General features: G+C 37.9%; 3 protein-coding genes across 3 annotated transcripts; 1 reads left to right on the top strand and 2 right to left on the bottom strand.

Annotated features, from left to right (window-relative positions):
• The first annotated feature begins 13,588 nt into the window (after nt 1-13,588).
• On the top strand, nt 13,589-15,383 carry LOC113274023 (transcription initiation factor TFIID subunit 13-like). The gene is made up of 4 exons (XM_026523570.1): nt 13,589-13,783; nt 13,887-13,924; nt 14,759-14,893; nt 15,021-15,383. Exons 1-4 carry the CDS (start codon nt 13,675-13,677, stop codon nt 15,129-15,131), a joined length of 393 nt encoding a protein of 130 aa, XP_026379355.1. The 5' UTR covers nt 13,589-13,674; the 3' UTR covers nt 15,132-15,383.
• Nucleotides 15,384-42,931: 27,548 nt separating this feature from the next.
• Nucleotides 42,932-45,793, bottom strand: LOC113275995 (vacuolar protein sorting-associated protein 29). Its single transcript, XM_026525588.1, has 4 exons — nt 45,704-45,793; nt 45,322-45,525; nt 44,129-44,266; nt 42,932-43,417 (listed from the first exon to the last, which is right to left on the bottom strand). The coding sequence occupies exons 2-4, from the start codon at nt 45,451-45,453 to the stop codon at nt 43,115-43,117; spliced, it is 573 nt and encodes a 190-aa protein (XP_026381373.1). The 5' UTR covers nt 45,454-45,525; nt 45,704-45,793; the 3' UTR covers nt 42,932-43,114.
• Nucleotides 45,794-46,027: 234 nt separating this feature from the next.
• On the bottom strand, nt 46,028-49,089 carry LOC113275994 (probable serine/threonine-protein kinase PBL3). Its single transcript, XM_026525587.1, has 6 exons — nt 48,766-49,089; nt 48,114-48,442; nt 47,901-48,036; nt 47,515-47,651; nt 47,309-47,432; nt 46,028-46,692 (listed from the first exon to the last, which is right to left on the bottom strand). The coding sequence occupies exons 1-6, from the start codon at nt 48,833-48,835 to the stop codon at nt 46,226-46,228; spliced, it is 1,263 nt and encodes a 420-aa protein (XP_026381372.1). The 5' UTR covers nt 48,836-49,089; the 3' UTR covers nt 46,028-46,225.
• Nucleotides 49,090-72,089: the final 23,000 nt, after the last annotated feature.

Below are 72,089 nucleotides of genomic sequence, written 5' to 3'. Positions count from 1 at the left end.
TCCCTACCGGGAAGAGGCCCAAAGATTGATGAACCAAATAGGGTAGACCCTGGATCACACCGGAATGGGTGGAAACAAGCACGCAGACGCTCTGGCGACCCTGGAAAGCAAAGTGCAATTGAACTGTGAGGAAGGGGTACCATCACAATAAAGAGAAAGGAGTTACCCAACACTTGGAAGAAGACTTGTCCTTTAAAGAAGCAGATGACTGGAGACGAGTGTATATCGACGATATGACCTATATGGACGATGGACAAGTGATACCCACCCAAGCCTTGAAACAATTCGTCGTGATCCAGGGAGCCTTGTATTACAAGGTAGCCAGAGGATCTCTCGCGAGGTGTGTGAATAAAAGGGAAGATGAGAAGTTGCTCCAGGAACTACATGTGAAAACTTGTGGAAAAACTGGCGGTGTTCACCTCAACAGAAAACTTCATAGGAAGGCGTGTACTGTCCGAGCATGTTGACTCAAGCATCAACGCTCCAAGACAGCTGCGTCGATTGCAAAGCACCACCACAACCGGCGGAAGTCTGCACCATCGAAGAAATAGATTGGAGGAAACCCTACTTCGATTTCATCCAGCACGGGAGATTACCGAGCGACAGACAGACGACCCTTAAAATCCAAAGGAAAGCGGCGTGTTTCTTCATACACGAGGGTGTCCTTTATCGCGGTAGCTATGGTAATGCCGCACTACGATGTATGTCAAATCAGGAAGCGGTAGAAGTCATGACCCGGTCCCACGATTCGGAACATCAAGGAATTCGGAAACTGTTCCTACAGCTATACGAAGGAGGCTTCTACTGGCCAACTATGGAGATTGATACCGCGGAACACGTCCGAAAATGCTTACACTTCCAGACACATGGAAATCTGATCCAAGCACCTCATACCCTGCTACGTAGCATAGTAACACCCTGGCCGTTCCATAGTTGGGGACTTGATCTCATAGGACCTATAAACCTAACGTCCTCAAAGCGCCACAAATACATAATAACAGCCACGGAGTACGCGTCCAAGTGGGTTGAAGCAATACCCCTTAAAGATTACGCAGGAGCTACAATAGCCGCGTTTATCAAGGAATACATCATATGCAGGTTCGACGCGCCCATGATAATTAGAGCTGATAACGCAAAGTCGTTTGTAAACAATGACGTGATCGACTTGCTCCGTCAATAAAACACAAGGCTGCACACGTCAACTCCTTACTATCCCAAAGGGAATGGGTAGGCGGAAGCAACAAATAAAACGCTCATCCGCATCTTTAGCAGAACAGTGCATGATCATCATAGAGAATGGCACGAGCAGCTGCCATTGGCACTCTGGGCATATATGATCTCACAGCGCAACTCCACAGGAGCATCACCTTATTCACTAGTCTATGGAGAAGATGCAATACTACCTGCAGAAATAGCGATCCTGTCTGCAAGAATAGCAATGGCTAGCCACACTACACCCGATGAAATAAGCCGCTTCGCTCATTTAGACACATTAGAGGAGAGGAGAACACGAGCAGAGAGATTCGCAAAAGCTTATAGAAAGCGCACAGCTAATTACTACAACCAGAGCGTAAAGGAAAAGACATTCAAGGTGGATGAGTTGGTCTTAAGAATCTCCCCTCACGTCCAAAGAAACGCCAGCGCTGGGAAGTTCGCTGCAAATTGGGAAGGCCCCTTCATGATAAGGAAAGCGACAGAAAGCGGATACTACAAACTCAGACGTATGAACGGAACCAAAGTCAAAACGCCTATCAATGTCAAGTGGCTGAAATTTTTTTACGCATAAGTCACACCATGTAAACATCCGTCCAGAGCAATAAAAGTAAGTTTGTGAAAATGGTGCATCTACAAAAGGCCTAAAGGAAGCCAAAGACGCCTGATTGACTGACAATTCACAAAAGGTCTCAGGCAGCCAAGGGCGCCGATTGACTGACAACCTTTCAATAAAAAAAAATGTGTGTGTGGGTGGGGGGTGGGTAGGCGCGTTTTACTAACATCTACCTCACCAACATCTTTTCAACAAAAAAGAGGGGGAGTAGGCGCGTTTTGCTAACGCCCACTCCACCCAAGACCCACTCACTAAAGAGGGGGTAGTAGGCGCGTTTTACTAACGCCCACCCCACCCAAGATCCATTCACTAAATAGGGGGGCGTATGCGCCTTTTACTAACGTCCACCCCACCAACATCCTTTCAAAATAAAATAAAATAATAGGGGAGCGTAGGCGCATTTTACTAACGCCAACATCCTTACAAAAAGAGGGGGGAAGCAGGCACGCTTCACTAAAGCTCGCCTCAACCAACACCCTCTCAATAAAGAGATGGGGGAGAAAGCGCGTTTTATTATGGCGTCAACCCTCTTTTATCAGTGGTAACCCCCTCACAAAAGAGGGAGGGAGTATGCATACTCTCCTCACACAAAAAAAAGAGAGAAGAAAAAGGGAAGAAAACAACACTTCAACTCAAAAAGAAAAAACTATTCATACTGATTCAAAACTATTCATACTGATTCAGAACAAACATAAAAGGATAACCAAGCGTCAATAAAAATACAACCCTACAGAAGGACACATAACCTAATCGTCCATTAATGCCCGACAACGAGCAATGTCCGCATATAAAGCTTCCACCATCAAACGCCCGTCATCACACTGAGCAGTAGCCAAGCGAAGATCCTGATCAGCTTCATGCACTAAATAATGGATGTCCTAAATAACTTTACCCTCATCCTTGGCTTCACGAGCAAGCGAAAGAGTGTCCTCATGATCATCGTACTCTTTACGAGCTTTATCCTGATGAATTAACTGAAGCGTCCACAACAAACCTGCTTCTCCTTTTAAGACTAATAGACGCCGCCAATTCATCCTTGAGATAGGGGTGAGGTACGAGCGTAGATGCAGCCGTCAAGGTCAGTGTGTGCCCAAGAAGCGGTAAGGCTATCTGATCGGAAACCCAGAGATGGCAATCGGAAATGGCGCGATCTATGGTAGCCATCAGCATCACGGAGTCCGCGAATAATTGATTAGCCGCGTCACGAGCGGTAGCAGCTTCGTCCAGCGCTTGCTGGATCTCTAATGGCGCGCGGCCCGATGGTTCAGCTTGCCGAGCAATCTGGTACGCCTCATGCTGAATCCTGAAGTTCTCACGCTTGGCATCTCTATTTATATCCCTTTGCTTTCCAAGCTCCTCGATTTCAGACTTCACAAGCAGAATTCGCTTCAATTCACAGCATTTGTGTCTCGCCGAAACCAACATAGAAACAGGCGCCAAAGATAGCACATATCCATGAAGGGATTTGGCCATGCAGGAAATACGATCGACCAAGAGAAGAAATTTAAAAAGAAACTAGTAAGCATACGAAAAAGAAGGAACTGTATATAAAGGTAAAGGGCGTGACTCACGATGCAATTACTATCCATACCTCCATTTTTCTTTACACGTGAAGATACGTGTCGATTCACATTGAAAGTGAAGTACAAGAGATGATGCCTCCTAAAGAAAAGGAAAACTTGAAATAAGTCCTGGGGACTCAGAGATTAAAGACCAGCAGGGCAATACCCACAACACAAGAAAGACATGAAAAGCAGCATAGAGACGAGCAATAAATAATACTAATATCAAAAAAAAAAAAAAAGTTCTCTAAAGACGGAATCCCAAAACAAGTGTACAAAAGAAAAAGCTAGCAAAGTAAGTCGCCTCAAAACGACACGCAGCATTAACCGACTATCAGACCTCGACAACGGACAATGTCCATATCCACTGCTTCCGCCATTAAAAGCCCCTCGTCACACTGAATGGCGGCCTGAGATAGTTCACATTTAGCCTTGCTTATCAACCTGCGGATGCCCCGCATAATGTTGCCCTTGCCTCTCGCCTTGCGAGCGAGCACAAGAGTACCTTCATGTTCATCACACTCCCTACGTGCTTTGTCTAAGCGAGTTTTCCTGAGAACCCATAGTACCTCCACCTCTACTCTTAAAACTAGTAGATGTGCGAGTTCGTCTTTGGGATAGAGCAAGTTTACGAGCGCCGAGACAGCTGCTAAAGACAGAGTGTACCCCGGGAGCTTCGGAGTCGCTTGATCAGAGGTGCACGAACAACAATCAGCAATGGCATGATCTACAGTTGCCGCCATTAGCGAGGACTCCATGAGAAGTGAATCGGCCGCGTACCGAGGTGTGACAGTGTCATCTAGAGCATGCTGAATGGTAGATGTCATGCGCCCAGCCCTCTGAGCCGCTTGATGCACTTCATGACGCTCCGCAAACTGGACACGCATGGAGTCCCTCTTCGCTAACCTGTGCTCACGAAGCGCCTCAATATCAGCCTTCACTAACGATAAACGCGACAATTATTGCCCCTTGAACATCGAAACCAGCGCGGGGACTGATGCCAAAGTTAACACGTATTCGTGGAGGGAATGAGCCATCTAGGTTAGATTCTTAATGGAGGAGAGTAAAATTTGGAACGAAACGTTCAGAACCCGTAGCCGAATTAGAAATGCAAAACTACTTATATAGGGAGAGCGTCGTTATGAATGACGCCGTAACTACCCTGTTTCCAACACATGCCAAGATACGTGGTGATTGAGAGTATAAAGTGATTTGACTACTGAGTCATTTGACAATTGACCGAATAGTCAGGGGACTAATGTTGATACATGAAAAATAATACCCCTTAACGGGTCGGTGGTGCCCCCTTCAAAGGGGAGGTAATCCAATGTAATAAAGGGGGACTTGGGAATTAGGCCCAAGTCCAATAGAAAACACCCATGGAGCAAAAGGGATAAGGGAGGAATTAACACAAAAGGAGAGATCATATTAGGGAAGGGATGTCATTGGTAGTAATTAAAGGAGTTTAGGACACATGGCATGATGTCATAAAAGGAAGGGGCTTTTGGAAAGTCTACATAAGGAAGGCTAAGGTATAATGGAAATTCAACTCTCTCTCTTTCTATTCTTAGCAAAGATAAGGTCATCTGGTTAGCTAGGATGGGTAGAACCTAACGAGAATTTGGGTTACCAATTATGAACACGAAAGTGGATTTACAATGGGTTACATTATGCATGGAAATGAGTTTACATGAGTTTGATTATGAAAGAGTTTTTGGTTCCGTTTTCATGTGTGTCGTATGTTGATTGGAAAAATGATGGAACTGATTTTTAAATTTGTTTTGTTATTTGGAGTGATGTTTCGTGTGTTTTGGGTGTTCATTGTATTAATCTAAAAGAAATGGGTTTTAAGATGAATCTTTTTTGTTATCCGTTGAGTTTCTGAATCAGTTTTAGTTCGTGTTCGAGGAGTATTCAAGAAATTTTTTGAACTTGGTGGTTCGCATTGGATGTAAACTTCAAGTGATTTGTTAAGGGGTTTTAGTCAATTGTTATGAGTATTGATTTTGAATTAATTCGTATTTGAATTTTCTTTGATCTTGACTTCTTTCTGTTGTTTTGATGTTTGTTTTTTTTAATTCCGTTCATAAACTATTTTTTTTCTAATGGAGTTTATGGAGGATTTTATTGACTTTTAGTGTAAAGGACTAAGAAGTTGGTTTTTTATTTGTATTTATGTTTTCTTTTTTGTTGTATTTTGGGTATGAATATTTTGGTTTTTTATACGAGCTGTAGATGTATATGTTTCTATCCAACTTAGATCTTGATCTCAGGTTACGTAGCCACTACACCAGGGTCTTCTAATGGCATTCTCTTTAGCTGGTAAACCAATTAAGAACGGATCTAGCTTGAAGAGGACCTCCTCCCAACTACACATGAATGCCAAACCTTGGGATGTTAATTATCCACAACTGGTGCACTGACTTCATTGGAGGCGGTCGAGAAGGAAGGAAACCTAGTACACGGCGGTGGAAATGTCGTTATTAACGGTGTATAATGGAGCGCGATGATGAGACAGATTGTCACCCAAGTTCTCGAGGGTATAGTTTAACTAAGAGCAATACAATGACTGTTGGATAACTTGGACCTCCCCTACCATTATTATTTTGCGATAATGCTGAGTACAACAAGTGTGTTGAGATGTCACAGGACGATAATTGGATCGTTTTGAAGAAGCTTTGGAGTTAATGGGACATTAACTTCTTTTGATATTTTGAAAATCAGAGAGTCATATTGTGATGAGACGTTGGCGCCTTTTGATATATTGAAGATCACTCCTCTTCAATTGTTTTCTTATAATTGAAAGACCACTTTCTTAATGTTACATAAACAAATTTTTGGTATGTAGAGATAAATTTACTCTACTTTAATATTTTGGTATTCGAAGATCATTTTACTTCCGGGATTTCAAGTCTTTTGGTATTTAGAGGTCATTTTACTTTGATATTTGAAGATCATCTTTTTGTTGAAATTTCTTTGGTATTTGGATATAATTTTTTGAAGTTAAAAACAATCGATGGTATGACGCGATTTTTGGAGATTTGTTCATAAATGTTCTTTTTTTAGAGAATGAATCCTAATTGTTGAAGGAATAAGTGGAATTTAAGGGATTCTTGAAGCAATGGTGAACCTTAGTTTATATATTTTAGAGCGTCGCATGGTCGAACTCACAAATTTTTCTATCTCAAGCTTGTTGTCAATGTTAGATGTACAAAACTGTATCTTGATTTCTATTCTACTAAAGTAACATCTAGGATTAGGATTAGAGCGTGGTAGTTGAGTACCAGATATCACTGAATGCCCTAGAAGATTAAAAACTGATGAACAAATAGAGAATTTACGGAAACTTCATCAACAAGAGATATATGAAGACTGTCTTATCGTTCGTTAAAAAAAATCCCGAGATCAAAGATGATATGGAAAAAATTCAAGCCGCATGGATTGATTCAAAAGGTGAAGAGGATGCTTAGCTCCTTTACTTATTTATTCCTTTCGTTTTGTTAGTTAACTCCTTGTAGGAATGTATTCTTACTGTTTAAAAGAGAAACACTAGATTTTGGAGTAGTCTATTTATGTTTTTTACATTATCTATTTCAAATACTATAATCTTGCAATGATTAAAGTTTATTTATTTAAATGCGATACCTTATCTTTGTCTATTATTATCTGTATTGCTTATTTTTTGATACTTGTTCTTCTGGTGATTAGAACGAATATCTCATATGTTCTCATAGGTTAATCTATTAAATTTTTGTGTTCGTTACTGGATAAAATAGGAGTAAACTATTTTGAGAATTGCAATATTGATCTTCCTACAATTACACTTTGAATATATATTGCAGGGACTCCATGAGATGGTCTTAGTTGTCATCTTTCTTACCCGAAACCGTAAATGGAAGGGAATAAGATCGAGAACTTTAATCTCTACGTCCTTACGTACAATTATTATGTGGAGTCATATTTCTCGAATTATGCTTCTTGTTCGTAATTGGACTAGAGAACAATTTTTTTCGATGTTATTTTTCTCAAGAAAGTAATGTTTAGTGCCTCTAACATCAAGATAACCATCTTTAAGTTCTTTGTTCGTAACTGGCGAGAAGAGAGAAAAATACTTAGGATACAAAATCACTTGTAAATCTGTTAATAACCAAGAAAATCCTTCTCTTATAGTTAGAGAAAGGTCGCTTATGTTGTTCTCTTGTGGATGACATCAAATGGGGGAGAGTACAATTTGAACTTGTGCTTAATTGATATATCTTTATGGAGAGTGCGGCTGTGGAGTTGTAGGAAATGCATGTACCTTTATCTCACCTTGATGAAGATGTTAAGTTTACTTAGTGGAATCATCTAAATAAAAAATTGGTATGTTATTTTTAGTCTCGGTATCTCTTTTATGTAGTTCATTACGATCCCTTGATTTTCTCTTTTGCCAATTTTGTTGACAAAAAGGTGGAAAATTATTTAATAGTATTCTACTATAACGTATGGCTTTTTAGAGCATTATGTAAGTGGGAGTAGATTACAAGCTGTAGGTTTCATCTATTATGCAAAAGAGGTGAGTAAAGTCCAAGGGTGAGAATAATCACCGTAGTATTGCAAAGTTTTGGTAAAATCAGACTATGACGTAGGTAGAAATACTACGTATCGATGTAACTACCATTGAGTAGATTGATTTCGTCATTCTATAAAAGCTCTAAACGAGTATTCATAAGTTTTTATCGCGACAGATCTTCAACAACAAAGGTGCTGAAACGACCATATGGAGAACCATATAAGAACTTAAAGAACTAAGAATTCATGACGATGTTGAAGATTCAAGGAAATCAAGCATGATGGATTTTGAGCGGAAAGGTTTATTTTATTGAATCCATATGTATTGATATTTTTGTCACTAAAACTGACAAAGGGGGAGATTGTTAGAGCACTGCTCGGTTGAACTCACAATTTTTTATTTTATCTCAAGCTTGTTGTCAATGTTAGATGCACAAAAATATATCTAGATTTATGTCTATTAAAGTCAAGTCTTGGACTAATTAGAGTATGGTGGTTGGATATCACGTCACTAAATAACTCTCGAAGATTGAAGACTGGAAAAAAAACGAAGATATTTGGAGTACGCCATCGACAAAGAGGTATGTGAAGATTGGACCATCCTTTTACTCAAGTAATTTACCATTCTATCTTATGAGACTATGTCGTATGGTTTTATTAGATTTAATTTTACAAACAAGAAATTTTAAGTCAATCTTTTTTTGATAAATCTCTCGAAATATGATTCAAGCAATAAATGTTCATAGATCCTTAACAATCTTGGTTAAGAACAATTTATTGTTCATGGAATAATTTTGTTTCAAGTTGATCAATTGGAAATTTCCCAAGCAATAATATTTATTATCTATGGCGATTGGGTATGTTTCGGATTGCTTAAAGAGAGTTTTCACAACATACCGAATTCTGGACACAGGGTAGGTACACATATCCAGTACGTGTACCCTAGTGATCTGAATTCTGAAAGTGGGATAGGTATGCATACCCAGTATGCGTACCCGATGATTAATATGATTTCGTGAATGAGAGGGAGGTACGCACACCCATTACGCATACCCCTGGGATCTGAATTCGTGAATGGATAAGGGTACATATACCCCAGCTCGCTAAATCACCTCGTGTTTGTGAATCACGGTTTAAGGCTTGAGTGTTAATGAACAGGACTTATTGTTGAATGTTCAAAAGGCATATTTACCAATATGAATTATCATTGTACACTGTTCCAGAACCCTGGACATAGTGTATATTGTTCTGTGTAATTTTACAGCGGACTTTTCACATGCTTACATGAATTCCTAATAACAATTTCATCTAAGCTGAGAAAGTGTTTGCTTGGATCCCAAGTTATCTTAGCTTAAATTGAAATCTACCTAGAGCCTTGAAAATCTATAAATGCAACATGATTTCTTAATCCCTGGTATTTCTCTGTCCTATTTGCTTGTTAGAGTCGTCCACTAAAGCCTAGGTTTCCTCTGAGAAACATAATTAAATACTTTACTTAGGGATTCATGAATCGCGGTATGAATATCTTTTTACCTGATAATTCGTGTATCTGGATGTTGTTCTTATTGATCTTCGAGATCCTTGTTATCTTAGACCAGGAATGAGATAGACAGAAATCACAAATTTCTCTTTGTCTCAGACTTTGCGATTTCTCAAGATAGATATATAAATTATTGTTCGATTTGTTTGGGTTGTTCTTGAGAGGTGGTTACTAGTCCAGGCTTATCAACTAAATGAGTGTAAGTTTTTCGGATTCATGAGGTTTGCTGGAATTTGTCTATTGCAAACATATTTCCTAACCTAGATCGAAAGATCAAAAGAGAAATCAAATAGTCTTATCTGTTATAGGTAGATTGGTATCAAAATTATTTACTTAGGTTAAATGAACTCTTAGGATGTAAAAGACGTAAGCTAAAATAATCAATTCTGTAGAGCCTTACGAGGTTCAAGAGACTTAAGAAGCACGACTGGAGCTGAATTTCCTATAAGGCTAATTCGGTCTCAACTAGATTCCAGTCTGAGGTCTGGTAGTAGACTAGTATCTGTAGCGTCTTCATATAATTTGGTATTCAAAGATGGACGAGGTCCCGTTATTTTTTTGTTTTTTTTTCCTGCAGGTGCAATTTTCCTCGTTAACAAAACTTCTGGTTTCTTGTGTTTTTCTTTTTCCGCATTATATTGTTTTATCTTTATATTAAGAATATAACAGGTAGTACGTAATCAATCCAGATAGTTTAAATCATTTTAAATTGAGATCAAAAACAAGATTCGCTTTTGTTGAATTAGTATCTTTAAAGATGGGTCACAAGTTTCATACTTGTTATAATTCTGATTCTCTAGATTTGGGTACGACTAGATTGATCTTGGGTATTGATTTATGAGATCGTCCAAGAACTCTTCGACACAATCAGGTTCACGGACTCTGTATGTAGACATATTGATTATGGAAGAGAAAGAGAAAAACATTGTATACATATTGTTCAAGGATCTTTAATTTAGATCTACTTACAATTGTATTAGGTTTTTTCCATATAGGTTGCCCAAAAAAAAGTTGGTGGTGTACTTGGTACCTTCTCCTTTTCAGAAGGGAAAACATTTGACCAAATCTGGGAGGTCTGTTTTGCTTAATAATGATTTGCATTCCTCTCCCTTTACCATATGAATTCTTTCGTATTGTCGTACAATCTTATCCATAAAATGGAACAATCCCAAAGGGATTTCTGGTGGATAAAAGTTCTAGATGTGGTTTTTATTCTAAAAGATGGGATAAAGTTTGCACTCGTAAAATGCGAAAGGGATTAGGTTTTAGAAGTCTTAAGTTTATTAATGAAGCTTTACTTTCCAAAGATGTCTGGTTACTTATTCATTCATCTGATGAGCTTTGGATTAAAATTTTGAAATGCAAATATTTCAAAAAATTGTCATCCATTGCATTACAAGGAAAATAAGGAATCTTCTTAGGTGGTCTTAAAATTATTAGGCAATAGGCAGTATTCTATTTGGGAAGTCAAAAATGAAGTGAATATTCATGCTTTTCTTGATATTTGGGTTGCAGTAAAGTACATGCAAGAAAGGACGACACTATACAAGTACATGTCCTTTAAAATTATGTACATAAGGACGGCATTATAAGGAGATAATATCAATGTAGCTTGGAGAAGCAGTGATTTTGTCGAGCATTGTCGGAATTTAATTTCTAGTTCTTTGTCCTTTAAAATTATGTACATAAAACGTGTGAAAAATCAACTAGCAGATCGACTTGCACGTCGGGCTAGGAGACTTAGTCTTAAGAGTTGTTGGGTCTCCATTCCTTCTTTTTTGAACTCTCTTATTAGGAAGGAGAACCTAAATGAAATCTATAACTCTCTACTTGTTTCATATAATGGTGTGTTTCTCAGCAAAAATAAAAAAAAAATACAAGTACACGTCCAAAGGTAAAGTTCTGAGCATGTACTTGGTCTGTCAATACTTAAATTTATGCATCAGAACCCACTCCTCTGTCTTAGTTTTTTTTTCTTTTTTCTTTGATCAAATCCGTGGTTAATCCGCAACCGGTCCGTATCATCCGTTGATCGCGGATGTCAAATCCGCGGGTGATTGGTCCGGACACGGTTGGTTTTTCCAAATCCGCAACTTTGACGGTTTGGACGCGGGTGACTCCTAATCTGCATCCGTCCGTCCGTTACATATCCCTATTAGGCAGTATTCTATCCGGGAAGTCAAAAATGAAGTGAATATTCAAGCTTTTCTTGATATTTGGGTTGCAATCATGTCTTTTCCTTTATGCATTTCTTACTTGAATCCCAATATGTGTGTGGATGAATTTATTGATGTAGACTCCATAATTTGGATTCCTAGCCTAGTGCAAGCATACTTCACACAAGACAATATCCAAAAGATAATGAATATTAGGATTCCCATGATATGTCATGATAGGTTGAATTGTCCATTTAATAAAAATGGAAACTTTTCGGTTAAGTTTGTATGTAAGCTTTTGCATGGTGATTTACATTCTGCTAGTACTAATCATCTGGTTAATCCAATTTAAAAGAGTCTTTGGAAGGCTGAGCTTTTTCCTAAAATCCAACTTTTCCCGTGGAAATATATTGAAGGCATTATAGCCACTAGGTTTTGATTGTCGGCTTTTAAACCTAACCAAGATAATACTTATAGCATGTGCAATTCTAATTCTCCAGAAAATACCGAGCATTTATTGCTTCGTTGTATGTTTGCTAAATCTGGTTGGGCTTCAGTGCATCTTTGTAATTCCGTTCGTCAAGATTTAATATCTGATATGACTGGATTAACAAATATCTTTCTTCCAACAATAACTTTTGTCGTTTAATATTAACTACTGTATGGTGTCTGTGGAGGGATAAAAGTTTTCATATCTTTCAACAAAAGCCTATTAATGCATTGAGTAAGGCTAGACTCGTTGTTAGACTAATTAATGATATTAACTACTTTATGGTGTCTGATATGAGCAAGTTCCTCATTCCAATGAAAATTTTCCACAATATTGTTATATTATTAATTGTGACTGCCGCAGGTCGTGCCATGAATCCAAAAGAAGCGTTACTTGAAGCTGCGAAGTGGATTAAAGCAAGAAATTTAAGCGAAGTCTGTCTTAGAAGTGATGCCAAAAATGTTATTTTCTTTCTTAATAAAGTATTGACCTGATTAGCTGGTTCAATCATTCTATTTTAGAGGATTGCCTTTATTTCTTCAAGGATTTTAGTTATTTGAAACCTGAGTATGTTAGTGAAGACATTAATGACCGGGATGAAAAAGCGACCAAATATACTAGAAGGTTTAATGCCTCAAGAGAATGGTTGGACAATAGTACTCCATTCGGCCTAAATCTCATGTAGTCTTTTACTTTATCAATGAATCTCTCTTTTGCTAGCAAAAAAAGAAGAAAAAAATTTGGCTTGAAGTCACATTAGAAAGCAAACAACCGGTTGTAGAAACGAAAGATCCAGAGAGTGGATTTACAGTGAAAATCTCGAAATTAACTGGATTGGAGTGGGAAAGCGAAATTTTCTCTCGAAAAAAATTCAATATTGCACTGTATACTATACAATCAAAATTATTCTTTAGAAAGAAAAATCCTTAAAGTTGATCACTAAAAAACAATAATAATGGACATGAAAACAGTTTTAAAAAATGGTCGTTATCTACTATTTGACGCTGCTATTTAGAAGAGGAGAACAACGAATCCGAAGCGGCTACAGTGTGGTCGGGCCACATCATTTGAATACGTGGTCCATCTTATTTGTTTGACACATCTTGAAAAATGTTGGTATTCTTTTTATTTTGAGGAATTAAGAGGGAGCTATCTTGTAGGAAACTAACTTTTTATGTTTTTTTTAGTGGAAAAGTAGGAATCTTTTTTTTTAAAACTAATTTAACATACTATAAATAGATAAAGAGGACCACATAATCAAACGATGTGGGCCCGAGTCCCGACGGGTGACCGTTTTTTTATCAGAAGAAATGGTGATCGTTTAAATCCGTGTTTCACTAAGCCCACTACGTGGGCCGGGCTAATCTGAATGGATCGGTTGGATTTGTACACCCTCGGAGAATTCCACTATAAAAACTTCCTCTCGGACCGGTTACCGCTTCTTCTCAAAATTTTAGTGTCTGGTTTAAAGTTTAAACCCTAAATTTAATTACTCAAGAACAAATTAAAACCTTTCTGATTCCCGAATCAAATTATTATTAAGAAAAATGAGTAATTCATCAATTGTTCCTTCTGCTTCCTCGAAAGTGAAAGTTGGAACAGCAACTCCTTCTGATACTTCTTTCAAGCGGAAAAGAGGAATGTTCCAGAAAGATTGTAATAACCCCTAAATTCAAATCTTTAGCACTTTCTTAATTCCGAGTCTTTCTTTGTATGTTTGTTCGGAATTTGATTTATTCGGTTGATTTGAATTTTGCAGTGCAACATATGATGTATGGATTTGGTGATGACCCAAATGTAAGTAAACCTAATTCTTTGTCTGCAACTATTTAATTTCTAAGTTCTGGATTTCGATATACGTTTGAGAATTAGATTCAGATCTATGGAACCAAAACAAAAATCGCAGCCCCAATCCCTGGATTTGATGATGATGATAATGCCATGTTATTGATGAAAAAGCAGTCGGGCAAATGAGAGTCTCATAATAGGAAACCCCCTTAGCATCTTGCAAATTTATTAAGCAAAAATGCTAGCCAACCAAGTCAAATCAGTTATAACTGATGTTGGATGCTTAGCTTCAGGTTACAGAACTATATGCAAGTTAACCTTGTTTTGGAAACAACTCAAACAAACTTTAGAAGAAGTATTTGATACCAGTTGTTTGCCAAAATGCAGCTATAGCTTGTTTGTTTTTTAATAAACAAGAATTTCATTAAGAACTATATACGTTATACAGCAGAATGTTTTGACCCTCTACATTTCCTTCTAAAACTTTACATTTGAAAACAGCAATTTGGGAATCATCAGAAGCAAAAAACTTTTTCTTCACACGACTCCCCTAAGCTAGCTTGTCGGCTTCCCCATTTAAGTCCCTATGTACATAATGGATATCTACGTTACTGCTACTAGCAATAGCTTTTTATGCTTTGTAACTTTTAGTATCAAAAAAGAAAATAAATAAATTGGCCAAAGTGCAGTGGACGTCAAAAAAAAAGTCATTTGTACTGCAAGCCGATCAAAAAGCTTGGATAAAGATCTGTATGTTGACTTGCATACAGAAACAAGCACATAGAATGGGTTCGTGTGGAAAATCCTGTGTTTTTGTACTTGATTTGTTGGTATTTCTAACAGCCGCTTCCAGAAACGGTCGCTCTTTTGGAGGACATTGCTGTTGAATACGTCACGGATTTGGTTCATAAAGCCCAAGATGTTGCAACAAAAAGAGGCAAGCTCTTGACTGACGACTTTCTACATCTGATTCGCAAGGTACCTTTATCCTTACCAAATATCCTCGGTTTTCAGTCTCACACTTCTGAATCTACTGCTGATTTTTGTTGTTGATGGACTCAGTCTCTTCAAGTTTGTAAACTAACAAGTAAAAGTAATCCAACAGGATATACCAAAGCGCCACAGATGTCAAGAATTGTTGTCTATGAACGAGGAGCTAAAGCAAGCCAGGAAAGCTTTCGAGGTTGACGAAGAGAAGCTTGCATCAACAGATTAATAGGTTGTTAATTTTCCTGGAACAGCTTGACCGGTTGTCAGCCGTGCAAATATAATTCACTTTCTCGCTCAACTAGATATAAATATAGTATGTGATAAGAAAGAGTTCGTTCCCACAGAGAGGACCAGGTTGTCAATATGTTTTGGTTGTTAAATAAACAAGAAGGGATTTTTCTGATTTTTATATACTAAAATAAATAAAAGCAAACAATAAAGGTAGACGAATCAAATCAAGGATGAGAAAATATTGGTTACGAATTTCATCTTCATTCACAAACATGTTTTCTACACAATAACTAGAATTGATATTTTAATCTCAACTTTTATCAAAGGCCCTAGGATAACTTGATCTCAAGAGTATCCCGCTAATTTCCTCTTATCACCAACAAACACATTAAAAGATGCGAATATGAATTCTACCTAAGAGAACAACCTAACGTGTAAAAGCACTAATCAAGTTTAATTCCCTAGATGCATTAAGTTTTATGAAATCAGGCCAATCAAAGCACTCGAATGTGTAAAAGCACTAATCCGATTTAACAAAGGTTATGACTCACATGTGACTACTAGGATGTATCACTACAAGCAATAATCACAATTATGCTACTTGTATTCAAGGTGTATCACATTTACGTATAATAAACCCTAAACTAGCAATAGATATGATTACGAGTTCTACCAATTTGCAACTTGACGAAACTAACAATCAATCATACATGCGATATTTCTAGTGAATCATAATCGATAATTGTGAGACAAAACTAATTTATTGAACAAAAACCCATGTTTGGAAATCCAACTTATTCCTTAATCAATAATAAGATTAACTACTCATGGGATAAGAGTTCATAACAAGGAGAAAAAGAAAGGGTTTCATCTTTCAAAACCCTAGAACCAAAGTAGAAGTAGAAGATCCTCCCCAAAATTTCTAGGCTTCCCTCTATATAGAGTTTTGTAACCTCTTCTTTAAAAAACTAGAAAACCTAGCAAAAATAGGAAAGTGCACCTCCTAAAAATTGTGTCCCGTGCATCAAACCCCGTGCAAAGTAGATCGCCAAACTCTGGCCAAAATCACACGTCCAAGGCTGTTCGTGTAAAGAAGTAGCCTAACTGCCAATTGAGCTCATGCAGCAACTGTAGAAGCCCAGCCCACGTCTTCATTGGCCTGTCCATTCAACTGTCAGTTCCATGGAACTGACAGCAGTTTCTTCTTTTCTTGCACACTCTCGACTCGGCTAAACCCATCTCCGGCTTCACCGACAACAACAATCAAGTTCCGGCAGTCTTCATCATCAACATCACCCACAGCTCGACTCCACCATTCACTGTTTCTCTTACTCTCAGCTGCAGACTCCAAACTCGAGCTTCTTCGTCGGTCTTCTCAGCATAACTCCATCTCGTCAGCCAACCATCACTGCCATGCAGTCCCGTAAACTCAATTTGAACTCATTATACTCTCAACCGTTTGACTTATCTTGAGATCCATATGGCTGCAGTCAACCTCCAACCATCGTCGATGACAGAAACACCAACGTAATACCCTGTTCAGCTCAATTCTATCTCAGCAACAAATAACTCGAGTTTCTTCATTGTCTCTACCAGCATGCATTACAGTGGCATCAATTCATGAACAACATCCTGTTTTCCTAGCTCATTCATCGACTGCCAATAATGACAGCAACTCTGTCGTTGATATTCCACATTCCACCAAACTTCCCAAACTTGAGCAATATCATCATCATTGTCTACATCTGATTTCCGAGAGCTGCTACCATCGTTGTTGCTGTAACGAACTCAACAGAATGAACTCGAGCCAACCAACAAACTAGCCATTGCCACCACCGGTTGTTCAACCATCGAGACAACCACCACTGTGTACGGCTTCCATAAACATCTCCTTGATTTTCTGTCCCGCTAAGTTCACTTATTTCCTTCTACAGCCAGCTCCACCAACGGAACTTAGCTTTGCTGCCAATCAATCACTGCCATCGAACCTTCTCAATTGAACAGCAGCAACCAGTTCGACTGCAGCTTCATTTTTTTTCACAACAACAGCACCACGACTGCAACCATCTCTGCCTGTGCTCCATTTTACGTCCAACCAAAGCACCTTTCTTTCCTCAACTGTCTCAACTTGCTTCCTTGTTAACTGGTCCGTCTTCATCATCACAACAAATTCTGACAAGCCAAAACACATAACTTGACCAACCAATCCGTTCTTAGTCGAGTACTGTGGTCGAAAGCACCACAGATCGTACCCCCAGCAAACAGCTGCTAATGGAGCTCTCAACCCTTCATAATTCTCGATTATATCCAGTCTCAAATAGTTTGTAACTCTCAATCTCGATGTACCACACTCCATAGATCACCACAGCCTCCAGCTTCTAACAAACGCAAGCAGCAACACAGCCTTCTTCATCTGAGTTTATCTCCATCAACTGGCAGCTAACACCCACTCCTTCCTTGCCATTAACCGATTGCAGCAAAACATTTATCGATCATCACCACCCACTTTCACTGGCAGAACTTCCTTCATGCCTTGTCTCAAATACAGCCACCACGACTATCATTTCCCATCGAGAAAACTCGAGCCACCATCACCCAGCCTTCTGCATCACTAACACTCGACAGCGAATCACAACAGCAACTCAGCTCCATTTCAGTCCGTATCACCATCATTACTTCCCACTCTTGCCATTCATTACTGCCAAAGACTATCGAGCTTCAATCATTTCCTATCAGCAGCAGCAACACTGCCTTCGTGCCATCGTTCAGGCGTTTAGCCTAGCACTTTGTGTGCAGTTTTTTTGGTGGTGAAGAAGATGACTTCTCTGCTGACTCGAACCCTTTTATCCATCTCCTTCCCTGCAATTGGGACGAACCCATAGTTCTAAACCTCATTGCACTTCTGAAATCCCACTCCTTTATCTCCGAATTCAAATGGCAACAATCACCATCAGAACCTGTTTTCTCATAAAACAAGAGAACTACAACCTCTTGTTGTTCTGTGCTTGTCTTACCTGGCCTGAAGTCTCCTGCGGGTATTATACCACATCGATGGACCCATGAGATTCATGGCAGTTGACTTGGTTCGGCTGCCAAGGCAAAGAACTTGCCTGAAACTGGTCGCAGCAACATAGATTTGGAATTCTAGATCGCAGAAATATGGACTACTTCATCCGTTAAGACCTATAAAGAGGGAGGTGCCCTGAGTAAACTGAGCGGGTGCCTATAATAGTTCTGTAGGTTCTCAAGTTTTCGACAACTTCGGCTTGCTTCATATGCTTCCAGATTCTTCATACGACGTCGGATTGACTCCATTCTTTCGCCATTGGCTTCGTATTTTCGTGCTCTTCGAGATGATATCAGGAAATCCTGGATTTGAGCTAGTTCCACTTATTTTTTCTCTAATGACTCCATTGCACCTGATAAACTCAAAAGCAATCATAGGATACATAATTTACAAGAAAACTCGCAAAGAAAGTATAAACAATAGATAAATTTCAAGGCGTTTACCACACCTATCAAATTCCCCCACACTTAGACTTTGCTAGTCCTCGAGCAAATCAAACAAAACAATTCTAAAACATACATACAACTCCGTCTCGCCGAGGATACAATTGCTCTTAGCATGAATAATATGCCTTTAAACCCCAGGTGTCACTAGTGGACGAGTTATAGTCTCGTGAAGGTTTACAAGAGGTCTACCTACAAAACCTTTTCTTCCAAAATCCAGCTACTTGTGACAATTTAATGACACTAAACAAATTTTTTATTCGATGACATACAATCAATGATTACAGGAGGAAGTACCCACTTTCAAATCCAATTCATAAATTATTAATATAGCTTTATTCGGAAAGTTAAATACAACCACAATACTCGGAATCTAATCAACCACAATGACATGAAAAGATTAAGAAAATGGATATAGAAAGTAGATGGTGGCGAACTGTTGACTAAGGTGAACGATGTTTCCCATATCTGTCTGAAGGTCACTGCCAAAACAAACCTAAAAACCCTATTGGATTGAGCTACTGATATGATTCTAATATCAACACGACTGGCATATACAAGGTAACCAGCAATCGACAAACTTAATTCTAGATCAATTCACTAGCATATACAAGGGAACCAACAATCGATTTTATTCAACACAATAATAATATATCTTTTTTTTTCTTTTCATTTCGTTTCTTTTTTTTTCTTTTCATTGACATCATGATTAGATCTTGTGGATCCAAGCGCATGTTTCTTGTCAGCAGATTACATGATAGTTCCCTTGGATCCTGCACTCCACGCTTGCTTAGGCGACGGAGACAGGGAGAACACACACATATTGCTTTATCCAAGTGTCATTTTTGTTCAATTGGTCGTTTTTTTTTTTTTTTGTGTAACTCAATCACTCTATTTCATCCTAGCAACGATAACAATTCGATGCTGGTGCCCCACCAATTCACTTAGAGAAACAATAGATAATTATGGAAAAATAAAAATAGAACATGATATGGTGACGACTCCGAGATATGGTGACAACTAACATATTATTTATTCTTATATTTTGTTCATTTTCACATGAATAGACTCTACTAATGGGTTCCTCAACTCCTACAACCACGATGTTTCCATTAGTGTAAGGCACAAGTTGCTAGACTTTCTCTTCTTCTTTTCTCTTTTTTGGTTTTTCTTAACAAGGCTAAAAACTCTATATGCAAAAGACTCCCCCACACTTAAACTTCACATTGTCCTCAATGTGAAACACTGAAAATTCTGAATTCTGACGTACCAGCAGAAAAAACACGAAAACTGTACAAATTGGTAAGGAATTTGACAAAACACTATTTCACAAAAGTTGTTCGCCTACGTCTTTTCTTCACAGTGTCTAAAGGGCACAGTGTTTCGATAAACGGTGTAACAGTTATGGTCTCTGTACTGAACTACGCGCAGGCTGAAATTTTCTGACGAAAAGGTATTCGTCATCATTTTCTTCTAAAATAGATTATGGACTCAAAGAAGTTAAACATGGGGATGCAAATATGATATGAAAAATAAAAGATAGAAATACAAACTCAGTGGGTTGCCTCCCATTTAGCGCTTAGTTTAACATCTTTAACCCGACTTGCAAGACGAATTCTCCATACACCAATAATCTGAAAAGTTGGGGATCCACCCATAACACCTGTTTTGAAAACACTAGCTCCACACACATATTAGCACAAAAAAATAGAAACGAAGTTATTAACCGATAAAATTTTCCCCCACACTTATTCTTGTCCACACTTGGAAGTGTATAAAGAATATAGAAGTTAGGGACTACCATGGTTTCTTGTTCCAAAACCTGCATAGTATGAGAATCAAGTATCTTTAATGGCGGAAATCGAGAAACAAAGTCATTCAACAATATTCTCGAAGCACATACATTCAAACCAATAAGAGGTAAAGAAGAATAAACAATATGCAAAGGGTTAGACAAACCTTGCACAATCTCTTGTGTCACATAATCCTCGTCATCCTTGAAAAATTCAAGTGAATTACTCACCTCTTTTATATCATGGTCCTCTATCAAACCTTGCAACCATTCTTCATCCGTTTCTACCTTAACTAAAGTCTCGGCATTAACATCATCATTATAATCCTTTGCAAGATCAATTGGGTCTTCCACAATATTGGTCATAACGGTCACATTCTCAACATACTCGTCATCATTAGGCTCAAACTCTTTTGCGGCTGCAAATTTCGCTAAAAGGAACTTTTTTAGAAGACTAAAAAATGCATCATCCTCAAGCTCCACCCTTTGAATAGGCTCTTGATCATTATTAAGATCAATGCTTGAGTAATCTACACAAGTGTCAACATATTCCTCCTCGTCTTCATTTTGATCCCAAAAAGATTCCGTTGTACACCTTTGGGAAATGTCACCATGGGTTGGTTCAAGCGACGTATCTTCATAATCATCATCACTTTCATAGTTAACATAAGATTGGTTGTCGCTGAATTTAGTGTTGCTAACCTCAAACTCATCCTTTTGAATAGGCGAATGATCATTATTAAGATCAAGAGTTGAGTTAGCTACAGAATTATCAACGAAAGTCCCCAAAGGTTGGCCTTTTTCAACATTAGCATCAATCAAATATTCATCACACACCACAGGCACATTAGAATAATTATTGCTTTGAAAAAAAAATTCTTCTTCATGCCTTTCTTCCTTGTATTCATCAATGCTTCTTCGTAAGATAGCCATATCTTCACGAAGTTCTTGGAGTTGCTCGTTTGTAGCCTCTTTATCTTTTTGAAACTCTTGTCGTAAAAAGTTGGAAAAGTTGTCTAACAAGTTAGAGACTTGTTGTTCACGAGCATAAGAATCCTCAAATCCTTGTGGTTGTTCACACACATACCCGCTATAAGGTTGTCGAGGAAAACCATAAGGATCCATGGAATATTGGTCATAGCCAATGAATTGGTTTTGATTATACCCTTGGAATTGTTGGAAGTTGTCATGTTGTTGAGATTGTTGGAAACCGTATCCATTGTTCCAATATGCTCCATCCATGAGAAATAAGTACCTGAAACACGATTCTCAAAACAAGGTTAAAAACCAGAAAATAAAAACAAAAACAAAACTAAAAACAAAAATAAGAAACCAAAAACAAGTGACAACCGTTACCTCCCCGGCTGCGGCGCCAAAATTTGGCCGGTTGTCAGCCTTGCAAATATAATTCACTTTCTCGATCAACTAGATATAAATATAGTATGTGATAAGAAAGAGTTCGTTCCCACAGAGAGGACCAGGTTGTCAATATGTTTTGGTTTCTTAAATAAACAAGAAGGGATTTTTCTGATTTTTATATACTAAAATAAATAAAAGCAAACAATAAAGGTAGACGAATCAAATCAAGGATGAGAAAATATTGGTTACGAATTTCATCTTCATTCACAAACATGTTTTCTACACAATAACTAGAATTGATATTTTAATCTCAACTTTTATCAAAGGCCCTAGGATAACTTGATCTCAAGAGTATCCCGCTAATTTCCTCTTATCACCAACAAACACATTAAAAGATGCGAATATGAATTCTACCTAAGAGAACAACCTAACGTGTAAAAGCACTAATCAAGTTTAATTCCCTAGATGCATTAAGTTTTATGAAATCAGGCCAATCAAAGCACTCGAATGTGTAAAAGCACTAATCCGATTTAACAAAGGTTATGACTCACATGTGACTACTAGGATGTATCACTACAAGCAATAATCACAATTATGCTACTTGTATTCAAGGTGTATCACATTTACGTATAATAAACCCTAAACTAGCAATAGATATGATTACGAGTTCTACCAATTTGCAACTTGACGAAACTAACAATCAATCATACATGCGATATTTCTAGTGAATCATAATCGATAATTGTGAGACAAAACTAATTTATTGAACAAAAACCCATGTTTGGAAATCCAACTTATTCCTTAATCAATAATAAGATTAACTACTCATGGGATAAGAGTTCATAACAAGGAGAAAAAGAAAGGGTTTCATCTTTCAAAACCCTAGAACCAAAGTAGAAGTAGAAGATCCTCCCCAAAATTTCTAGGCTTCCCCTATATAGAGTTTTGTAACCTCTTCTTTAAAAACTAGAAAACCTAGCAAAAATAGGAAAGTGCACCTCCTAAAAATTGTGTCCCGTGCATCAAACCCCGTGCAAAGTAGATCGCCAAACTCTGGCCAAAATCACACGTCCAAGGCTGTTCGTGTAAAGAAGTAGCCTAACTGCCAATTGAGCTCATGCAGCAACTGTAGAAGCCCAGCCCACGTCTTCATTGGCCTGTCCATTCAACTGTCAGTTCCATGGAACTGACAGCAGTTTCTTCTTTTCTTGCACACTCTCGACTCGGCTAAACCCATCTCCGGCTTCACCGACAACAACAATCAAGTTCCGGCAGTCTTCATCATCAACATCACCCACAGCTCGACTCCACCATTCACTGTTTCTCTTACTCTCAGCTGCAGACTCCAAACTCGAGCTTCTTCGTCGGTCTTCTCAGCATAACTCCATCTCGTCAGCCAACCATCACTGCCATGCAGTCCCGTAAACTCAATTTGAACTCATTATACTCTCAACCGGTTGACTTATCTTGAGATCCATATGGCTGCAGTCAACCTCCAACCATCGTCGATGACAGAAACACCAACGTAATACCCTGTTCAGCTCAATTCTATCTCAGCAACAAATAACTCGAGTTTCTTCATTGTCTCTACCAGCATGCATTACAGTGGCATCAATTCATGAACAACATCCTGTTTTCCTAGCTCATTCATCGACTGCCAATAATGACAGCAACTCTGTCGTTGATATTCCACATTCCACCAAACTTCCCAAACTTGAGCAATATCATCATCATTGTCTACATCTGATTTCCGAGAGCTGCTACCATCGTTGTTGCTGTAACGAACTCAACAGAATGAACTCGAGCCAACCAACAAACTAGCCATTGCCACCACCGGTTGTTCAACCATCGAGACAACCACCACTGTGTACGGCTTCCATAAACATCTCCTTGATTTTCTGTCCCGCTAAGTTCACTTATTTCCTTCTACAGCCAGCTCCACCAACGGAACTTAGCTTTGCTGCCAATCAATCACTGCCATCGAACCTTCTCAATTGAACAGCAGCAACCAGTTCGACTGCAGCTTCATTTTTTTTCACAACAACAGCACCACGACTGCAACCATCTCTGCCTGTGCTCCATTTTACGTCCAACCAAAGCACCTTTCTTTCCTCAACTGTCTCAACTTGCTTCCTTGTTAACTGGTCCGTCTTCATCATCACAACAAATTCTGACAAGCCAAAACACATAACTTGACCAACCAATCCGTTCTTAGTCGAGTACTGTGGTCGAAAGCACCACAGATCGTACCCCCAGCAAACAGCTGCTAATGGAGCTCTCAACCCTTCATAATTCTCGATTATATCCAGTCTCAAATAGTTTGTAACTCTCAATCTCGATGTACCACACTCCATAGATCACCACAGCCTCCAGCTTCTAACAAACGCAAGCAGCAACACAGCCTTCTTCATCTGAGTTTATCTCCATCAACTGGCAGCTAACACTCACTCCTTCCTTGCCATTAACCGATTGCAGCAAAACATTTATCGATCATCACCACCCACTTTCACTGGCAGAACTTCCTTCATGCCTTGTCTCAAATACAGCCACCACGACTATCATTTCCCATCGAGAAAACTCGAGCCACCATCACCCAGCCTTCTGCATCACTAACAGTCGACAGCGAATCACAACAGCAACTCAGCTCCATTTCAGTCCGTATCACCATCATTACTTCCCACTCTTGCCATTCATTACTGCCAAAGACTATCGAGCTTCAATCATTTCCTATCGGCAGCAGCAACACTGCCTTCGTGCCATCGTTCAGGCGTTTAGCCTAGCACTTTGTGTGCAGTTTTTTTGGTGGTGAAGAAGATGACTTCTCTGCTGACTCGAACCCTTTTATCCATCTCCTTCCCTGCAATTGGGACGAACCCATAGTTCTAAACCTCATTGCACTTCTGAAATCCCACTCCTTTATCTCCGAATTCAAATGGCAACAATCACCATCAGAACCTGTTTTCTCATAAAACAAGAGAACTACAACCTCTTGTTGTTCTGTGCTTGTCTTACCTGGCCTGAAGTCTCCTGCGGGTATTATACCACATCGATGGACCCATGAGATTCATGGCAGTTGACTTGGTTCGGCTGCCAAGGCAAAGAACTTGCCTGAAACTGGTCGCAGCAACATAGATTTGGAATTCTAGATCGCAGAAATATGGACTACTTCATCCGTTAAGACCTATAAAGAGGGAGGTGCCCTGAGTAAACTGAGCGGGTGCCTATAATAGTTCTGTAGGTTCTCAAGTTTTCGACAACTTCGGCTTGCTTCATATGCTTCCAGATTCTTCATACGACGTCGGATTGACTCCATTCTTTCGCCATTGGCTTCGTATTTTCGTGCTCTTCGAGATGATATTAGGAAATCCTGGATTTGAGCTAGTTCCACATATTTTTTCTCTAATGACTCCATTGCACCTGATAAACTCAAAAGCAATCATAGGATACATAATTTACAAGAAAACTCGCAAAGAAAGTATAAACAATAGATAAATTTCAAGGCGTTTACCACACCTATCAAATTCCCCCACACTTAGACTTTGCTAGTCCTCGAGCAAATCAAACAAAACAATTCTAAAACATACATACAACTCCGTCTCGCCGAGGATACAGTTACTCTTAGCATGAATAACAGGCCTTTAAACCCCTAGGTGTCCCTAGTGGACGAGTTATAGTCTTGTGAAGGTTTACAAGAGGTCTACCTATAAAACGTTTTCTTCCAAAATCCAGCTACTTGTGACAATTTAATGACACTAAACAAATTTTTTATTCGATGACATACAATCAATGATTACAGGAGGAAGTACCCACTTTCAAATCCAATTCATAAATTATTAATATAGCTTTATTCGGAAAGTTAAACACAACCACAATACTCGGAATCTAATCAACCACAATCACATGAAAAGATTAAGAAGATGGATATAGAAAGTAGATGGTGGCGAACTGTTGACTAAGGTGAACGATGTTTCCCATATCTGTCTGAAGGTCACTGCCAAAACAAACCTAAAAACCCTATTGGATTGAGCTACTGATCTGATTCTAATATCAACACGACTGGCATATACAAGGTAACCAGCAGTCGACAAACTTAATTCTAGATCAATTCACTGGCATATACAAGGGAACTGATAGACACATTTTTGTGTTTAATTTGATCTCAATACTATATATTGTTGGCACTCGAGTTTGTACTAATTTTGGTGTTTTATGTGTTTGTAGGCACTTTTGGAAAATAAACATTTTTTGGAAAATTCGGCTCGAAAAGTTGGTAAAAGCCCCGGAGGACACGTGTTATTCGAACTCTCATCGTTGGATAAGGGGCACCTCAATTACTAAGGGGCACCCCGGGTCACCCCAAAGGCAGCTGCTATTCGCACCCCAGTTCTGGTTAGGGGGGAGGACATCTTCTTCCCAAATTCAAAAACCAAAAATTGGCGGGAAAAAAATACTATCAACTGGCAGATGTTTTGTTGGAATTTTTGAACGTGTTCTAGGGCGATTCAATGGCTGATTTTTGGTAGGAAGTTGTGATATGTCCTACCAAACACGTTTTGGGCTTTTGGTTCGATCAAATTTGGCCAGAATTAGCTGGATAATTCACGGAATGCAAAACAGGGAAACACGGGTTGAACACGGGATTGGAGAAGATTTGAGCGTGTTCTGCTCATGCATGAGGGCTCTAGCAACATTGTGGGTCGTGTGTAAACATTTCTAGAGTGACCAGGATGGAAATCTACGCGTGAGAAGCTAAATCAGGGAAGAAAATATTCCCAGAATATTTTTTCATCAAACCGAGTTAAGAGAGAATTATCTCGAGTTATAGCGAGACTTCTTGATCCTGTGGAGTATATATAGAGTGCTGGGGACTCATAGAAGAGGTGTCGAGAGTCTGGGGGGCTGAGGAGAGCCAGAGAAGAAGAAATTCGAGTTTTCCCAAACTCGGTTTCTGCTGCTGCTGATGATGATGAACATGAAGAACACGAAGAACAGACCTGCACCAGCAGTCGTTTTTCTACAGTAATAACGACTCACACCTGTGAGTCGTACATCAGGCAGTCTTATTTGCCACAGCGTTTGCGACACAGCTGCAGCAGTCTTATTTTGTCACTGAGGGTCGTAGTTCTCTGGTTTTATTATATTTCTCATATTCTCATCATTTGTAAACCATTTTTGAGCATCAATGAAATTCTTTGAGAGGTTTTCCAACATGATGAGCGGATAATTCTCTCGTAACCAAAGCAATGGATGAAGCTATTCACACATGAACAATGGGTAACTATTTCATTTTCTCTAATATTTAATTATAATTCACTCAATCACTGCTTTGGCAGAGTTCTTAAAAGTTTACATAATTTTCTTCATTAGTTGTGATTCAATTAGATAAGTTATGCTTTGGTTAGATAATCTATGCTTAAGGGATACAATTAATTTTTGAGAATATGTTTGATTATTTGTGGATTAAGAAATAAAGGATTAAAAGGATAATTAGAGTTATGAAATATTTAACATCATTCATGTGTAATAGTGGATCCTAGTGTCTTGGTTACCTCTCGCCCACTTTGTTAATATTTTTGTATATAATTTTATTAAATCTTTAAATTTAATCTTCACAAGTCCGAGAGTTTGAACCTCATTACTACAACAACAATAAAAAACTTAATCATTTTGGCGCCGCCGACGCGGATTTGTGCTTAGGTAGAATTTTTAGGTTTTTTTTTTTATTTCAGTTGTTCTTTTTACGTTTCTTTGGGTGTGTCTTTGTATTACAGGTTTGAAGTTGGATACTAAAGACTTGGAATCAAAGCTTAAAGCCAAAAGAGAAGGAAAAAGACAAAGCAAAAAAAAAAAAAACGAAAGAAAAATTAAAAAAAAAAGAGAGATTTATTTTATTTTATTTTTTTAGAGACCTTCCATTTTTTGTAATTATTTTTTTTTATTTTTATTTTCTTTTCTTTTGCACTTTACTTGGACTTGGACAATTATTTTTTTAAACCCTAAGGAAGGGTACATTAAATATAAAACTGTTTGCAGGGAAGGACGACGATTACAATATCGTCTCGGCCCCTCGGGTTCGCACATGACATAGGAGTCGTGGCCCGAGTCGACTTCAGCGGTTCTTCGCCCGTCTGGTACGGGAGGTAAGCTTTCGAAACACCCGTGAATCCCCTGTCAGCGGGTTTATTGTATGCCTTAAGGTGAATATATGCTGAGGATTTGAATACGGTTGTTTTAATTTCCTAGTAAAGGGCAAGGCCTGGCCAAATTAAGATAAGGACTCGGATTTCATCATCACCGTTTCCTTCTTGCCCCTTAGGAAAACGAAACCAAACGCGAACCTAAGCTTAAAATTTTGACTAGAACGAGACCTATAGGGTAACGAGCTTAATAGGAAAGTCGTTCGAAAAATATTGGTTACTCTTTTAGCATACTTCGAAGTTCATGATGGTTTCTGTGAGTTGAATGCGTGACTGCGCCGCCTTGTGATAGCGGTGAGGCCTTGGGTATCAAAGCTCCACTGAGCTTCCCTCGCCTCAATTCAACTTACTTTGACTCGGATTGATTCCAGAGGGGTTTGCTTAAATTGTAACGAATTCCCTTTCGAAGGATTAGAAGCTGGTCTAGAAACAATCTAAGTGGAGCCATCATGCTTGTTGTTTGCTAGATTTTATAGGTTTGATTTGGTCGAGTCAGCCTTGTTTGTGATTGTGTAGAATTCCCTTGCAATTAAGAATGTCGAACTGGTATGATAGAAGCCAATACAATGATTATCGACCTGAATTTGAATATGGACATCATCCTTTCTATGACCATGTTGGGAATAGTGGTTGGGAACGCCATCATTTGGAAGGATATGGGTCATACCCTGGTGAGCCCAATTACTATCCACACATGCATCAGTCTTACGAGCAAGAAGATTATAGTACTAGTTCTTCGTCTCTAGAGGATACAATCAAACTATTGAAAAGTAGTCCTTTTTATGATCCCTTGTTCCTATTCCTCCTTTAGAAGAGTCCCTCAGGGAGTTAGCTGAGTCGACGCGTAAGTTAGCTGAGATGAATAGTGTAATTCTAGACGAAAGAACTACAATAATGAGTGAACTTTCTATAGAGGAATCCCTCTGATGGCTGAGACGAACGAAAGACTTGCTCGAAATAATCTTACTTTCCAATATAGTGTTTCCAATAATACCCTTAAAAATGAGGATAGTTATTTTCATAATCAAGATGACAAGGTTAGAATTGGTAGCACTACTTGTTTTGATGAGGTTCGATCTTTTTCATGTTATTATGATGAGGATAGTGTTGATGGAGAATCATACTTATGTAGGAATAGTGATCAGGAAATGGTTACTCCAATTGAGCTTTACAATGATAATATTATTTCTAGTTCAAATCCAAATAATTTTAATAATTATTCACCTATTCAAAAGGACGAGGATTTGACTAGAGATACCCTCGTTTTAGACGATGTAGTATTTCCTGTTTACAAAGCCGATAATGATTTAGAGGAACGAGTTTATTCTGAGAATAATGTTTTAGAGTCTAGCGATTTAGAAACAATAGTCTTAGACGAAGAAGATGAACTCGTAGATGAGGATGATGAGTGGATGAGAACCTGACTTAGAAGAATCAATTGACCATTTCCAGGAATCTGATGACCTAGAAATTAGGGAAGTTGTGACTAGTCTTTCTAGAGACACAAAAACTCTAAGTTTGGGGGTGATTATCATTCTCCATGTGCTTTAACTCTTAGAAAGTTCCCTCGTGTAGGACTTGACATTTATGCCTCAACCATATTACAAGATTATCTTCATACATGTTTTCCCGAACCTAATGATGTCCATAGAGAAGCTCAGTTGTTAGAAACCCATCCTCTGGTTGATATGGTTAACCCAGGCTATGATACCAAGATTGACTTTGTTTTCCCACCAAAAACTTTTCTTCCAATTGTGGGAACATATGATTTTCAGATGTGTCGGATATTAAGTTTTGAGACTAAACCTAATTACTTTAGGATATTAGGGTCGACACATTTTCTTAAGAATGACCATTATTATGGTCAACTTTGTGAGTCTAATCTAATTGACTCAGAGGATCCCCAATTATTCAGGTTGTTGTTATGTGCTTCTAAGTTCTCAGTTGAGTTTTTCCAGACTCTAATACCTGAACCGGATCTTAGATTTGAGGAAATCCAACCGATGAAAACCTTTTATTTAGACCCTTTTATAGAGCCTGAACCTGAACCACAACTAGATGTAGTTGTCTTAAGCAAGGGTATGTTCGGTATCTTCTTGGTTTGTTGCAGTTTCCTCTTCTTGTGGGTAACACTTTTTGATCCAGATGACCCACAGTTATTCCGGCTACTACTATATGATTCTACGTGGTGACTAATCCTTGCTTAGTTTGGCTGAAGACTTTAAACTTAGCACTTCTTGGGAGGTAACCCAATATTCATGCGACATGGTAATATCTTTCCTTATCTCTTTTGCTTCATTGGTAACAGTTTCTCCTTGTTCATGCTTTTAATTTTATCTTTGGAACATCGAGGAAAATGTTAGATTTAAGTTTGGGGGTATGGGAGAAACTTTTTAGTTGCACTTTTGAAACTTCTAGCGTCACATGGTATCCGGTTAGCTAAGTTTACATACTGTTTCTCACCGAAAAGATAGAAATTGGAATGCTAGAGATAACAACTTATTGAGACATTAGAGAAAAAGACATTGAGATCCTTGAAATTCAGGAGAGAACTTGTTCCTTTTAGAGGGTAACCGTGATGGACCTAACCATACATGATGGAAAGGCAAGTAGGTCAGGGAAATGCCAGAAAGACAAAGCAACCTCACAATGTAGTCTTAGTTACTGGATTGCGACTCTCTCTCAGTAGAAACTTATCATCATCAACAAGCGGAGCGACATCAAAATCTATGAAGAAAGTTGAAGACGTTCTAGGTTTAGAAGCAACAATAGAAGAGAATAATTCAAAAATCAAAGTTGAAGTTATAAGAGCAAATTATATAAGTTGTTAGAATCCATGATACCAAGACATCACAAGTTGCAAAGATCCAAGTTTTGAAAGTCCTTCGCTCATGGCCATGTAAAATTTTGTCTTGTAATTTTTTGTTTTCAAAAAAAAAATGTGAAAAATGAAAAAAAAAAATGAAAAAAAAATGTGAAAAAAATGAAACATCGTTACGTTCTTTTTGTTCAATAAGGCCACGGGGAAGAAGAAATTTATAAGTCAAGCAAGAAATCGAAGAGAAGAGTTAATTGTCAAGGTTCTATGAGGTTCGAGAGTTTATCATCAACAGTTGAAGACCGAAGAAGGCGTTGTTTCTACTGAGCACTGTGAGAGAGTCGAAGAAAGATGCATTTTGGTTGCTTTGTTAGTCTGCTTTCAATCTGGCACAAAATCTTTCTAGCACTGGTTTAACTCATCACATGTAATTAGTCCAGCTGTGTAGCAGATGTCCCTCTCATTTTTATCTCTCTCCTAATCTTATCCAGCTGTAAAGCAGCGGACGCATCTTACAATGTTTATCTAATTGTGTAGCGGATATCTCTTTATCTAGCAGTCGTCTGGATGTGTCTCCCCTTTTCTTCAGCCAGCTTTAGAGCTGACACCTTTAATTTCTCTGGCATTCTATTTACTTGGAGATAGGTTGAGAATATGTATGTCCTCATAGCTCTTTGGATACTTGTGACCAATTAGGAGAAAAGGTTTTGTGGGTACACCTCTAGTAAACCCTCCGGAGACAACACTCCGCCGCTAGGGCCACCTAGCGGTTTAACGGCCTGCTGCACGTGCTCGAGGACTAGCAAATAATAAGTTTGGGGGTATTTGATAGACACATTTTTGTGTTTAATTTGATCTCAATACTACTATATATTGTTGGCACTCGAGTTTGTACTAATTTTGGTGGTTTATGTGTTTGTAGGCACCTTTGGAAAATAAACATTTTTTTGGAAAATTCAGCTCGAAAAGTTGGTAAAAGCCCCGGAGGACACGTGTTATTCGGACTCTCATCGTTGGATAAGGGGCACCTCAATTACTAAGGGGCACCCCAGGTCACCCCAAAGGCAGCTGCTATTCGCACCCCAGTTCTGGTTAGGGGGGAGGACATCTTCTTCCCAAATTCAAAAACCAAAAATTGGCGGGAAAAAAAAACTATCAACTGACAGATGTTTTGTTGGAATTTTTGAACGTGTTCTAGGGCGATTCAATGGCTGATTTTTGGTAGGAAGTTGTGATATGTCCTAGCAAACACGTTTTGGGCTTTTGGTTCGATCAAATTTGGCCAGAATTAGCTGGATAAATCACGGAATGCAAAACATGGAAACACGGGTTGAACACGGGATTGGAGAAGATTTGAGCGTGTTCTGCTCATGCATGAGGGCTCTAGCAACATTGTGGGTCGTTTGTAAACATTTCTAGAGTGACCAGGATGGAAATCTACGCGTGAGAAGCTAAATCAGGGAAGAAAATATTCCCAGAATATTTTTTCATCAAACCGAGTTATGAGAGAATTATCCCGAGTTATAGCGAGACTTCTTGATCCTGTGGAGTATATATAGAGTGTTGGGGACTCATAGAAGAGGTGTCGAGAGTCTGGGGGGCTGAGGAGATCCAGAGAAGAAGAAATTCGAGTTTTTCCAAACTCGGTTTTTGCTGCTGATGAACATGAAGAACACGAAGAACGGACCTGCACCAGCAGTCGTTTTTCTACAGTAATAACGACTCACACCTGTGAGTCGTACATCAGGCAGTCTTATTTGCCACAGCGTTTGTGACACAGCTGCAACAGTCTTATTTTGTCACTGAGGGTCGTAGTTCTCTGGTTTTATTGTATTTCTCATATTCTCATCATTTGTAAACCATTTTTGAGCATCAATGAAATTCTTTGAGAGGTTTTCCAACATGATGAGCGGCTAATTCTCTCGTAACCAAAGCAATGGATGAAGCTATTCACACATGAACAATGGGTAATTAATTCACTCAATCACTGCTTTGGCAGAGTTCCTAAAAGTTTACATAATTTTCTTCATTAGTTGTGATTCAATTAGACAGGTTATGCTTTGGTAAGATAATATATGCTTAAGGGATACAATTAATTTTTGAGAATATGTTTGATTATTTGTGGATTAAGAAATAAAGGATTAAAAAGATAATTAGAGTTATGAAATATTTGACATCATTCATGTGTAATAGTGGATTCTAGTGTCTTGGTTACCTCTCGCCCACTTTGTTAATATTTTTGTATATAATTTTATTAAATCTTTAAATTTAATCTTCACAAGTCCGAGAGTTTGAACCTCATTACTACAACATCAAAAAAAAATCTAAATCAGGAACCAGCGATCGATTTTATTCAACACAATAATAATATATCTTTTCTTTTCTTTTCTTTTCATTTCATTTCTTTTTTTTTCTTTTCATTGACATCATGATTGGATCTTGTGGATCAAAGCGCATGTTTCTTGTCAGCAGATTACATGATAGTTCCCTTGGATCCTGCACTCCACGCTTGCTTAGGCGACGGAGACAGGGAGAATACACACATATTGCTTTATCCAAGTGTCATTTTTATTCCTTTTGTTCAATTGGTCGTTTTTTTTTGTTTTTTTGTTTTTTTTGTGTAACTCAATCACTCTATTTCATCCTAGCAATGATAACAATTCGATGCTGGTGCCCCACCAATTCACTTAGAGAAACAATAGATAATTATGGAAAAATAAAAATAGAACATGATATGGTGACGACTCCGAGATATGGTGACAACTAACATATTATTTATTCTTATATTTTGTTCATTTTCACATGAATAGACTCTACTAATGGGTTCCTCAACTCCTACAACCACGATGTTTCCATTAGTGTAAGGCACAAGTTGCTAGACTTTCTCTTCTTCTTTTCTCTTTTTAGTTTTTCTTAACAAGGCTAAAAACTCTATATGCAAAAGACTTCCCCACACTTAAACATCACATTGTCCTCAATGTGAAACACTAAAAATTCTGAATTCTGACGTACCAGCAGAAAAAACACGAAAACTGTACAAATTGGTAAGGAATTTGCAAAACACTATTTCACGAAAGTTGTTCGCCTACGTCTTTTCTACACAGTGTTTCGATAAACGGTCTAACAGTTATGGTCTCTGGACTGAACTACGCGCAGGCTGAAATTTTCTGACGAAAAGGTACTCGTCATCATTTTCTTCTAAAATAGATTATGGACTCAAAGAAGTTAAACATGGGGATGCAAATATGATATGAAAAAATAGAAATACAAACTCAGTGGGTTGCCTCCCATTTAGCGCTTAGTTTAACATCTTTAGCCCGACTTGCAAGACGAATTCCCCATACACCAATAATCTGAAAAGTTGGGGATCCACCCATAACACCTGTTTTGAAAACACTAGCTCCACACACATATTAGCACAAAAGAATTGAAACGAAGCTATTAACCGATAAAAGTTTCCCCCACACTTATTCTTTTCCACACTTGGAAGTGTATAAAGAATATAGAAGTTAGGGACTACCACGGTTTCTTGTTCCAAAACCTGCATAGTATGAGAATCAAGTATCTTTAATGGCGGAAATCGAGAAACAAAGTCATTCAACAATATTCTCGAAGCACATACATTCAAACCAATAAGAGGTAAAGAAGAATAAACAATATGCAAAGGGTTAGACAAACCTTGCACAATCTCTTGTGTCACATAATCCTCGTCATCCTTGAAAAATTCAAGTGAATTACTCACCTCTTTTATATCATGGTCCTCTATCAAACCTTGCAACCATTCTTCATCCGTTTCTACCTTAACTAAAGTCTCGGCATTAACATCATCATTATAATCCTTTGCAAGATCAATTGGGTCTTCCACAATATTGGTCATAACGGTCACATTCTCAACATACTCGTCATCATTAGGCTCAAACTCTTTTGCGGCTGCAAATTTCGCTATAAGGAACTTTTTTAGAAGACTAAAAAATGCATCATACTCAAGCTCCACCCTTTGAATAGGCTCTTGATCATCATTAAGATCAATGCTTGAGTAATCTATACAAGTGTGAACATATTCCTCTTCGTCTTCATTTTGATCCCAAAAACATTCCGTTGTACACCTTTGGGAAATGTCACCATGGGTTGGTTCAAGCGACGTATCTTCATAATCATCATTACTTTCATAGTTAACATAAGATTGGTTGTCGCTGAATTTAGTGTTGCTAACCTCAAACTCATCCTTTTGAATAGGCGAATGATCATTATTAAGATCAAGAGTTGAGTTAGCTACACAATTATCAACGAAAGTCCCCAAAGGTTGGCCTTTTTCAACATTAGCATCAATCAAATATTCATCACACACCACAGGCACATTAGAATAATTATTGCTTTGAAAACAAAATTCTTCTTCATACCTTTCTTCCTTGTATTCATCAATGCTTCTTCGTAAGATAGCCATATCTTCACGAAGTTCTTGGAGTTGCTCGTTTGTAGCCTCTTTATCTTTTTGAAACTCTTGTCGTAAAAAGTTGGAAAAGTTGTCTAACAAGTTAGAGACTTGTTGTTCACGAGCATAAGAATCCTCAAATCCTTGTGGTTGTTCACACACATACCCGCTATAAGGTTGTTGAGGAAAACCATAAGGATCCATGGAATATTGGTCATAGCCAATGAATTGGTTTTGATTATACCCTTGGAATTGTTGGAAGTTGTCATGTTGTTGAGATTGTTGGAAACCGTATCCATTGTTCCAATATGCTCCATCCATGAGAAATAAGTACCTGAAACACGATTCTCAAAACAAGGTTAAAAACCAGAAAATAAAAACAAAAACAAAAACAAAAACAAAACTAAAAACAAAAATAAGAAACCAAAAACAAGTGACAACCGTTGCCTCCCCGGCAGCGGCGCCAAAATTTGACCGGTTGTCAGCCTTGCAAATATAATTCACTTTCTCGATCAACTAGATATAAATATAGTATGTGATAAGAAAGAGTTCGTTCCCACAGAGAGGACCAGGTTGTCAATATGTTTTGGTTTCTTAAATAAACAAGAAGGGATTTTTCTGATTTTTATATACTAAAATAAATAAAAGCAAACAATAAAGGTAGACGAATCAAATCAAGGATGAGAAAATATTGGTTACGAATTTCATCTTCATTCACAAACATGTTTTCTACACAATAACTAAAATTGATATTTTAATCTCAACTTTTATCAAAGGCCCTAGGATAACTTGATCTCAAGAGTATCCCGCTAATTTCCTCTTATCATCAACAAACACATTAAAAGATGCGAATATGAATTCTACCTAAGAGAACAACCTAATGTGTAAAAGCACTAATCAAGTTTAATTCCCTAGATGCATTAAGTTTTATGAAACCAGGCCAATCAAAGCACTCGAATGTGTAAAAGCACTAATCCGATTTAACAAAGGTTATGACTCACATGTGACTACTAGGATGTATCACTACAAGCAATAATCACAATTATGCTACTTGTATTCAAGGTGTATCACATTTACGTATAATAAACCCTAAACTAGCAATAGATATGATTACGAGTTCTACCAATTTGCAACTTGACGAAACTAACAATCAATCATACATGCGATATTTCTAGTGAATCATAATCGATAATTGTGAGACAAAACTAATTTATTGAACAAAAACCCATGTTTGGAAATCCAACTTATTCCTTAATCAATAATAAGATTAACTACTCATGGCATAAGAGTTCATAACAAGGAGAAAAAGAAAGGGTTTCATCTTTCAAAACCCTAGAACCAAAGTAGAAGTAGAAGATCCTCCCCAAAATTTCTAGGCTTCCCTCTATATAGAGTTTTGTAACCTCTTCTTTAAAAAACTAGAAAACCTAGCAAAAATAGGAAAGTGCACCTCCTAAAAATTGTGTCCCGTGCATCAAACCCCGTGCAAAGTAGATCGCCAAACTCTGGCCAAAATCACACGTCCAAGGCTGTTCGTGTAAAGAAGTAGCCTAACTGCCAATTGAGCTCATGCAGCAACTGTAGAAGCCCAGCCCACGTCTTCATTGGCCTGTCCATTCAACTGTCAGTTCCATGGAACTGACAACAGTTTCTTCTTTTCTTGCACACTCTCGACTCGGCTAAACCCATCTCCGGCTTCACCAACAACAACAATCAAGTTCCGGCAGTCTTCATCATCAACATCACCCACAGCTCGACTCCACCATTCACTGTTTCTCTTACTCTCAGCTGCAGACTCCAAACTCGAGCTTCTTCGTCGGTCTTCTCAGCATAACTCCATCTCGTCAGCCAACCATCACTGCCATGCAGTCCCGTAAACTCAATTTGAACTCATTATACTCTCAACCGTTTGACTTATCTTGAGATCCATATGGCTGCAGTCAACCTCCAACCATCGTCGATGACAGAAACACCAACGTAATACCCTGTTCAGCTCAATTCTATCTCAGCAACAAATAACTCGAGTTTCTTCATTGTCTCTACCAGCATGCATTACAGTGGCATCAATTCATGAACAACATCCTGTTTTCCTAGCTCATTCATCGACTGCCAATAATGACAGCAACTCTGTCGTTGATATTCCACATTCCACCAAACTTCCCAAACTTGAGCAATATCATCATCATTGTCTACATCTGATTTCCGAGAGCTGCTACCATCGTTGTTGCTGTAACGAACTCAACAGAATGAACTCGAGCCAACCAACAAACTAGCCATTGCCACCACCGGTTGTTCAACCATCGAGACAACCACCACTGTGTACGGCTTCCATAAACATCTCCTTGATTTTCTGTCCCGCTAAGTTCACTTATTTCCTTCTACAGCCAGCTCCACCAACGGAACTTAGCTTTGCTGCCAATCAATCACTGCCATCGAACCTTCTCAATTGAACAGCAGCAACCAGTTCGACTGCAGCTTCATTTTTTTTCACAACAACAGCACCACGACTGCAACCATCTCTGCCTGTGCTCCATTTTACGTCCAACCAAAGCACCTTTCTTTCCTCAACTGTCTCAACTTGCTTCCTTGTTAACTGGTCCGTCTTCATCATCACAACAAATTCTGACAAGCCAAAACACATAACTTGACCAACCAATCCGTTCTTAGTCGAGTACTGTGGTCGAAAGCACCACAGATCGTACCCCCAGCAAACAGCTGCTAATGGAGCTCTCAACCCTTCGTAATTCTCGATTATATCCAGTCTCAAATAGTTTGTAACTCTCAATCTCGATGTACCACACTCCATAGATCACCACAGCCTCCAGCTTCTAACAAACGCAAGCAGCAACACAGCCTTCTTCATCTGAGTTTATCTCCATCAACTGGCAGCTAACACTCACTCCTTCCTTGCCATTAACCGATTGCAGCAAAACATTTATCGATCACCACCACCCACTTTCACTGGCAGAACTTCCTTCATGCCTTGTCTCAAATACAGCCACCACGACTATCATTTCCCATCGAGAAAACTCGAGCCACCATCACCCAGCCTTCTGCATCACTAACAGTCGACAGCGAATCACAACAGCAACTCAGCTCCATTTCAGTCCGTATCACCATCATTACTTCCCACTCTTGCCATTCATTACTGCCAAAGACTATCGAGCTTCCATCATTTCCTATCGGCAGCAGCAACACTGCCTTCGTGCCATCGTTCAGGCGTTTAGCCTAGCACTTTGTGTGCAGTTTTTTTGGTGGTGAAGAAGATGACTTCTCTGCTGACTCGAACCCTTTTATCCATCTCCTTCCCTGCAATTGGGACGAACCCATAGTTCTAAACCTCATTGCACTTCTGAAATCCCACTCCTTCTTTATCTCCGAATTCAAATGGCAACAATCACCATCAGAACCTGTTTTCTCATAAAACAAGAGAACTACAACCTCTTGTTGTTCTGTGCTTGTCTTACCTGGCCTGAAGTCTCCTGCGGGTATTATACCACATCGATGGACCCATGAGATTCATGGCAGTTGACTTGGTTCGGCTGCCAAGGCAAAGAACTTGCCTGAAACTGGTCGCAGCAACATAGATTTGGAATTCTAGATCGCAGAAATATGGACTACTTCATCCGTTAAGACCTATAAAGAGGGAGGTGCCCTGAGTAAACTGAGAGGGTGCCTATAATAGTTCTGTAGGTTCTCAAGTTTTCGACAACTTCGGCTTGCTTCATATGTTTCCAGATTCTTCATACGACGTCGGATTGACTCCATTCTTTCGCCATTGGCTTCGTATTTTCGTGCTCTTCGAGATGATATCTAGAAATCCTGGATTTGAGCTAGTTCCACTTCTTTTTGCTCTAATGACTCCATTGCACCTGATAAACTCAAAAGCAATCATAAGATATATAATTTACAAGAGAACTCGCAAAGAAAGTATAAACAATAGATAAATTTCAAGGCGTTTACCACACCTATCACAACTCATATTTCTTGGACTTTGTCAGGATCCATAGTTTCGCAGACCCTAGTTCCATTTTGACTAAGTAAATTCTTTGTTGTTCCTTTGTTACACTAGCAGACAAAAACTAATATTAACATGAAATAATGCTTCCAGTTCTGAAATTGTGTTGTACTATTTACACTAAGAAAAAACAATTTAATCTTAACAGCCATAATCATATTTACACAACTTGGAGCCGTGTTAGTGTTTTGATCCAGACGAGCTCGCCAATTTGGCATGACCCAATTGCCGGAACAGAGTTGTATCGTGTGAGTTGCTGATTTTTGAAGGTTCTAACAGCACTAAATGCCTCCCAAAGCGGATTTTCCTCCAAACCGGGTAACTTGTTGACCCTTCAAAAAGAAATTTTGATGCTTCTTCCATAAAGAAGGTGTAATTGTCTCACCCTACAGAGTGAGGAAACTTACACTTGAGTTCTGGAAAACTAACATGACATGTATGCAAACAAAACAATCAATATTCAGAAAGAATAAGAAGGAGAAATTTAGATTTCAAATTGCTTTGGGGAATATTTCCGGATTAATTTCTTAGGCTTCTAAAGATTGTCGATTAAGCTGCAAGCAACTTCCTCAGCCTAGCCAAGGACTTGTTATATTCAGGAATACAAAATATCCAAGCTCTTTGAATCATGTCACCGGGGCAGGGGTTCAACCATAAGTGTTAAGATAAATAACTTAGAAACTCGGTATACCGAAACAAAAGTGCACGACAGCAGTCAGCATTTCAAATGACTTGATATATGAACTGGATAAAAGTGTTGGTGGACGGTCCAGGACTCCAAGTCTGATGCCTTCTAATACAGGAAGCCTCATATTCTTTAACTCCATTTCATTAATGCAGATACCTCCTTGACAAATCGTCTGGAAGAATTGATTACTAACAATCATGCGGTGTAATTACGTTAATTAATGCATACACACCTAATAACATAACATAAGTGGACAATTCAGGCATCGGTACTATTGTATTTAGATTATAGTGCATTGGACTTGCGCTCTTTTGAGTTCCAAAGAAATCTGAGAGCATTTGCTTAACTTGTCGTCCTCATTAGCGTCTGATGCATCCTAGTCAGCCTTATGGTCTCAGTTCCCGGATCTCGACTATGTCCATCTACCATGCTTATGCCTAGTAAATAGATCAACCTTTGGCGAGCTTGGATACTAATAACTAGATGTCTTTGATCCAACAGAGTCTGATGAACCCAGGAGATTCTAACAGGGCCAGGGCTGTCTTAGGAATCTGGTGAACAAGGGTCCTGGTAGTAGCAGCAGCCACTCTTTACCTTGGTCAAATTCAGTGAACCTCTATTTAATGCATAAGTGAATGCATAAAACTGAGAGTACTAATACTGTCATTCTATGAATTATTTAATACTAATCATCATTTCGGTTACACATAGCAAAATCTACAATTTCATCACATCATTCCATTATACTCCCTATTATAAAGACAGAGTTGTAAAATTTTGTAGTCTCATTAGATAGGTAGTTATTGCCCTTATTTATTCCCATTTGTAGGCAGATTTTTAATTCCAAGATGGATATTTTCATATATTACCCTTATTTATTATAGGTAGTTATCACCACAATTAAGTTAATGTTTCTAGTGTTGAAAATTGTACAAAGGATGAAACAGTAAAAGAGGATGGAAATATAGGAAATAAAAAAAAATTCTTATTCTAAGAGAAACTTACTTCTCCCCCAGTATAATGGCGACGGACTGAGTAGTACTTAACGACAAATAGGGAACAACATTTATTGCATTATACTATTAGATAATTTCATTATACTATTTAATGATAATGACAAATAAGGAACAACATTTATTGCATTATATAGTTGGATCATTCCATTTAATGTTTTGATCACATTGGCCTCAAAAAAAAAAAAAAAAATGCAAATTATTCAGCCCCCTCGGAGGGGCAAATGAAACCTGCAAAGTGGGCAGGAAAGTCTTCTCATGAACCATCTCCAAACACATGCGAGATGAAACTGATGTTCACATGCCAAGCACGCTACTTGAGTTCCAGTTGAAACCTCTTCAAGGCAGATCGAGCAAACCATTGTTGGTTCAGGACCACCATATGGTTCTATAACCACTGCACCAAAAGCCACTGGAAGTCTTGGAAATGCAGAAAGAAAAATACTATGACGAAATATAAAATCATATGGTCTTCCATTACCATTTAATACTTCATATATCATATCTCCTCCCTCACATAAAATAGTTGTATTAAAACCAATACCGACTGTGACCACAATTAGATTACGGCCCATATTGTTATCATCTTGTGCAACATTAGTAAAAAATGACTGGAGAAATGGGATAATTACCGGTTCTGCACCCCGTGGAGCCTTCATTTGAGTTAATATGCCCGTGATAAACAGACTTGAAGTCACATTGGAAAGCAAACGACTGGCTGTAGAATGAAAAACCCTCAGAGTGGGTTCATATTCAGATACCCGGAGGGTGATTTTTTCATTTGCACGATATGTCGCCCAATGAAATATTTCAAAAACACGCACTACAACTGCAAACATCATGACATCACATATGTATGGATATCTATCTGCCACTAAATCGCTTACCTGCTTAGCTTCAATATTCATGATTGTTTCTAGATTGGGGTTGGGATTAGCATCCATGGTTTAGAGAGAAAAGATAAGATGCAGTGGCTCTAGCAGAGAGGGTACAGAGAGATTATTGGTAAGGAGGTTATTGAGAGGTCTGGAGGGCATATATATAGACTTCAGGAGGACAAAAGCACACATAGATGAATTTGTTCTCACCGTCGATGTCATTTGAGCTTACCAACAATGTTCAAATCAAAGGTACGATCCGAAGTTTCTACTGAAGAATCAAGCACATTCATTGAGCATTGTAATGGAAACTTATAAATGAATAATCACCATTATGACAACGAGAAGTTCGCAGATTCATCCATTTAAGCTTGAATCTACCGAGCTGACATCTGACGGAGAGGCGCATGTTTCGCTGCTCCATCGTAGACTTAGATACAAGTATAATGACAAATCTATATTTCCACTTGTACAATGTTCTTAAATTGGCCTTCTACCTACTTTTCTCCAGTAAGGTATCCACGGTTACTGGTTTTGCACTTTCCTTAATAACTAAAAGTTGAGAATATTTTGAGTTTGCATAGTTTTTAACAAGAGCAAACAATAAGAACTGGACATCTCTATTATGTCTAATTCCCTGAAACATTTATAACCAGAAACGACTGGTTGTTGATTCTATAAGTTAAGTGGCTCATGTTAAAAGCTTTACAATTACAACTCAAGTATGTATGATTTAGTACCAACTATTAAGCTACAGCTACCTGCTACCAAGGAAAAAAAAAGTACTAAAGGTACCTGTGATTTTTGCTGTTAAGATCCTTGGTTAAGTAGCTCATCCTCTAGGGTGTATCACTCACTATGCAAGATTTAGTGTTAAAGATACCCTTGAATGTAATATGCTCCCTGGATGCAAAAGATGGCCTGTAGGATCAGAATTTTAATAAATTCTGGATTAGCATTCTGTGATACCATCTGGGTGAGGAAATATATGTGCTATTGCTAATATACCATACAAGGAGGTAAATTACAGAAAGAAGGGTTTCATTCCTGTTTGTGTATCAAGATTCTCATTGGTAACACAACACTAATGTCATAAATAGTCACAAGTGTTTAAACTAAAATTTTCGGCAAGCAAACAGTAATGTCATAAATAATGTCATTCAGTTTCAGGATACAAAGCTTTTGATATCCACAGGCATAACCAGCATACATCAGACTGTGACAAGATTCGTGAAGAACAGAAGTTTGCAAACAAGAATTACAAATCTTTATTTCAGCTGGCAGATTGAGTTGTCGCTGTTTTCTTGAAATCAATCTTGTCTACTTTCACCTCTCCATCAATAAGTTCATAAACATATACCACAACACGAAAACCGTCAATGTCCATCAGAACAAAGCTTGGGTTAACATCATATGTAATGCTGCTGTAAGCACCTGTTGCAGATCCAGGATTTATGACAACACCACCCTCATGTTTATAAGCCTTAAATTGATGAGTGTGGCCGGTGACGAGGATATCCACATCCAACTGTCTCTGGAGCATAGCTAGAGAATCTAGGTCACCCCATGGGATAACCTAATGACATTACAAGAAAAGAGTGTAGAAATTAGTCTTCCAATTTTCCAAAGGATATATTTGAAGCAAAAATAATAAAGAGCTATGGTGAGCTCAATGTAAACATAGCAAACTTCAGTATTTGGGGATAAAAAGCAAGACACGCCGTGGTCCAAAGATCTTTTTAATAGTGAACTTGGGAGAAAAAACAGACTAAGAAAACCAATTTTTTTTAGCATAGTTGCTAACGCATGATGGAGAATTTTCATAAATTAATAAACATAGTCATTACAGCATGACAGAGACTTTTCCTTAACGTTGGCTCCATCCGTTACACGATAAAAAATTGTATGAGCATGATCAAACTGAATAAAAATGCTCTAACTATGTAACAACGATTCTACACTTTGCTGTAGTCTGTAAGTCTGTAATTGCAAAAAGGTAGAAATCTTCAACCCCCTACACACATATCTCAAAATCTAAAATGAAAAGTACAATCAAAATATAACGTTATTCCAACAAACTGAGACATTCTTTACTCAATTGCACAGTGCAAAAGAAAATTAGATGCCAAGAAGTGCCAAAGTAGAGTTAAGAAAATAATAAGTATGTAACTCTCATAAAGATTTACCAAAATAAAATGATTCTTGCGAAGGAAGATATAAATGCACATGCACAAACAGGATCAACGTAAAGGAAAATTTTCATGGAAATGAGAAAAGATATTCTAACCTGATGACCATGGCACAATCCAAGTTTGAATTGACCTATGGTTAATGTTTTTGTCTCAGGATAACGTGCATCCTCATCATACTCGCCTCGAGTTATGTGCATGTCTGGACAAAGACTCTTCAAGTAATCATGAACTTCCTGCTCGTAGCAAACATCAAAAATTAATATAAGATTCTAATCAGTGACACATTTTGTTTAGGGGAAGATAGAAACACTGGAAGAAGAAAGGATTTTTCAATTAGATGCATGGAATTAGCTGAGCATTTTATTCGAACAAATGTGGAAGCAGAATGGATGGTTTTGTGCCTACTACCTGTCCTTCCCCTCCAAATTGAGACCGATCGTTCAAACAGATGGGGGTTAATTGATGAGTTCTGATATTAATGAACTCTATAGAAAAGTTATCTATCGGATTAATACTTTTATCGACCTATTAGTAGCACATTCATAATCAAGAGCATCATTAACTAATTATACAGAAAGTTTATAAAAAGTGGTTATAAGCAAATCTTATAAATGCCTACTAAAGCTTTGCTTCTCCTACAATAGACTACCATTTGCAGTGAGAAGTTTGTCCAAACAAATTCAAGCCAAACCAAAAACTTAAAAAGAAATCAGGAGGAGTCATGAGCTTACTTATATGCTATATCTATACCTTGAAAGTCAAATAATTATAGTCATATGGATTTCTCATTGCCCTGATTCCACCATATACTAGAGAAAACTAAATTTCCCCTCCTTCCACCATATGTACCTATACTGTTCTTCCTAGAATTTAGTTGATAGAAGTGATAGACATGAGCAAGATAACAAATGAAGTTTAACGCCATGGAAGATGCTTAACAGTGTAAGCATACCAAACCCCATGCCACACATCCCTAATGAAATTACTAGTCAACATTGCATATTAATTACACACAAAAGACTAGCGGAGACTAAATTTTTCTTCCACTTATATTTATGCATAAATATTGTTTTAGTAATAGTTCATAGAAGTGAAACACATGAGCAATATATAAAGGCGACTCCTTCGAATGAAGGTTGTGATTGAATACATACATGACACATTAACATCACAACCCTAACTAAACTAGGGAAAACAAATATTTCCAAATCCACCATGCATACTAGTGATTCATTGATATGATCGGTTAAAAACAACGCAAATCAAATGGATCATGAAAAGGGCTTACTTTGATACAAAGATTTCCGGTGCAAATAATGTGTTGAATTTTTCCAGGAACAAGCATAGATTTGAACTTTGCAGGAAGATCAGATGCCCTATGAGGGATATGTAGATCCCCTAAGGCTAGTACTAATACCATTTCTTCTCCTTCAACAATATCACTTCGATAGAAAGAAAAAAAAACCCTTCAATATCTGAAAATCATCGGTATCTGCATATAGTTAAACAAATTCAACTATTAGGTTTTCAGAAGAAGATCAAATAGAAAGAAAAAAAAAAAGAAAAACAGATCACTGAACATCAACTCGTAGATGGATCAAAGAATGGGGATGAAATGATTCGGGGGGAAATTGAAAACAAAGAGAGTTATGATCTGGGAGAAATTTTACCGGTAAAAGGAGTCGCGAGGAATATGAGTTACAGAGAAAACCCTTTAGACCATTAGGTGCATAGTCTTTGCCCCTTTGAAGAGATTATTTGAAGCTTAACCGTTGATTTTGTTTTCAAGTTTGATGTGGTTTTAAGAGGTCTAGAACCGTTGGATTTCATAGAGATACGGGGTTTTCTCTTGCACATATTATTTCACACTTTTCATATTAAACCGCGAAACACCATAGCCAAACACACTAAAGAAATCCAGTTCATAGAATAGATTTGCATATTGAACAACACCATGAACACAAGAAGAAGAGCGAAAGGACTTCAAAAAGAAATGAAAGAAAAGAGGAACTATGTAACATGTATACCAATGTGTGACAGAAGTTCTGTTAGAGTACAGACATTGAAAGCCTCAAAACATACAGGGTTCAAGCTCACCAGCTCATTACAATTAGATAACAAAAACGTGTACAGAAGATAAATTTACATAGAAATATTCACTGGTGAAGAAGAGAAGATGCAATGTGTTCTTCTTATTGTACACGTGGGGACAGGCGAGAAGGCAATGGGGAGCCTCTAGGAGTAATATTTAGAGGAGAGGGCTGATGATATCTCCTTGGTGAACCTGCAGCATGACTTCTTGGTGATCTACGTACAGGACTAGGAAGTGACTGCTGCTCGGATTTGGTATCCCTAGGCGCTCGGATCTGATCAAGAGTGTTCAAGACATCAGACATTTTTGGACGCGCTTTCGCATCACCATTGAGACACTGTAACGCAAGGGTGGCAGCCATGAGTGCTCCTTTCTGGGGGTACTGGCCCTCTAACTTGGTGTCCATAATCCGGAATAACTTGCGTTTATCAACCAAATATGGCCTAGCCCACTCGACGAGAGTCTGTTCTATACCCACTTTTGTCTTATCTACTGCGCGGCGCCCAGAAATTAGTTCTAACATCACAACTCCAAAGCTATAAACATCACTCTTTGCGGAAAGCCGACCTGCACACCGTAATGAAGTTTTTGATCAGGAAAAGGAATCATCTAAGGCATAGATAACCTGACGCCTATCTCATGGTGACCAATTTAACATCGAAATTAAGATGGGGTTATTAGTTGTGAATTACTCCAGCTAATTCATCTAATGGTGTACAATGGGAACCTAGCAACTACCAATTTGTCTAGTTGGGTGCAAAATCAGCTCTGAGTTTATCAAGCAAATCTGACGAGAAGCATGGCCTCGCCCTTGGCTGAAGGTGTTTGTAATGCTGTTTTCTTGGTATCATATCAGGAGGAAGTAAAATGACATGCTTAATAATTTGTATAGCTCCACCTGACTATTTGAGAATGTACCCAAGCCTGTTTAGCAGCCATAATTATATGGTGGTTTTCAGCTTGACTTTGTGGATGCTATCTGCAAGTTTGTGGCTTATACCAGATTAAGATCTTCTATGATGGTCTGGAGCAAATAACCAACTAAACCCTTTCTTGTTCACTCAGTGGATGAATGATGATTGTTCTAAAGGAATTCCTTTACATCCATCTGAAGAAATTAAGTTGACAAAGGTGATCGCCGTGTAAGATTATAATTAATCAAGAATGGTAAAAAATTTATTACCCGTGGCAACATATTCAGGTGCTGCATAACCTTGTGTGCCCATGACTTGCGTGGAAACATGAGTTTTGTCACCAGTAGGACCTGCTTTGGCTAACCCAAAATCTGAAAGCTTTGCATTAAAATCCTGCATCAAAATTCTTAAAAGTTAGACAATTAGTTCAATTTTAAATGACAAAACAAGGAGAATGCTTATTATTAGTATGTACCGCATCGAGAAGAATATTCGCTGCTTTAAAATCACGATATATGACTTGTGATTCTGCATCATGCAAGAACGAGAGCCCTCTAGCAGCACCTATAGCAACCTTGATCCTTATTGCCCAGGAGAGTGGTTGAGGCCCTCCTACAAATAATGCATAATTTTAAAGTTCAGAAAAGTCAGACATTTCAAATCTCCAAGTTTTGCAGTTGAATTCTCTGTTTATGAGATTAAGAAACATTGTAGGCATGGAAAAGCAGGCTTCCTAAACGAGTGGTGTAATGTGCACATATTATGGGATGCGAGGGTAAAGGTAGATGAGGAAGTAGACTCGAATTTCAAAAAAGTGATGGAGTGACAAGATAAATGTAGCCGAGAAAAATGTTCACTTACTTCTAAAAAGATGATTTTCCAAGCTTCCTTTTGGCATAAACTCATAAACCAGTAGCCGGTTTTCACCATCCAAGCAGTACCCAACAAGTTTAACCAAATTAGGATGATGAAGTTGGCCAAGATAATTAACTTCCGTCTGCAACCAAATGGACATCAATAATAAGACATAGCCTAAGATGAAAACATAAATACTGATTTCTCACTAGAACCTACCAACCACTCCTTGTGGCCTTGGAAACCTTCGGGTTTAAGCTTCTTGACAGCAACAACCATTCCAGATCCAGGTCTCGTGGCAGCAAAAGTTTGATCATCAATCCATCCTTTGAATACATAACCAAATCCTCCTTCTCCAAGGAGACTATCAGGACGGAAATTTCTAGTGGCATTCTTTAGCTCATTGAAAGAGAAAGCCTTCAAATTCGGAGACGCCAATATCTCACCTTCAGATCTTGGACTATCAATACTCTTTCTACTGAAAATTGAAATTGTCAGGCCACTGGGAGACGTAGAATGACCATTTTTGCTGGAACTTTTTGAAGCACCTGAGCAAAATCTCCGTACGTCAGACACAGTAATGTATCAGAATGCAGCTCAATATCAAAGAAACAACACTCCAACACCTCAAAAACATCCAAAATCACGAAATTCACACCTTAAACCCTAACAAATTAATCATTTCGAAGCACTCTAAAGTCAAGCAGAAGTCAAACAAGGTCTCAAACTCAAAAAAGGAAACCCCTTTACTCAGAAAATACATATTTTCCATTTCTAGACAAAATTACAGATAACAAATGAGCCAAATTCGTAACCAGTTTGTATATATCCGAAACAAGAAAAAGAAGAGAAAAAAGTTGGTGAATCTTACCAGAAGTATTGTGAGATGAGTTGGCGTTATCTACTTGAGCTGAATTAGAATTACCTAGACAATTACCCATAGATCACCTAGAAATAGGTTATTGCTACTTATAATTCTATAATCAGTGAAGAAATTCAAGGAAGGGTACAAATTTAGTAACCAAAATAAATGGTTTTTTCAATCGAAAAAAAGTATAAAGAATTGAGAAAAGCTAAAATTTATAAGAAACCCATAAACTGAGAATTGTGTGTGTGAGAAGGAAAGAGAGAAGAAAGTGGTGAGAAGAGAAAGACAGAGAAACTTTCGTCTCTCTCTGTAGAAAGAAATTAGAAAAGAAACCAGAAATGAGAAGGAGAGTCTTCTTAGGCGTCACCTCCTATATAACGTGAGCATTTCGGAGGAAACAGTGAGATATGACTAGATTGCCCCTAAACTTTGTTGGTTAGTACCTGATATTGACTTTTGGGGAACATAAAATATCTAAATTTTGTTTAGTTGGGGGATTTTAGGCGTCACCTCCTATATAATGTATTAGTTACGGTGCTTCTCTACAGACCCAGAAATAAAACCCGGTAAAAACCTGACGTCATTAGGGGCGATCCGGAAAGAATTAGGGGAAATTAATAAGATAAAATAGGATCGTCCAAAACTAAAATAAAGCCACCCCTTATCTTAATTTTTTTGAAATGTCTAAAATGCTCTCCATAATCGGTAGTTTATATTGATGTATGTTGGTTTGTGTTACGAAAATTATAATCGGTAGTTAAAATAGTTATTTCGTGATGTTAATTTTCTACCGATTATGGTAGCAGCCCCAAATTCAATTTTTTTTCAAAAACCAATGGAATTTTGAATTTCTCTATTTGCACAATCGGTAGATGGGTGATGTTTATTATCTACCGATTGTACAATTGGTAGTCTGGTGATGTTCAGTTATCTACCGATTGTGGTAGTTGTCCCAAATTCGAAATTTTCAAAAATCAATGGAATTTTGAATTTCTCTATTTGCACAATCGGTAGTCTTGTGATGTTCATTATCTACCGATTGTACAATATCGGTTAGTCTGTTGTTTACTTTTTATGTTTTTCTATATTATCTGGTTTGGTGAATATTTGGTAGGTGCGCATTGACTCGAGAAAGGCCATTGCTATTACAGCTTGTGTTAAGTCTGGTAACATGGTATGAATGAAGGAAGATTACTAATTCTCCACTATCAATGGACCAAAATCTATCACATATCTAATGTAATTAATATCGGATATCGGTTTGTCTGAGTCGAAACCAATACCCAGGGATATTATCATTTAAATATCGATGAAATACCGGTTCCAAATTTATACTTAGAAATTTTATAGCAAATACTTTTGCAATATAGGTTCTAAACCAGTAATATCGGCAAAAAGTCAGCCATATCGGTGTATACCGGCCAAGATTATCGGCAAGAATTCATATCGGCGAGATAATGGTTTTCGTCTCGCTTAAGTGCCGAAACCGATAATATCAAAGATATATCGGCCGAGATTGACTACATTGCACCCATCTATGTAAAACCAGACTTCGTCATGCGAGATGCGATAAATTCTATTTCTAAGCAGTTCTGAGGCCTATTCCTATTCACCATGGCCAAAAAATCAATTTGACATGCCACCTGGCACGGAAAACCAGCCGCTTCACTATGGTAAAAGAGTTGACCAATTGAATCACCATCAAGCGATGTTGTTTATTTCGTCAGCGACAGAGACTCTATCGTTGGTTATTTTATGAACATCGCTCGATGGAATTTCTAGCGTTGATGGCGAGTTCTTTGTTCAAATTAAAAATTTACACCAAATTTTTACTAAAAAAATTTATTTCTTTATTTCTCGCTTTCTCAATCTCCAAAATTTTCTCGAATGACAGAACTTCAAAACCAATTTGATTCCGTAACCCATCTTGATTTTTTCAGGAATAGTACTTGAAGATGTTGTTAAGAAGATATGTGATAGTTATAAAGAAATAGGTAAAAAACAAGAAGCCTTCAAGTTTTGGATATTAACCAATTCAAACCTGCAACTAAGAAAAGGCAAAGAGGAGTTCAAGGTAAGGAAAATCAAGGCAAAGCAAATATGAAGACAAAACAGAGTACTAGTCACAAAAAAAAAAGATACTCCATTCATGAGAACATTAATTGGAAATTATGTAAAATGACTAAAGAAAACAAGACAAAGAAGATTGTCCAAAAATTTTATTTTTAAATTATTATTATTGTCTAGTTTTATATCTTGTAAAATGACTATTTTAACTGATTAATTCGAAGTTTATATCAAAAAAGCACAATTGTTATGAATTTGAAAATTTTCCTTTTATCATTGAAACCTGAGCTTGTTAACTTCAGAAAGTATTGTTGGAAACTAAGCTTATATTTTTTAATTCAATCTTGCATTTTAATTTAACTAATAAAGTAGCAAAATTATTAAAATTTATATTTATGCTTAAGTTGACAATTAAGAAAAATACTAAAACTTGTATTAAGCTTTTGGTCTCCTTAATTATTTTGAGTCGGACTCTTCGCAACCTCCTTTGGGAAGCCCGATCGACATGTTGTGGGTCGTGAACCTCCTAAGATATTTTTGAGGGTGAGCACCTCGTCTGAATTGGTTCAGTTTTCGCCTTATTCATCCAATTTATAACGGATTTCATTTTGATATCCACATCCCATCCGACATCTGGACGGTATGCGGATGATTCAATGAGTTTCTTCTATAATAAAATCTAAAATATACAAGTCAAAAGTAGTAATAATGAATTAGAATCCCATTATCATTACCATGTATGATTTCTAATATTACCTCACTATACACAACCTTCATTAATATTTCCTTTACTCACCCATCAAAATAATAGTAAGAAAAAAAGGAAAAAAATATTTCTAACCAAATATTCAAATCTCTCAGCAAAATTACGGAGAGATTTTGTTCTTTCTGCAAAATCTCGGAGAGATTCAAATCTCTTCTCTCTTCGCAAAATTTCGGAGAGATTCAAATTTATCTTCAAAATCTCAGACATATTCATATGATAGGCACACACCTTACCTAGTGCTCAAGCCTATTTCTCAGCCTCTCAAATACATTCACGGCTAGTAAATTGAGCATGCACTATACATGGCTATCCAAAAAAGTGGATAAGCTCTCTTGAGCTCCGCATTCTCAACAAAAGGACCCACAAACAATAATACGGTCTTCACATGACATATGTCACCGACCATGGAGAGAAGGAGATCAGCCTCAAATCCTCCCACACTCTGCACACGATTCCTGAGGAACTCCATGCCTTTTCACGTGACTTATCCTAGTCATTCTCACAAATTAGAGAATATCTCTCTATCTTGGCCAACTCGGCTAAAGAGAATATTTCTCTCTCAACACATCATCACAAAGGCCGACTCAACTTCATACAAATGGGGGGATAATAATTAGGGTTTTGGTCTGGCGGTGGAATAATGAGATAAACTCAACCTAGTTTATCCCTATTCCTGAAGAAATAGGAGAATTGCTCCGCACGGCACGGAAAGCAATCCTTATCTTCACCGACCTGAGATTAGAGAATTCAACTATAAATAGGTCCTCTGTTTTTCCAATCTACGGGCATCTTTCTCATAACTTCTCAGCGCAATTCTTCTTCAAACCCTAGAATTCTCGGATCTCTCTCTTCACGTGTTTCCCTCCCTAAGACCAGCCCTAAACCTCCATCCCTGTAAATGAAGCATCTTTTGAACGGCCACTGTGCGTGGTTTAGGCGAAGACTGTTCGTGCTCAACCTCCCGTAACTCACTTTCAGAAACCCTAGAATCCCACTTCTAACCTCTCTCATATTTTAGGTAACTACATTTTGGCAACCACAGTGGGAGGTTGTTCACTCAGTTACAGATATCAATCATGGTCTCTTAGGAAGTAAGTAGATTCCACCAATACAAACATAAAAACGTTCCATTAATTCAGTTTCTGTAAATCCATTACAAGGTTAGCCGAGAGAGTTATCCCTACCAGCACTTTCTCTCTCTTTCGAGTTTGGCCTAGGTGAATAGGTTAGTGCGTCCCAAATCACATGGATCTCTTCCTGCATAACAAGACGCCCTAGTAACCTATTTTCATAAAAAATCTACTATTAATCCCTAAAAGCGTTGGTTAAAGACCTGAGAACTACTGGAGACCCAACAAAATCTTGAAAAATCTCAGATCGATATACAAACTTATCTGAAAACTCCTTTAAAGTTACCAGTAGGGATAGATCCAATGAGTCTACATCAAGTACATGTTCCCTAGATAAGGAATATTAAAAACTGTTGGGAATAGCACGTACGGGATCCAGTCTGTCCACAATCAGCCTCACCGGAGAAGATGTAGCTTATTAAGAACGCGATAGAGTAAAGGAGCAACCATCCAGCTGACCCCATCTCTATCCAGGACCAGATGGTTATCTCAACTTGGAGATTCTGACGAATATTTGCTCCAAAATTTGTTTAGGTCAAGGGCCCTCAACTTATCACAGGGGACTCGGGAAATTTACTTCACTTTATTATTTTACTTATAATTCTTTTATTCTGTATCAGATTGACCTAGCTCTTTTCTGTCGGATTTGTCTTTTTGTCATTTATAGGATAAACTTAGCGAAAACTTGGAAGGGTTCCAAAAAATTCGTGACCAAGATAAAAGCTTTACAGAGCCACATAAGTTCATAAATCGCTAACAAAAATACCTTCCTGCTTCAGATAATCATGACAAGACAAAGTATGAAGAGGAACTAGATCCAAAGATGAGGGTCAACCGAAACTCATCTTTATCCTAAGACGCAAAGCTGCTAGTCATTATGCTATCTCAACACCCGTCCTGTCACAAAGAAGAGGAGTCCTAGAAATTGTACGACCAAGTCCCGATGAGCCTCCATCTCGGATACACCAAAAATTATCCAGTATCATTTTCCGATGGGACCTCAGTTCACCCAATACCGAGAAGGAGAATATCTTCGCATCCGAAACTATCAAGGGAAAAGAAATCCATAGTGATACTCGTATGGTCAACTGTTTAGATAAAGAATCCACTACTCGACGTACAACCATAACTATATATTTTCACTGAAGTAAACATGGGAAGAAATAGAGATCGTAGATCCAGGCCACACACTACTTATCCGGAGGCCTGCACGCAGTTCCCCCAGTCAAAGCCCCCTCTATCAAAAAGATGTGCTCGGAAGGCTATCCCATGAGTCAAAGTCAGACGTGATGAGTAAATGACAAGATATGACGATCACTTACAACTTTCTCAAGTCGAAACATGATTCACCGTGTGAAAAAATGCCTAGAATATTTCCAGAGAATTATCCCATCAACAAATTCACCAGAAATCGATTGTTCAGCCACATTGTTGATGGTGGATTTTCGGCAAGGGATAAAATCGTAAAATCATGATACTGCATGTTTCTGACCCGGCTTCAGGAACGCATGTGACGATTTGTGTTTTGCGATATGTGAACCATTTCACGATATATGATCGAGTACCTCTCAGAGCCATGATGAATATGTTTCTCGAAAGGCCTCCCACTTGCTGAGCGTTCGATGCTGCACATTTCATCGTGCCCTCTATGTAGAATAACGATTGGGAGGTCCTCCTACATAATTGTTTTTTGAGAGGGCTTAACGCCTTAAGTACGTCGACGATACTCGTTGTTCCCTGACTACATAGAGAGATGATGAGTGGTATTTGATGAGTGCCAAATATTGTATATATTTATCCCTTTTTGTTGGCATTTTAACTCATCTTTTATGCATTAATTCTACATTTTATCCCATATTCTGTATTTTCATTGTTTTCAAGAATAAATATTTTTATTAATTAATTTTGCATTTTTAGGTAATAAATAAAGTTCGGATGAGTCGCGGAGCGAAAAGAGCAGAAAAGTAGTGAAAAGCCGGGAGAAATTACGCAAGGAAGCTGCGAAGAATGGTGCGCACAAGACCAAAAAGCTAGGAATGGGCTCAAGAAGGAAGAATTGTTCTTAAAGAAGATATGGGCTTGGCATACCCAAGGCCCAAAACCCTTACCCAAATCCATTTCCTTTATCCATACCCATTTCCATGAGAGCCGTCAGATTTGATCCATCTTGTCATCCAACGGTCACCTCATCACTGTGCATCAAATCCCGATGATTCCGCCCAACACTACATCACCTAACCTAATCTAGCACCGTTGACTTCGTTGTGTTCCACATCCAACGGTCGCTACAAACTGCTTCTCTCTTAGCCGTCCGATCTACCTACCATCTCCATATCCAGCGGCTCAGCTCGCCAAACATCGAACCAGATGCTCCCGCTTCACACCCTAGCACCGAATCCTATTATCCACCCAAACAACCCATCGCCCCAAAACTTCATCTCCTTCACCCGACAGTTGCAGAGCTCTGCAACTCCACCACCTCCCCTCTCTGCCGCTGTCACTTCCGTCACCACCACCAGTTCCATCACTGCCACTACTATCTCTTCGCCGACAACATCCCCAACACCCTAGCCTAGCTATTTTCTTCATCTCACAACCTCTGAAACCCTAGGTTTTGGGGTGAGTAAAATAGCTAGAAATTAGGGGACAATAGGAGAAGGAAAAGCATCAGAGAAACATCAAGAAGCATGGGTCGAGCAAATTTTGGAGTTTGGAAGCTAAATTTTGGGTAATAATTTAAACCCTAATTGTACTGTTGAGTGAGGACATTTGGGGAAAATGGGTGTAAACCCTAATTTGCTAATTTAGGTATAAATAGAACTGATGTATGAGATGTAAAAACTGTTCTTGGACTAGCCAAGTTTCCACCCAATTTGGGTTAGGTTAATTTCAATTGTTCATGCACTGTTAATTGTTCCTGTTAATTTTCAGTTTCAACTGTTAATCTCTTGCCATTGTTAATATTGCTTTGTTACTCTCTTGTTACTGTTAAATGTGCTCTTGTTAATGCACTGTTAATGTTAATGTGTGATGCTCCTGTTGTTAGTTAGACTCATTGTTTTGTCACTGTGAATGCCATGTTTAGTGTAATGTTTGTCATGTTCTAAACTATCATGCTAGGGACTTGATGAATCACTAATTCCTTATTGTGTAGTACATTGATTATATTGCTTTAGAAGGCTAAGCAGGTTTAGGAAAAACTTGAACTTAGTTCATCATCACCTCACTTTCACAATGAATGCCAAGTATGCTTTGTAGTTAGGTTCATGAGCTGCTGATAAGCTGCAACTCAAGCTGAATTCATAATCCCTTGACTAGTTGTGCTGTAGAAAGACAATTAGTGCTTTGGAAATAATACCATAGTTGTGTTTAACTTCCTATAGGAGAATACACAGTAAAAGTTGGAATGAACTCAACCCCTAGTTCCATAATCAACCTTCCCTGTCATCCATAAATCCATCTTCAACTGTTTAGTTTTGTTTTTTTCACTTGTTTGTTTTACCTGCATTTCCTGTTTTATATTTTCTTTACTACTTGCTCCCCTTCAATCCACTTCTGTTGCATTTCTTCTACTGTTGCAATTGCTGCTGCAGCACTTGTGCTGCTGTAGCTTCCCTTGCTGCTGCTGCCTTTCTGCAGCTGCTGCTGCCACTCCTTGCCTGCTGCTGCCACTCCTGCACCTGGTGCCTTCTGCAGCTGCTGCTGCCTTCCTTTTGATGCACTGCTACTTGCCTCTCTGCAGCTGCTGCTGCCAATCCACTTCTGTGGCTGTTGCATTGCTGCTGATTGCTTTGCTCTCCAAAGCTCACTTCCAAAAGCCCAGGGCACAATTTGAGCCCACCTGTAAAGACCAAAACCAAAGCCCAGTTCATTAAGGCCCAAGTCAAATTCATTGTTAAGGCCCAATCCAACAAACTGTGGGCTTAATCAAAAGCTTAAGTTTAAGGCCAAAGCCCATTTGCATTTCAAAGACAAACTGAGCCCAAGCTCAGTTCATTCTATTTTTAACAAACCCACTAAGCCCAATTCATTCAAAGGGCATTCAAACCCATTAGTACTCAAAGCCCAATTTAAGCCAAAAGGCTTCTAAGCCCAAAGCAAATCTAGGAACCCAATTAGCTAAAACACTTCCGAAACACACCCAATCTCTGTGGATCGACCCGTACTTGCACGAGCTACAACTGACGACCGTGCACTTGCGGTATTACTGTAGGCCCGTTTCCATCGCATCATTTCTATACACGTTTCCGGGCCCATCAAGAGACCCCCCTCTAAATAGAAGAACGATTGGGTGGTCCTCCTACATAATTGTTTGTTGAGAGGGATTAACGCCTTCAGGACATCGGCGACACTCGCGGTTCCCTGACTATGTAGAGAGACCGTGTATAGATTCAGGCGGCTCTCCTACATAATTGTTTGTTGAGGGGGATAAACGCCTTCAGGACATCAACAACGCTGCACGTTGTTTCCTGACTATGCACCTTTCAGAACGAATATGATGCTTCAACTATCTCATATCTCGATTCTACAATAGATTAATTCTACCGTGACATTCACCGATTGAATTCCTGGAAAATAATCTATTTTATCTTATTACTACGTTCCATGGCTGATCCCCGGCTGATCCTATGGATTAGTAATAGATAATCATTTCATCTCATTACTCCGTTCCCTGAATCCCTGGGATGGATTTCATGGATTATTAATGGATGCTCAACTCATTTCATTACTTCGTTTCATGAATCATTCCCAGCTGAATTTCATGAATTAGTAATAAATACTCCACAATCGGGCGTCTGTCTGTCATCGAGTAAGTCCTGAGAGAATGGTGCAAGTGTACTTGACAAATAATGCACAAACGAGCACCCAAATGCACGAACGAGCGACTCACGGAGAAAAATATTAAATAAAATAAATAATAGGCGCGGGACCAGGCCCACCGGCCGGCCAGCCATGCCGCCGTGGCCGGTCCCCTCTCCATTATTTTATTTTATTTTTATTTATTTCCTCCCTCATCTCACAGAGATTCCCTCATTTGAGCAAACTCCCTCATTTGACAGAAACTCTTAATTTTCCTTACTTTTATCAAACAAAATAGAGAAAGGTGGCACGGGACCGGGCCACCTAGCCGTGGCCGGGTCCCACACCTCACAATTCCTTATTTTCTCATATTTTTATTTCCATCATCTCATGGAACTCCATCGTTTGACCGAAAACCCTAGTTTTTCAATATTTTCTCAAATATTGCTCAAACCATGGAAAAGCCAAAAAGTCAAACAGTCACTCAACCGACTAGGCTTCCCACATTATTTTAATATTCTCAAATTATCTGCTGCATGACCAAAGTTTTTCTTGCTCATTCGAGCAAAATTGAGAGTTTCAGTCAAGATCAAACTCTTCTGAGAATCCAATATATTGCTCTAACGATCGTCAGAAAATACCAAAACTCTCAGGACTGAGACACGGAAACCGTGGTGAAACGGGTGCACTGCCTTGACCGACCAAGACCGGCCCTAAGGCTTTCAAGGAGCCGGTCTCACACATTTTCATAATTTTGACCTAATTTGCTAGCAATTGCTCGTATTGGGTCCAAACTCTCTCCAACCGACTTGGGACTCGCTCAAACGACTGGAAGCTGGCCCCACGACCATCAAGGTCCGGTTCCATGCCCCCTTGGTCGGTCCCTCATCTCTCCATAAATTAGGTTTTATTACCTAACGCTCACACGAGCATTATTCTAAAAAATGATCAACACCAGCATTTAATCATTCTTTCACCAGCCGGTCAGCAAAGGACCCTGGAGCACGCTCACTAAAGCACTTGGGAACCACATGGTCGTCCATCATCCCATGTGGTCGGTCCCTCCTTTACTCAGTGACCTATTTTAATTAATGCATCAATTGACGAACAATTGATCAAACATTAGGGTTTCGAACAAACGCTCCACAAATTCTGAGCAAGTTCAAACACTAATAATTTTATGTTGATCCAGAAATCGACATCCAGATGAATTACATAATATTCGGTCCAGCTACCAATATTTTAAATTAATATTTTATTTGGTCATGCTACCAAAAATTCACTGAACGAGCAATATTTGCTCAATTGCTCGAATATTGATCCAACTATCAATATTCAGTAATTCACCGAGCAATACTTTCTCAATTGCTCGAATATTGATCCAACTATCAATATTCAGTAATTCATCGAATGAGAAATACTTTTTCAGACACTCGATTCATACACTAATATTCAGTAATTTATCGATCAATTGCTGGAGCAATATTTGCTCAGATTATCAACATCATTCATTCGAATAACCACGTCCCAGAGACATGTTCAATTCATGAATCATAGAGCATTCGACTATCATGCTCCACTAAAAAAACCCTGGACCCGTCGTCTAATCAAGTCAACGACCGACTAAACAAATACACGTCTGTTTTGGAGACTCCACGTTCGTGAGACATCAATCACGTCACATGGGGGATATCCATTAGGGTTTTGGTATGGCGGCCTACAACATGTGTGTTCATCCACGATGATAAATGTGAGTAAGTCGTGCAAGCAATTGAGGGAGTTAGCAAAGTAGTGGGTGAACAATCAACCAACCCTCTCACGTACGAGGAACTGTTGAAACCACGATTTCCCACTTTCCCACTCTTTCACTCGAGCAACTGTCACACTTACTGGATATCAACATGTTTACATTTCCAGCAATATAAATAAGTCTCTGAGTCCATGATTCAAAGGCAGTAAAATTTACGAAAAACACAGGAAATCCACGAGATATTGAACAGACAATCCATCGTCTAACCAAGAATCATCGTGTGACCAACACTCTTTAAATCACTCAAACTTATTCATCATTTGCAGAAACCTACAACACATTCACAGATTACCATTGATCTCACACACTTCTCAGCTTCCCTCCTACAGATCAACCCATCTCCCTCTTTGTGGCCGAATTGACTCTGGAACGACCATTTACTCGGTTGAGGAGTCTTCGATCGCTCGATATTCTCTTCATTCCCTAAAAACCAGCAATTCGTTTTTTCCCATCAACACACATCCATAGTTCTGCTAGTCCTATAAGGCGTACACTGTTCTTAATTTTGGTTTATCATCTCCCAGAAGAAAGGCAAATATCGATAGATGATTCGGCTACATAAGTTCGCATGAATCAAGACATCTAGTAGAGGCCGAACAATAGCTTCATCGTATGCATGAAGACACATGCGACCAGTACCTTGATATGATTCTCCATGGACGTCTCTAACCCATAGAGTATCGCTTGCCCATCTTGAAGACTCAATATCATACGCTATAAGGGTCTTAATTCATTTTCCAAGCATCCCGAGTTGATGAGAATTCCTAGTCATATATCAAACTGGGGACTAATGAAGAATTGTACGTCACACACCCACATGACCAACAGGAGGTATCCCAGACATCCAGTTTTCATATAATAGATTTAGAAATGATCAGCGCAAGAGTCTCAAAAGATCGGGACACATCAAGACCATTCAACTCCTCAAACCCACATTACTACATGTTATTACTTGGGTACTATGAGATTAGAGTTCGACCTTCAAAATCGTGAGGGGACTTATCTGTGACTCGAGAAATCTCGCATGTCTCTCCGGTCTTGTCTAAATTCTCCTCCATCAACATCTTCTCTGTACTCAGCAATTGCAACTGTGCCCCGGATCCTGACTCAAGATAAAATATTTTAGGGTTTTATATACGTGCAACATGACTATATCAAGTAGAAAAAGCACTCAAATTATCCCTCGATAATAAATGCATGCAGAAGATAAACTAGGTTCGCAATCGGTTTGAAGAGGAGTATATAGTTTCCACTCTACTCAGGCGCAACTCATACTTTAGTCACATAACTTGACGAACCGAGACAAATGGGTAGAGAATTCGATAACGCGCCCTTGATGAAAAATATCCGTCTATGTCTCTCATACCACGTGTTTCGAAATATGGTCCAAGAGATATCATCAAAACACTTGAAGGAATTGTTGTTGAAAATATCTAAATTCACTAGTTTAACATCACGTGGATTTATCATCGGAAAAACAAGCTCCGAATCCTAATTTTACTCTATTAGATGAAATGAAGGTGTTTTCTGTTCGATAGTTAGAGATAACCACTAAAATCGGAAGTCAAACGAAGTTTCTACAGCCTATGGAGTGAAAGTCGCGCAAGGGAGGAACACCTATTACGAATTTAACTTAGGGTTTTCACTTACTCGCATACTCGACGAAGAAATCTAGGGTTTGTATCAAGTTCAAACTCATGAAGGTCCCATTCCTTTAACAGATGCATGCGGGAAATGTTCAGATAGAGAAAATATCAACCCCGAAGAAAATCATCTAGCAAAGGCCCCTAGAGAAATCACCTTCTTCATGTTCAACTGCTTCACTTCGGCCGCTGCATCTCGAGCCTCCTGTTTAGCATGTTCCATCTCTTCGTATACCATACAAAACTCAGATTAAGAACCTCTATAATCTCTGAAAAAGCAGGGGTCTAACAACCTCACCCAAAATTCCGTTTAGCAATCTGTATGGACTAACTCCAATATACTTTCTAGAGAATCAACTAGACAGTTAGACTCAATCTAGATAAAAGTATATCAAAGAGTTAATATCTCAATCTCTCGATATGATCTTTACTCAAGCAAAAAGAAATCTGCGAGTCTTTATCAAATACAAGAGAGATAAATTGGATGGTACCAAAAACCAATATCCAAGTGTCAATTAATTTAAATCAACAACCAAAGGTTGGATATTTTAATTGATTGATCTTAACTCACAACCTTTGATATTTCAATTATATAACAAAATATAATGCGGAATAGAAATAACACAGACACCAGAAATTTTATTCACGAGGAAACCACAAATGCAGAAAAACCCCGGGACCTAGTCCAGATTGAACACCACATTGTATTAAGCCGCTACATACACTAGCCTACTACAAACTAACTTCGGCCTGGACTGCAGCTGAACCCTAATCAATCTCACACTGATTAAAGGTACAGTTGCGCTCCTTACGTCTCTGATCCCAGCAGGATACTACACACTTGATTCCCTTAGCTGATCTCACCCACAACTAAGAGTTTTTACGATCCAAAGTCGAAGACTTTAATAAAAAATTATGTATCACACATAAAAGTCTACGATAATAGATAAATCTGTCTCCCACAGATAAACCTAAGAGTTTTGTTCCGTATTTTGATAAAATCAAGGTGAACAAGAACCAATCGATAACCCGGACTTATATTCCCGAAGAACAACCTAGAATTATCAATCACCTCACAATAATCTAAATCGTATAGTAGTGAAACTAGATATTGCGGAATCACAAACGATGAGACGAAGATGTTTGTGATTTATTTTTATCTTGCCATATCGGAGATATAATCTCAAGTCAATTATTCAATTGAACTCGTACGATAGAAAATGGCAAGATCAGATCGCTCAACTACAATAGAAGTAGTTTCGTCTGGCTTCACAATCCCAATGAAGTCTTTCAGTCGTTAACCTATAGGGTCTCGAGAAGAAACCTAAGGTTAAAGGAGAACCGACTCTAGCAAAACCAACTAGTATCACACATGAGGTATGGGGATTAGTTTTTCCAGTTGCTAGATGTCTCCTTTATATAGTTTTCAAATTGTTTGCAATCTAAGTTACCTTGGTAACAAAGCATTCAATAACCAAGCTTATATCTTTCAACCGTTAGATCGAAACTTAGATTGTCACACATAAATGAAATGTATTTTATTTAGGTTTGAGTAACCGTACCTAAACGTGTACACTTGGTTGGTTCACAAATAGTTAACCAATGGTTAGCCATATGAGCACTTTCATATTAACCGTATTCATCTTCTTCACAACTAGTTCAAATGACTTCAAAAGAACTAGTTGAAGAGTTGTTCAGTTACTTAGGTCTTTATGCATAGACACAATTGAAAAAAAATCGGTTTGATTCACTTGAATCAATTCATGAACAATATAGCCACGGTTTGCAAAGATTGCGTTCCTTATTGATTTATTGTTTAAGTTCATGAACTTCCGATTTGAGAAATATAACCAGCTTGGGTACGTGTACGGGTAAGGGTACGTGTACCATAGCTACCGGATTTGAGTTTACAAACTCAGCAGAAATTTTCGGTCGAAAACTTCTTGGGTACGCGTACGGGTACGTGCACCTAAGGTGACTGGTTTAACAATTTGCAAACTTACAAACTCAGCAGAAATTTTCGGTTCGAAAACTTCCGCTGGTACGCGTACCCAACCTGTCTCCTTCACCAATATATGCACACATTTGGTTTCCGGTACATGGATTTATACACTAATGTGCAAACACACTATATATGCTTATATCCACAGTTGGTTACGTAATCTCAACTATACATTTAAATCATTGAAACATTCTTCTATAATGTTATAACAGTCGTTATTCACAACTATCGTCATCAAAGATAATTTCAAGATTGAAATGCCATCATGACTTTCGTCGGTTAAGATGAAAAGTGGTTAAATCGAAAGCTTACCAACACATAATTCGAGAAAAGGATAGGCGAGTAAACTCGGCTCGAAATAGCAAATGTGTAACTATCATACTTATACGACTTTGTCTCAAGAATATGAGATAGAGAGGTAGACTTTTGAGTGATAGATAAGTTCAAAGTTTCCACATACCTTTTAGTCGGATGAAGTTCCACTGGTTCCTTGAGTAGTTCTTCGTCTTCGTAAGATGATCGCCGTGGAGTCTGGAGCTCAACTACATTTAACTATCCTAGTCCGAGACTTAGCTATAAGTAGTCTAGAAATCAAGACATATAGTTTTGACAAATAAACTTGACAAACATGCTTGAGATAGCAATGCATGCGAGTTCGACCGAGCAATGCTCTAACAATCTCCCTCTTTGTTAATTTTAGTGGCAAAACTATCAATGCATATGGATTACAATATAAATAAAACTTTATAGCTTCTCGTCCACATGCTTGATCTCCTTGGTGCTTCAGCATTACTCGAAAACTTCGTCTTTTCCATGTACTCCCATGATTCCGTAGATGTTCAATTCAGCATCATAGTTATTGAAGATCCGTAGCCATAACAATGAGAAAACAAAAGCTCTTGGTCATTGTTATACAGTATCATAGTAGTATTACATAGTATCAAAGTTCTTATATCACAACTTCGACAACAATGTTATGGTGATATGTATCACTCCTCCTTAGTCAATACTTTCATCTCAACATGAAAACCACTCCCCCTTACATAATGATCCGTAAAACACGTAAACCATATGTATTTGTAGTGTGAACTACATATTAATTCGCCCCCTTTTTGTCAATAAAATTGGCAAAGGTACGAAAATGGGATCCTAATGAAATTTCCATGGAGACGCTTTATGACCAAAGAAAATTACATATCAACTTTGTTTAGATGAAATCATAAAGCCAAAGCTAAATGCATTCATCAAAGAGTTTATAAAAATACAAGATAACTCCTAAAATATTCCACATCCGCACTCCCCACAAATATATGAAAATTAAGTGCAAGTTCAAAAGAACTCTCCCCCATTTGATGTCATTCCCGAAAGAACAACAAGAGCGACCTTACTTTTACAAGAAAAGAAGGATTTCTTTGGACACCAAAAACCACGAAATGATTTTGTATCAAAAAATTCTCAATTAAACTAATCATAAGAGAACCCATGATTAATTTAATCCAAATACACAACCAAATTAATCACAAACGAATCTATGATTTGTTTAGCTGGAAATGCTCACATAAGAAGACTTATGGAGCCGCACAGTATATACATAAAATATGGATCGGGGAAGTGTTAGAGCATTGCTCGGTTGAACCCATTAGCGTTGGTATGTCAAGTTAGTTGTCAATTTTAGTTTCCAAAATGCATTCTTGATTTAGCATACTAAAGATAGTTTCGGACTAGATTAGGTCTAAGAAGTTGAATCGAAGCTATCCTTAAAGGATGGAGATTGAAGACTACAAGAAGACATCAACAAGTACTTCATCAACAAAGATATGTAATTGATTTCATTTGTATTCTTGTTCAATTCTAATTTTATAATCTATCGAGATGAATGCTCACTCCATGAAACAATTCCTATGACGGTAAATGTACACTTATGTATATATACTTGAGGATATTTGATTCATGACTTTTGTGACAATAAATTTTATCCCTATAGAGGATCTCATGTTATAGTGAATGAGTTTACGAATTCAGCGAGCCAAGAATCACTCAATTCCGAGTTATAACGATGAAGTTATGAGTGATTTATTAAAGTAACAATTATAAGTGTTGTTGTAATTGTTACAGTTCGTTAGTAGGAAACAATCCATGGAGTGTTTGTAACGGTTCACGGACTTGGGCCCAATTACGTGACTAAAAGGCATTTTTGGTCAAGTTGGTGATGTTTCCATATCTAGGCAAGATGGCTATTAATCCAAAGATATTTGATTACCATATTAAAGTGTTTGTGATAACTTTTAATTCCTGCCTAAGTTAAAATGTGATTTATTCACATAAATACAATATTTTATAATTAATTATTTAATTATATTGAAAAGAGTTGTAACTTAGGAAAGACTCTCATATTTAGGAGAGTCTTGAAAAAGGAAAATAGTCAAAATCCTAGCTTAGCTTTTAAGCTAACTTATTCATTATAAATAAAGGGTTCATGAGTTTACACGGTTTTCGTCCCCTTTGGAAAATTTGGTGTAAGCTTCATAAGGTTGTTTTCCATGTCTTCTGTTCTTCGTGAACAAGAGTGAGATAAAAGTCTTTGTATTGGGGATCACAAAGCCGAGTTGGATTTAATCTTCGTGATTGATTATACAACTTGTAATCTAGGTTTTTCACCTCTTGTCTATTCTAACGTTTTCTCTTCTGATATAAAACCATTCAAGAGTTGTTGATCATAAACCCTAGGTTTTGATAGATTTCAGTTTCTGATCGTATACCAACACTTGTTAGTCGAAATCGGAAGATAGAAAGAAAACTTCGATTAAGGTATCTCGTAAAAATCGTTTTGAAGTTTTAAACAAGATATCTCTAGATTTATTCTAGTTGTTCTTGTTGTAGAGTTATTAGGTTTCTCTTCCTATTATTGAAGAGTATAATAATCCCTAATCTACAAGTTTGTTTTTGATATTACTTTTACCTAGTAATTGTTTTTTATCAAAACAAACACAAGATTTCCAAAACCTTGATTCACATCTAAAGGGAAATCAAACCAGTGTTTTGTGCAAACAAAATATCAAATCATATCAGTCGTGTTTTTGTATCTTCTAAAGAGAGCCGTGGATACTGCTAGAAGATTTGCGTGAAGAATTTCTAAAGAGAATCAGTATTCTGCTAGGAGTTCTACAAGTGCTGAAGTAGGTATTACATCTAGTCCGAATAGGTAGTATGGAATTGGTGTAACAGCTTATAATTAGTGTGTGTTTATTCTGGACTAGTTCGCGGGTTTTTTCTGCATTTGCCGTTTCCTCGTTATCAAAATTTCAGGTGTCTGTTTTTTTTTCCGCATTATATTGTTTATCTTTATAATTGAAATATCACAGGTTGTGCGTAAGTTCAATCAATTGGGAATCCAACCTTTGGTTGTTCATTAAATTGATTGACACTTGGATATTGGTTTTTGATACCGTCCAAGATATTTATTATATTCAATTAGGCTCGCAAATTCCTATTTGTTTGATTGCGGAGATTGAATTAAGAAATTGAGAAATAACTCTTTGATATACTTTTCTTAAGATTGAGTCTGACTATCTAGTTGATTCTCTTGAAAGTATATTGGAGTTAGTCCATACAGATTTCCAAACAAATAATTGTGTGTGGTTGTTAGACCCCCGCTTTTTCAATTGGTATCAGCGCAGGCAAACACGCTAAGACCTTATAAGTCCGTGTTTGAAGCAATCTGATTGTTACGGACAAAAGTGTTATATCTATAAACGTACCACCAGTCTTCGATGACACGAACTATTTATGGTGGAAAATTGCTATGCGTTCTTTTATCCAAGCGCGAGATTTTCAATCATGGGTTCGTATTATTAATGACTATAATCCTCCATTAGTTACAGTAGACGGTGTAACTGTTACAAAGGATATTGGTGATTATAATGATCTTGAGATTCTTACTGCAATGCAAAATTCCGAAGGATTAAATGTTATCATCCATGCCATTACCCCAGATCTTCAGTACCACGTTACTATGTGTAATAAGTTTAAAGATGCTTGGGATATCTTAGAAACCGTATTCGAAGGGTATGCCGCAGAGAAAGAAGCAAGACTTCAAAATCTAGCTTCTGACTGGGAAAACCTTCGCATGTATGATGATGAAACCTTTGATGAGTTTAACCAAATACTTTCTCAAATAGTTAATTCCTCATATTCATTAGGAAGAACTATTCAGAGAAAGTTATTGTGTGCAAAATTCTCAGGTCTCTACCATCAAGATACGAGTCTAAGAAACATGCCATTGAAGAAGCAAACGATCTTTCTACACTCTCCAGAAATACTCTTGTTGGAAAGTTAAAGATCTTTGATAATGAACACGCATAGAAAAGAGGCGATTTCTCTTAAAGCTGCAAACAATTCTGAATCTTCCAAGGATAAATCTGGTTCGCCAAATACGAAGGATGTTACTCCACGAAAATTTAGAAATATCTTGAGAAACAAGAAAAAGAGTTCTTCTAAAGTTACAATATCTCCTAATGATGATGTACAATGCTATAACTGTCGTGGTTTCGGGCACCTTTCTTCAGTATGTCCTAGATGGAGCTGTAGACAATCGGCATATGCAGCAGATTTGCCTACTCTTGTTTATGGACCCGAATATTGTGATCATCAAGAGTACGCGGGAGAAATTGCATTAGCTTCTGGAAAAATTCTTTCGGATACTGATTCTGATTCTGATGAAGAAGTATTCCATGAAGATCCAGTTTCTAATAATCTTCTTAAGGAAAGTCATCAGAAACTCTCGGAGGCTGAAAGCACTATCTTCAGTGAGAAAGTTAAATATGACAGACTTCGTATTCGGAATAAAGACTTGCAAGACCAACTTGATTCTATTGGTGCAAGAGATTATCTCAAAGAAATACGAATGCTTAAAGAAGAAATTGCCGGCAGTCGAGATCGAGAAATTACTCTTCAAGCAAAGCTAGATAACTTGGAGAACATTGAGATGAACTTGTTATTTGATTCGGAACGAGAAGATCTCAAAGTTCAATGTGAATCATCCAAGAATGATATATTTATTGAACTTGAAAAGGTCAAAAGGTTGGAAGAGGAAAACTCGAGCTTAAAAGAGAGTTTATCTAGAAATAGCAGCTCAGATAAATTATCCTCGATATTAGGAGCATGTAGAATTCATCGTGATACACGAGGATTGGGCTATGAAGGAATAGACGCTCCTAGTATTTGCAAAGAGGTAAAATTTGTAAAAGCTAAAGATTATTCTCAACTAAAACCTTCCACGGTTGACAAAAGTAAAGTATCTCTACCAACTTCGGATGACGAAAAGAGGAAATTCTGACAAGCTCAAAAGCAAGCACATACAAATTCAGGTAACACTAAACATAACTTTTTCCATTCTACTAAACATTGTTTTTATTGTGGAAAACCAGGTCACTTGCAAAGGAATTGCAGATTTCTTAAACGAGATAAAACCATATCCGATTCTGTTAGGATGACAAGATCTGATGTTCCAAACTGGAGAAAAATTGAGTCTCATAATACCAGTTTTTCCAGTATTCCCCCCAAGAAGTTTCATAATTATATTGGGGAGAAAAGAAATACATTGCTCCAAAAGCTGTTCAGAAATGGGTACCAAAGAAGACCAATAAAGCAACAAGTACTATTAAGAAGGATCTCCCAGAAAAGAGTTCAACAAGGAATAACGTCTTAAAAAGGTATGGAACAGTTGTTGAAAGTTTCAAGGAAGTTGTTAAATTCCTAGAGTCCATGCATGATTTTGTTTCGAATACCTGTTGTGAGCAAGATTTTGTTCACCTCAACACAACCTGATTGTGTTGGAAGTGCATCCTCACCTAGAAGCCCTCGTAAATACGGTGAGGATTGCAAAAGAATTGGGGCGCACATATTATGTTGGGTAATTTTTGAATATGTGGAACAATTTATTGTTTCGAGCTGAGTTTAACTCGCTTATATATTTCTCTAAATATATGTGATAGCTTTTTGCTTTAACCAAGTTCATGTTTACCCGTGACGAATGTCATGATGACGTTTCAATCTTGAAAATAGCTTTGATGACGATAGTTGTGAATAAAAACTGTTATAACATTATAGAAGAATGTTTCGATGATTGAAATGTAGAGTTGAGATTACGTAACCAACTATGGATATAAGCATATATAGTGTATTCGCACATTAGTGTATAAATCCATGTGCCGGAAACCAAGTGTGTGCATACGTTATTGGTAACGGAGACAGGTTAGGTACGCGTACGGGTACGCGTACTGGTGGAACTTTTCCTCCCGCAAAATTCTGCTGAGTTTATAGTTTACAAACTAGTAAACCAGTCACCTTAGGTACGCGTACCCACAGAAGTTTTCGAACCGAAAACTTCAGCTGAGTTTGTAAACTCAAATCCGGTAGCTAAGGTACGCATACCCGTACGCGTACCCAGGATGGTTATATTTCTCAAATCGGAAGTTCATGAACTTAAACAATAAATTAATAAGGAATGCAATCTTTGCAAACCGTGGCTATATTGTTCATGAATTGATTCAAATGAATCAAACCGATTTTGTTTCAATTGTGTCTATATATAAAGATCTAAGCAATTGAACAACTCTTCAACTAGCTCTTTTGAAGTCATTGGAACTAGTTATGAGAAAGATGAATATGGATAAATACCACGTGTATGATTCTTAATTACCTAACTTTATTTGTGATTGAAATTCTGAAGTATAACAGGTTAGAAGCAATAATCAAAGCCATTAATGTTGGTTTGTATTGTCAAAGAAACTTTTTCATACACTTTTGGTAACCATTCTTGGTGTAAATCCTTGTTTAAAAGGTTATTCTTCCTTCTAAGCATATCAAGTCTTCTTTATACAAGAAAATATTATCACAATACTTGATCTTCATGATTATATATTGTGTATTGTTACCATGAGATAGTTCTAAATTTTTAGTAACACGATCTCATCAGAAACTTTCAGTGATTGGTTCTTAAATCATATCTCCTTGTAGGATTTCTGAAATCCAATATATAAATCCTTCTCTCTAAAGAAAGGTCACTCTTTATGTTCTTTAGGGAATGCCATTTTATAGAGTAGAGTTCTTATATGAACTTGTGCTTAATGGTCATATCTTTATAGGGAGAAGCAGGTTTGGAACATGTAGGGGTTAACTTGTATCTTAATAAACTCCTTGATGAAGTCACCAAGTTTCGACTCTATGATATCGTCTAAACAAAGTTGATATGTTTCTTTCTTTTGGTCATGAAGTATCTCCGTGAAAATTTCATGAGGATCCAACTAGTTTTTGTACCTTTGCCAATTTTTATTGACAAAAAGGGGGAGAATTAATGTGTAGTTCACACTACAAATAAATATGGTTTACAGATCATTATGTAAGGGGGAGTGGTTTTCATGTTGAGATGGAGTATTGACTAAGGGGGAGTGATACATATCACCGTAGTATTATTGTCAAAGTTGTGATACAATGAAACTTTGATGTTGTGTAATAATACTATGATGGATCTTCAACAAGTACAGTATGAACACATGCAGAGTTGAAGAACCAAGGAAATCAAGCATGTAGGATTTTGGAGCTGTAATGCTTTTAACAAGTACAATCCATATGTAAAATGTTTTTGTCATTAAAATTGAGAAAGGGGGAGATTGTCAGAGCATTGCTCATTTGAACCTACTAGCGTTAGTATGTCAAGTTAGTTGTCAATTTTAATTGCCAAAATGCATTCTTGATTTAGCATACTAAAGATAGTTTCGGACTAGATTAGGTCTAAGAAGTTGAATCGAAGATATCCTTAAAGGACGAAGATTGAAGACTAGAAGAAGACATCAACAAGTACTTCATCAAAAAAGGTACGTAAATTTCATTTGGATTCTTGTTCAATTCTACCTTTCTAATCTATCGAGATAAATGCTCACTCTATGGAACAATTCCTATGACAGCAAATGTACATTTATGTACATATACTTGAGGTTATTTGATTCATGACTTTGGTGACAATAACCTTTATCCCTATAGAGCATCTCATGTTACATTGAATGAGCTTACGGATTCAACGAGCCAAGAATCACTCAATTCCGAGTTATAACGATGAAGTTACGAGTGATTTATTAAAGTAACAATTATAAGTGTTGCTGTAATTGTTACTTTTCGTTAGTAGGAAACAATCCATGGACTGTTTGTAACGGTTCAAGGACTTGCGCCCAATTACGTGACTAAAAGGCATTTTTGGTCAAGTTGATGATGTTTCCTTATCAAGGCAAGATGGCTATTAACCCAAACATATTTGATTACCATATTAAAGTGTTTGTGATAACTTTTAATTCCTGCCTAAGTTAAAATGTGATTTATTCACATAAATACAATATTTTCTAATTAATTATTTATTTAATTATTTTGGAAAGAGTTGTAACTTAGGAAAGACTCAAATATTTAGGAGAGTCTTGAAAAAGGAAAATAGTAAAACCCTATCTTAGCTTTTAAGCTAACTTATTCACTATAATTAAAGGGTTCATGAGTTTACACGGTTTTCATCCCCTTTGGAAAATTGTGTGTAAGATTCATAAGGTTGTTTTCCATGTCTTCTGTTCTTCGTGAACAAGAGTGAGATAAAAGTCTTTGTATTGGGGATCACAAACCGGGTTGGATTTAGTCTTCGTGATTGATTATACAACTTGTAATCTAGGTTTTTCACCCCTTGTCTATTCTAACATTTTCTCTTCTGATATAAAACCATTCAAGAGTTGTTGATCATAAACCCTAGGTTTTGATAGATTTTAGTTTCCGATCGTATACCAACACTTGTTAGTCGAAATCGAAAGCTAGAAAGAAAACTTCTATTAAGGTATCTCGTAAAAATCCTTTTGAAGTTTTAAACAAGATATCTCTAGATTTATTCTAGTTGTTCTTGTTGTAGAGTTATTAGGTTTCTCTTCCTATTATTGAAGAGTATAATAATCCCTAATCTACAAGTTTGTTTTTGATATTACTTGAAAAAGCGGGGGTACAACAACCACACCCAATATTTTGATTAGCAATCTGTATGGACTAATTCCAATATACTTTCAAGAGAATCAACTAGACTCAA

Source organism: Papaver somniferum, chromosome 4 (genome assembly GCF_003573695.1).
Source record: "Papaver somniferum cultivar HN1 chromosome 4, ASM357369v1, whole genome shotgun sequence".
NCBI lineage: Eukaryota > Viridiplantae > Streptophyta > Magnoliopsida > Ranunculales > Papaveraceae > Papaver > Papaver somniferum.
Note: the sequence above shows the minus strand (reverse complement) of the source record. Positions and strands in the feature narration are given on the sequence as shown.

Bases quoted from the DNA above. Each gene is read 5' to 3' on its own strand.
- LOC113275995 (XM_026525588.1), bottom strand. From the start codon at position 45,453: ATGGTATTAGTACTAGCCTTAGGGGATCTACATATCCCTCATAGGGCA. The intron at 44,267-45,321 runs GTAAGCCCTTTT...TGCTACGAGCAG, and splicing joins CCGGAAATCTTTGTATCAAA to GAAGTTCATGATTACTTGAA. The intron at 43,418-44,128 runs GTTAGAATATCT...TAATGTCATTAG, and splicing joins GATTGTGCCATGGTCATCAG to GTTATCCCATGGGGTGACCT.
- LOC113275994 (XM_026525587.1), bottom strand. From the start codon at position 48,835: ATGGGTAATTGTCTAGGTAATTCTAATTCAGCTCAAGTAGATAACGCC. The intron at 47,433-47,514 runs GTACATACTAAT...ATTTTGATGCAG, and splicing joins CGAATATTCTTCTCGATGCG to GATTTTAATGCAAAGCTTTC. The intron at 46,693-47,308 runs GTAATAAATTTT...TACGGTGTGCAG, and splicing joins ACCTGAATATGTTGCCACGG to GTCGGCTTTCCGCAAAGAGT.
- LOC113274023 (XM_026523570.1), top strand. From the start codon at position 13,675: ATGAGTAATTCATCAATTGTTCCTTCTGCTTCCTCGAAAGTGAAAGTT. The intron at 13,784-13,886 runs GTAATAACCCCT...TGAATTTTGCAG, and splicing joins AGGAATGTTCCAGAAAGATT to TGCAACATATGATGTATGGA. The intron at 13,925-14,758 runs GTAAGTAAACCT...TATTTCTAACAG, and splicing joins GATTTGGTGATGACCCAAAT to CCGCTTCCAGAAACGGTCGC.